Below are 72,089 nucleotides of genomic sequence, written 5' to 3' on the forward strand. Positions count from 1 at the left end.
CACAAACTCCTCTTTCCACAGCCAAAGGTAGGAGTAAAGACATCCAATCTGAAATTACACAAGCATTGGAAAGCCGGACTGAAGAAACCAAAGGACATTTTGTCAGAGTGAAGATCCCACATTTGTGGGCCCATGTTGACGCATGTGTTTTATCCATGCCATACATCCATATGGGGAAAATAAAAGATGTCCAAATGTTTAGATTCAAGAGTGAGGTGTGTAAAAATCAGATGCCAATACAATTCAATTAACAGACATATACAAGTTATAACAAAGGCAAACAGAAAATGATTAATGGAGACAACAAGCATAAAGACCAAATTCAACATTTCGAAACTCATAATGGCAAAGAAAATTGAGCTTCAAAGGTTTAAACGGATATTGCCTCCCAATTGTCTTGAGTTCCTTCTGGCATTTCCTATTCAAACTGTCAAATATTGTAAAGAAGAAATGGTCCACATGTCCAAGATCTACAGGTCCACGAATAGTTTCTCACCAATGCAAATATAAGTTATATAGCTACAAGATATTCACTACAAGAAGCCTAGCCTATGCTCCACCCTAACAGTATTTGAGCCAAGGTTTAGCTACGATCCAATTCAATTGGCATGCAGAATTCTCAAAAACTAAGTCATGCATAAAAAAATAATAAAATAAAATCAAAGACAACCTGATAGGGCAAAGAACTTAAATTGCAAAGGCATGAAACAAAGATATCTCTAATTCAATCATGTGCCGAAAGGCATGAAACAAAGATACCTGTAATTCAATCATGTGCCCAAAGGCATGAAATAAAGATACCTCTAATTTCTTGTAATGTTTGGAAGCATACTTGCGATAGTAAGCAATGTCAGTAGAGATCCAAGAGTGCCTTTAAAAAGAAATTAAAACAAGAACTTCACCTGTAGTGGCAACAGAACCAGAAAAACTGATTTTTGCTACACCTTCAGTGGAGACAACTGCAGATGTTGAAGTAGAAGAACCTGCAAAAGAATCACATAAAAAAATTGCATAATCACAACAACATGGGTACATTCGGAAACCGAGTAGGCAATCCATAGTCAAGGCCATCAACCTCAAGAAGTAAATAAGTGGCTAAAGAAGTAGAATGGCAATAGAGTATTAATTACACAAGGGAAGCCACTTTATACCAGTTTTTTCCACAAATAAGAAAAAACAAAAAACAAGAAAGATTCCACCATGATTACACAGAAAATTCAAAACAAGGTGAATACAGAAAATTCAAAACAAGTGGCTAAAGAACAATTGTGTGCTTGATCAGATTTTTCCACCAGGTAGGCTACATTGTCTGGATTTCTGGCATAAAAAAAAAGTTAGGAACTCAGTTTCCAAAAATATATTTTTTTTATGGATCCCCACAACATCTTAGACTCTCATTTAATAGGAGAAGCAACTAACATTACCAGAAAACATGCTCCTTTAAAAGGCAACACCCCCATCACCTTGTCTGTGGTATATATTAATTATGAAGTCAAATTAAATTGACTAAATTGTGGAACTGGCTGTCAATAAGTCACATCCTACAATAAGATTGGTCGAATAATCCTGACCTTTGAAAATGGATACTTGTATGCCATGTGTGCAATTTCTAAGTGCCTGCATATCATAGAAAGGAAGTTGTGACACCAATGGATGCTAAGCAGAAAAACAGTTAATCAAAAAGGAAAAATAAAGAATTTAGATGACCATATATGATCCATAATAGAGCCCAATATGCAATTATCATAAATACCACTAGTGGCTCTCCATTTCATGAAACAACCATTTAAAGACATCCAAATGCAGAATTCAAATCACAAATCATAAACTTATAAAACTAAGTTTAAAATAAAGAAATTCATGAGCTATTCACATATGCCAGTGATGATTTTCTCATTAGATCTCTGCATTTGAGCAGCATTCTCATTGTATTTTTGCATTGAGAAAATAAGATTACAACTTATTGTTGCTTGATTTCTATTGATGATTAAGGGAATTAAAAGAAAACCCAAAACAGGTATTGATGAAGACCCAAGAAACTAATATTAATCAAAACCTAAAAAACCATTAGATGGAAATTGAAAGGAAACCCAAAATACAAATCAATAGAAAATGAAAAGAAAACCTAAAATAGATATTGATGAAGTAAAAATTAGGCCTATTAGACCTGTACACATTTTTACACACAAGTTGCCATAAGAATGTATGGCAGACTTGTACAATATCACCATACATGAGCATGGTTTAAAAAAGCAAGCCTATCAGACTATCCTAAATGCTTAATCAGAATAGGGCCCAAGGACCTTCCTTTTTTCCTCTAATCAAGCAACTAGGACTGTCCAATTGGACCGATCTTTGGTCATGGCCCCTTACAGTGTGGATTGCAGAATGGATGGTCCTGATCACGTAAAAAAAAATTGCCACATTTCCCATGGGAATTTGTGTGCAGAAAAATGTATAGGAAGTCATGGCATTTAGCATTTATACTCTTTATGTAAATACCAATTTGAAACTATAACTAAATTAGCACTAGACTCCATTGTCGATTGAGGGCTAAGGATTCTACATCGAATGCTTTTCCAAAAGAGAGACATGGTATAGATCTACAGAATAAAGAGCTTACCAAGTCAACCAACCATAGAAACAAAAATTCCAAAGATAAAATTAGATGAAAGACAAACAATGGGATCCACAATTTTTTCTATTCCAATCCGGGAAACACTCTAAAATTCCAATCATCTAAAGTCATAGATTGCTAGAGTATCAAATAACTCCTTGTATTATTAATGTAAATTAAATGCTAATTGAGGTCTACAAGGGCTGTTTAGAAATAAAACAATGAGAAATCTACAAACTACCACCAAAGATGACAAAAATAAGAGTTGCCACTAAAGATAAACAATAATATCTTTCTAAAACAAAATCAAACAAGTCTCATAAGCGATTCTCAGACAATAGATCCACAGGCATCACTTCGGGGCCTGTTCAGATTGGTGGAGAACAAGATTCACCAGAAAAAAGAAATTGATTTCCTCTTATGTAATGGTTCCCCTCGTTTGTAGAAGCCCAAAGTAGTGATGAAATCGGTTTTCATTCCTCAGAGAAGGGACATTTCCTTTTCCTCATGAAAACCTAAGAAATGGAATCAAATCAACGGATGAGAATCAAATCTCTAAGTCCCTAAACCCCTCTTCATACCATTTTGGCACCAAAACCCCTAAATCCAGTTCCAAAAACAACTTTTAATCCTAATAAAAAATACCGTAAAAAGTGGAAAATCCCTAAAAATATGGATCATTTTTCCCTGCGTGGCTTTAAGGGTTGATTTATGGAGTTGGATAAAGTCCCTATCTATCAACGCACCTGAGCAAAGAAGAAATTGCAATCGGACGAAGGCTGCGGCTAGTGGATGATCCGAGACGGTGACGAGGGTTGGAGAAAGGGGTTTTGAAAACCTTCGCATAGGGTCTGCTTAAAAATCAATGGTGGGTTTGCGGCGAAAGGGGGTTTTGAAAACCCTAGAGAGAGAGAGAGAGAGAGAGAGAGAGAGAGAGAGGTTGGGAAACAAAGAGAGGGGAATGGGGCCAAGAGATAGAGAGATCGAGAGAGGGCGAGGGAAAGGGAGAGGCTGAGTGCATGAGAGAGAGGGTGAGGGAGTGTGAGAGATGGAGAGATGGTAAGGGGGGAGAGAGAGAGAGAGAGAGAGAGAGAGAGAGAGAGAGAGAGAGAGAGGGTTTGGGTTTTAGGAGATGGGCGCGCGTGAGAGGATTAACGGGGACATTTGGGTTTTGGGGGTGACGGACGGCACCTTCAGTGCTTGCTTTTAGCACTCGTGGGGCCCACCGTGATGTATGTTATTTATCCACTCTATCCATTCATTTTAACAGATCATTTTAACAGATCATTTTAACAGTTGATTCAAAAAAGGATTCAAATCGAAGTTGTAAGCGGACCACATAACATATTAACGATAGAAAATTATTTTTAATTATTTCTTATGGTGTGGTCCAATTAGACCTTCAATCTTCCTACTTTTTAGGCTCATTCACTGAAATTATATATCAGAATTGATGGGTGGCTTAGATAAAACACATATTACAACGGGCCCCACGGAGCCCCTTAAGCACCATTAATCGCTAATAAGATCCTGATGAGGACATAGGTTTTAGCTACAAATTAAGTAGGTTTTAGCTACAGATTAAATCTGTAGCATTTTAGCTACGGTTTATATTCATAGCTAAAAACTTTCAAAGTTCGTAGCCTTTGCTCTACTAAAAATATACAATATAAACTGACGCATCTTGTGTTGGTTTAGGTTGTATTCTTATGCAGAAGGACAGAGTGATCGCCTATGCCTCACGACAGTTGAGGAAGCACGAAGAAAACTACCTTACGCATGACCTGAAATTGGCAGCAGTTATCTTCGCATTAAAGCTCTGGAGACATTACCTCTACGGAGAGGGGTTCGAGCTCTTTTACGACCACAAGAGCCTCAAGTACATATTCATGCAGAGGGACCTGAATATGAGGCAGTGGCGATGGATGGAAACCTTGAAAGACTTCAAGTTTGAGGTCTCCTACCATCCTGGTAAGGCTAACCTTGTGGCAGATGCGTTGAGCCATAAGAAGACAATAGAATTTGGGGCTCCGCTAATGATTGAAGAATGGAACATGATAGAATTTATGTGAGACTTCAAACAGAAGCATACAATAGAGGAGCCGTTCGTGAGCGTCGCACACATCTACATGCAGCCACTTATTGATGACCGAATCATTGTGGCTCAGAAAGAGGACAAACTGCTAGTGAAAATGAGAGAGCAAGCAACTGACGATGAAGACTCTGCAAGGAGAGTTGTTTCGGATGGGGGTTTACTTTATCGTGGCCGCCTATGCGTCCCAAATCTTCATGACTTGAGAAAGGAAGTTCTCGAAGCTGCTCACAATTTGAAGATGGCGATGCATCCTGGTAGTACAAAGATGTATCGAGATATGAAGCGTTCGTACTGGTGGGACAACATGAAGGCCCACATAGCAGATTTTGTATCCCGTTGTCTCACGTGCTAGCAGATCAAGGCCAAGCATCGCCAACCTCCTGGATTGCTTTAGCCTATGCCCATAGCTGAATGGAAGTGGGATTTCATATTTATGGATTTCATTACCAGGTTGCCAAAGACAAGGAAGGGACACGACTCCATTTGAGTGAATGTGGACCGATTGACGAAATCGGCTCATTTCCTCCCAATTAAAGCTTCGAACTCCGCAGATGATTTAGCCAAGCTGTACATCAAGGAGATTGTATGGTTGCATGGAGGGCTTATGGAGATTATGTCGGATCGAGACACGCGATTCATGTCTATCTTCTGGACTCGAATCTAGGAAGCAATGGAGGTAAAACTGAAGTTCAGTACCGCGTTTCACCCACAGACTGATGAGCAAATGGAACAGGTAAATCAGGTGTTAGAAGATATGTTGCGGGCATGTGTGCTCGATTTCAAGGACGGTTGGGATGACTGTCTTTCCTATGCTGAGTTCGCATATAACAACAGTTTCCAAGTGAGCATTGGCATGGCTCCCTACGAAGCATTGTATGGGCTTCCATATCGAGCACCGCATTGTTAGGCAGAAATTGGTGAGAAGAGTCTGATTGGCCCATATTTAGTACAGGCGACCTCAGAGAAGATTGATATAATCAGGCGCGGGCTCCTTGCAGCACAGAGTAGACAGAAGAGTTACGCCAATACCCGACAACGACAGTTAGAATTTGAAGTTGGGGACCATGTGTTTCTGAAGGTTTTCCCCATGAAGGAAGTACTCCGTTTTGGCAAGAAAGGGAAGCTTATGCTGAGATTTATTGGGCCATTCCAGATTCTAGACTGAGTGGGTCTGGTAGCATACCGCTTTGCTTTGCCCACACCAGTCGCCGACGTGCACAACGTATTTCACGTATTGATGCTGAAGAAATACGTTCCTGATCCCACTCACATTATTAAGTGGGAGTAGGTGCAGCTGAGTGAAGATGTTACATACTTACTTCGACCAACATGTATCCTAGATAGGAAGGAACAGGTGCTGCGCACCAAAGTTATCCCTCTTGTGAAAGTAGTGTGGACTCACCACATTGAGTAAGAGGCGACCTGGGAAACGGAAGCCGAAGTCCATAAGAACTACCCTCAGATCCTCGAGGAGTATGAAAATGTACTAATTTCGGGGATACAATTTTTCTTTAAGGGGGGTAGATTGTAACGTCTCAAAAAAATCCATACAAAGACCCGAGTATCACCTCAGGCAGAAATTACTAAGGATCGAATTCGGTAGAAATTAGAGGAAAATTAATTAAGTACCAAACTAAATGATTAGTAGAATTAGCTTGGGCTACTTTCTATATGAACTGCAAGACCCAAAACCATTAGAATCGCTAACTCAACATTACCTAAAAACCTAAGGGTAATCTTAAAACCCAGTTGTTCTCGGGAGCACATTGAAACTCCATATCGGACTTGGACCATGCATCGAAAGTCTAATTACCACGAAACTATAAAGTTATGACCGCCTTATTGGGCTTGACAACCATTGCGAGAATCAAGCCCAAATGGTATCCAGAAACTCACAACTTGAGCCTGTAGTGAAGTGTGTGAGAAACATGAATATCTTTAGAAAATGAACTTAAACTTAAGTACATTGAACCACTCGCTTGCGGGCGAAATTGAAGGTTTCAGACCATCAGTTTCTTACCAAACTTTACCCGTGGATCAGGGAAATTTTCCTGCACATGTCAGTATACTTGTGGCCCTGATTGAGTAACGATGACCGTTGAACTGATACAGGTCCTTCACGATCGATCTACAAATTCGATCAGACCGAGATTATAACCTGGCTTAGATCCATGGTCAGGGAACTTACTCCATGACGCAGGTGAGTAATGGGCCTCCAGATGTGTCCTGTTTGCTTGAAACAGACACCCTTTGGCTATAACCTAAGTATGCCATGGCCCTGGGGCCATTTGAACCAGTTCTAGGCCTATTTAAGGACCTTAAACTACCCCTCTCTCATTCCATACGAATTTCTCTAACCCTAGGAGAGAGAAGAGAGAAAAGAGGAGAAAAAAGTAAGGAGAAGAGAGAGAGATGGGGAGATTGTTGCGGGGATTCACTCCCACTACTCCACGTACCGAATCACCACCCCACCATCGCTACACCAACGATTCTAGCTTCAATTTGGGTAAGAAATCCTAATCCTAATCTTATTTTAGAAATTCAAATAGAGGAATCGGTGAAATAGCTAACTTATTTTGTGATTCAGGTAACTATTGTTCTGTAGACGGAGACGTAGGATTCGAATTGAGTTCGAAACGAGGAATTCGACGAAAGGTGCGGACTATAAACATTTAGGTTATGGTTTTCAAGGCTTTCAATGTCAATAATAATTTATGTCTGACTTGATTGCTGCCATATGAGCTTAGTTACGATATATTCAATAAACTATACATGTGTGTACTATGTGAATATATAATGCATTCTATGTGTTTGTTGAGATGTTTGAATAAAAAGTGCAATTCTGATTTATGCTTGCCATGACTATCAACCTAGAATACATGTTTATTGTATCATTGATAACTCCTTTGTGAAAGGATTTGCCATAATATATGCTATAACTGATCTAGTTATGTATGTAGTATTATATAATCTAAGTGTTTGATAAAATATCTGAATGAGTAATTGTTTAGTAAATCGCTTTTATCAAGGGTGTTGAGATGGGATTCTCAACTACCGTATCCATATTGGTAGTTTTCTTTATATAACGTAAATTGATTCTATATGATTTATGGATGAAATGCATATGTATGTTAACATGCTCAATGTGTTTGATAAAATGCTTAAATGAGAATTATGTTTCAATTGTTCGTTAAATGCTGTTATGAGTAACATATGTGATTTCCTATGGCATTTGAGTATGTTTGGGACTACCACCTAGTCCAGGCAATCGGTAATGACTCCTGATTGAGTGGCCAAAATAGTTTCGCCATATTAGATATGTTTGATGAATCCGAGCCGTACGCTGATTGTTGACAGTGGTTAGGCCACGCGGAGTGCTTATGCACTTCATGTCGATTAATTCAGCATGTGCTCATACCAATTGCACTTGTCAAATAACCCGATTAGCCTATTGTGTGTTTACCATGTATGGATGCTACCGTTTGAATCTAAGGTACTGCTTACCATTGTAAAGCCTGTTTCAACTATGGTACCAAGATCCACTAAGACTCAAGAGCCAGGCATAGTGGTATAGGACACTGTGGTCGAGCTGTCGGCCTACGCTGGGGTGACGAACCTCCCCGTAGTGACTAGTGAGTAACCCAAACTCGTGAGCCGAATACGGTGGTATGGGACACTGTATTTGAGCTGTCGGCCTACGCTAAGGTGACGAGCCTTCTCGTAGTGACCTCGAGTATAAACTAGGCCTATACTGAGCTGACGAGCCTCTCTGTAGTGACCTCAAGGGTAAATTTGTGAACTTACCTGTCCACTTCTTTCATTAGGGGTAATGCCCTACAACTTGCCTATCGTTTGTGATTAACTAGGATTGACGACCCTAGATGGATCCTTGCTTGGGTTAATGATATAAAGGGAGGTACCTCAGCTTCCTGAATTTGCTATATGAATGAGCCTAATAAATTACTTGGCTAACACGACCATGCACCGCATTGCATGTGCTTTGACGAGGAAGTGCACGTTTAGGGAGTTTGCCATACGTGACCATGAGATGATGTCGCTGAGGGAGTGAAGGTGAGAGCATGCATCATTATAACATTCCATTCCTACATTAACAAAAGTACTTAGGATATAATTGTTGTACTACTTTATCATTACTGCTTGACTGAATTGATAACATGTTAATCTTTACCTTATAGTACCGCTGAGTTGATCACTCACTCCCACTCTGGGATGGTGTTTTAAAACACCAACCAGACTCTATTTTAGATGCAGATTATGGTGAGGCTTATGCGACGGAGCTGGACTTCTTCGACGAGGAGGAGTTCTCCTACATGCAACTCTCAGGCGGGTCTATGTAGACCTAGAGTTGCGTCGCCGGGATTACGGGACTATGGATTAGTTGAACCTTTACACTTGATATTTTATAAATTTTGGAACTATATATGTATTTATTTAGCTTGGTAACATACTCATACTCTGGGGATTGATAAACACTTACATACTTTATATATTCATCTCAGTCTTCTGCTTGCTCAATTTAAGTAACTTTGGAGTATAATATGCTGATTTGGTGTAAACCCACTCATGTTTAATGCACTAATATGGACAACATTTAATCATCATTATCTATGTTGCATAAGTGATGCATTGGAACTCGGGAGTTGAGCTTTGCTCGACCTCCGATTTTCAGGGCGTTACAGATCCGTTTACTTAATTACATTATCTCTGGAGTATGATATGCAGTTTTAGTATAATCCCCCTCACGTTTAATGCATTGGTATGGATGACATTTAAACATCATTATCCATGTTGCATAAGTGATTTGCTGAGTCTTGGGAGTACAGCTTTGCTCGACCCTTGAAATTCAAGGCGTTACACCCCATTAGCCCATACTCGACATGTGGAATGTCCCCCAATGCCCTGCCATCCCGCCTCTTTATGGAGTGCCACACGTCAACGTTCGAAAGGCCAAAAACCAAATAGGTGTGCCTCCAACGCACGTGACCTCGAGCGGTGTGCAACCCCATAAGCATGCCCCATCATGATTATGGATACACCTGGACTCTTGCACATGCCGTCTTATCCAACAATTAATGATAAAATTGACCCAAGACCGAAGCACACAATGATCTGACCTGACCTCGATAGACCTACTTATCAAGCCCACTACGTGGACTTGAAAGTAGGGGGACATACTATTGTCGGGAAAATAGGCTGACCAATGAGATAAGGTCAAGCTTGGACTGCACTTCTCCAGGTCGGACATGACTGTAGAATTAGCCTCCTACTTCGAAACCAAACAAGAAGTAAGGTCGAGCTCGTCTGCTAGTCAGCAGGTTAGAACATCCACCGACCTGCCCAATGCTAAAAAGGGCTCAACCGTTCACCAAGAGAGTCAAGTCAGCACACCTCCATGTCGGCATGACTCACCTTTTATTAATTATGACCTGATCACGACCGCGTCTATCCGAAATAACAGTTGAAGATCTAGGAGTTTAACCGGGATATGGATCTGCACGAGATCCCATTTGGGAATCTGGGAAGATTCTCGCGAAGTATACGGAATCTGAATCCTACTACAATTCATCCCTACTAAATGAGGAAATCTCTCCTACACCATCACTTCTCCTCATCTATAAATAGGAGCACCCCCAGTGGTGAAAGGTACGTTCAATTTCTAGCCAAAATCTCTACTCAATTGAGACCCAGATTCCATACCTGACTTAGGCATCAGAGGGACCCCTGTATGAGCCAGGGTCTTCCTTATCCGTTCCTTGTGTAGGTACACAGGTCCAGGGAGAGCTAACTAGATTTTTGCATTAACAATAGTATTATAATATGCTTATATGTAGATGATATACTTATCTTTGGAACCAATGTTAAGTTAGTTAATTCAACTAAGAAACTCACGTCTTCTAACTTTGAAATGAAATACTTAAGAGAAGCAAGTCATATATTATGTATTCAAGTAATTAAAAAAGATGATAACATTACTCTGTCTCGATCTCATTATGTTAAGAAAGTATTAAAAAGGTTGGCTTAATCACTTTGACTACTTACCTGTTAGTACACCTTATGATCATACTGTGTATTTTAAGAAGAATACAAGAAGTAGTGTATCTCAACTTGAATATTCTCAAGTAATTGGTAGCCTAATGTATCTGATACCAAAGTGTTTTGAATTTGAAACATGTGGGAGATCGTTGTATTTTAAAGATTTTTTAAAAATAATTTTGTTTTAAGGTTTAAGTTTTTTCCTTCAATATATTTTTTGAAAGTGTTTTTATTTTTAATATAGCTCTGTTGGCCCACATCGAAAAGAACCAAAGAAAAACACAAATATATAAGAGATGAGTTTTGCATGGAACTTGAGCCCCTTCTCAGGGGGTATGTGAATTTGGTCCAATGCCATTGACCACACGCGCACACTCGTTGAGCTGAGTCATGCTGGGCCGTGGTTGCGTCGGATTTGGGTTTAGGTCTAGGTATGGGTCTGGGTCTGGGTTTATGTGAGGACTAAGAGTACACTTACATTAAGGATTTTGTTTTGTACTCCGCGAGTATACTCACACCTATCGGTTGTGCGCAAATTTCAAACCAGGGGCGCATCTGTTTGGGTAGTTGCACCAATTGGGTTCAAACCCAATGGACCTAACCTATTTGGTACGGTGTTTTAAGCACCTAATCGTGGTGTATATATAGACCTATTCATTTTTTGAACTAATTAAAAAAATCAATGATTTCTTTTTGATTCTTCAAAATTCGTCAATGATTCAGTATTGTTTTACCAACTGAGTTCTTTGCCAAGTCAACTCACTTCGATTAAGTTCTGCATGTTGGTTCAAGCTCGTGTATTGTGAGTGCACCATTAGGATCAGGTAATAACCGTTGTATCCTAGAGGCCACCTGTCCAAGATTCCTATTGCACTTGTGACGCGGTCCAAGGAGGACAAATTTGGTTTCAAGCTGAGTTTCCCAGTCACGCCTCGACTTAAACAAATAAGTCATATTTTTATTTTATTTTAGTTTTTCAAATATTATCTATTGTTTTCAACACATTGTTTCTAACAGGAATGACCTATCATTACTGCTAATCCCAGACCAGACTAATGAATATTATTGGTGAGGTTTGGATCCTCCATTAAAAAAATGGGATTTGTTGGTTTTGGGTTAACATCATCTAAAAACTTGACCTAGATTTTAGTGGTTAGGCATGCGGCCAAAATTTAGAAACAACTATTAAATTGGTTGGGTACAATGCTCCCCTCAACTCACCGAAGCAATCCGTGGCCCTACTATAAGCTATTTGGGGTAGGTTCTCTCTTTATTCAATTTTTTTTTTTAAAATTTTGTAGAGATATATTTGGGGTCAGGTTTACAATTGCTATTGCGCTAATCATTCATATCTAAGGCCTCATTTTCAATAAGCAGACAAGAAATCATCTTCAAAATTGGCACATGATGGAATGAAAGTGAGGGTCTTTTAAAACGTTATAGAGAAAATATATTCGAAGGGAAGCAAAGCAAATAAGAGTAAGAACAGTTTTTAGATGGAGGCCAGCTCCCTTTGATACATCCTAACCGAGAGCCATCACATGTGAGGCTTACATGGATCCGAGAACCATCCGATGGTGGATCCCAGGTAACGAATACGGTGGGATCAAACTGCTGAATTGTTCCTCAATACATCACAAAAGAGTGTCCACAAATTAATGGTTAGGATTGTTCAACTAATCTGATTTTGGGAACGTGACTTCGCAACAGTTGGTTCCACAATTTAGGAAAATTTGAGTTTATTGTACACCCATGTACAGTTTCTGTTGGCCTGTGTATGAAGCCTCATACCCTCCCAGACCATCAAATAATTCTGAATGTCATTATGAAGGTGTTTTATGTCAATACATATAGTGAACTATTTTGTTTGAGGCATTTTAGCAGGTGATTGTAAGGCTTGGACATGTTTGGATGCATTTTAGTATGTGAGGAGTGTAAGGCTTGGGCATGTTTAGATGTAACCCAGATTCAGAATGGCCTTTTTATTTATTTATTTTTTATATTTGCATAAGCAAGAACCATTTGGCACACTAATGCAAAATGCAGACTGTGGGGTGTGTTAAATTCTTGTGTCTATAAAACCCTTGTTGTCTATGCATTACTCAAAAAACAGATGAGAAGTATGAAGGCAGGAATGAAAAATATAGTTAGGGGATTGTTATGGGTAAAATTGGACTGACCACATACCTGGAGTAAAACGGGAAGATCGGGGGAAGCACTCCAACATGAATGGTCGGTTATCAGCTCAGCCTCGAGTGCCGACCATAACTGCTATGACTAATTCAAGTGGTAGCCATGAATACCAACCTCAGCCGCCAAGCTAAGACTGCACAGTCTTGACCAACGATTTTAGAGGTTGGCTTCGTGTATCGATCCCAAGGGATGACCTCAGCCTCGAGGACCGTCTTCTACCAAGGACCCTGACCTCAGAGGTCGGCCCCTACCATAGAGCTTGACCCCAGCCATCGACTTAAGAATAGGAAGAATCCACTCCGTACACGGCTGGGATTCCCTTCCAAGATCTCTGTCGAGGATTACGTCGAGAAGGGCGTGATATATACGGGAACATAATCATTTTATAATACGCATCTATCTGATAGATTCATTGCCACATACGTAAGTAATCTCAAGGGCTTATAAATAAGAACCCTGGTTAAAGATAGAGGTACACTCAATGATCCTAACCCTGCTACTCCCATTGTTTGCCTAGCTTGACTTAGTCATCGAAGGGCTCCCGACTACAACCGGCCCCCCAAGTGTCTTTCTGTTTTATAGGTGCTTGATGGGCTAGCAGGGACAATAAGATTACATCATCAACAGTTTAGCGCCATCTCTTTGGAAATCACCTATCGTCTCTTCACCTACCCAGCAATGGCTAAAGAAAAAAGAAGGTTTTGGCCACCATCACCGCACCAGATGAGCGACCTGAAAACTTCTAGGATTCTCCTTTAAAAAACCATACCGACCCTCCTATGGTGGCTGACAAAGGTTCTACAATAGGGGAGGTCGGCTCATCTCTTTGGAACACCAAGTTGAAGCCCTTGCGGGCAATGTCGACCGGATAATGCAAATACCAGAGAGGCAACAACCACTTCTTGATCATGGTGCGGAAGCAGGTGCGTCAATCGAATTGTCTCGACCTCCTTAGGTACCCACGACTCTCACATAGTAAAGCAGCGAACAGGGCAGTATGGCCAAGTTCCCACGCATACTGCGAGAACTACCGTACTCGCAAACTCTGACCTACGCCACACCCTAGAGAAAAGGAGGCGTGGGAAGGCCCCCAAGGTCATCGTAGAGAGTGAGGTCCCATGGGAAGCTGAGCTCAAAGAAATCTGAGGATAGCTCGACGACATCCAACAAGCCTACTGCGCCCGAGCCCTGACCTCCGTTTAAGCCATGTTGGAGGAAACAAAACCTCCTTTTACTGACAGCATCATGAAGTCTCAACTCTCGTTAAGGTTTCGGATGCCCCATATTACCCCTTACTCCGGATCCAGAGGCCCGACCGAACATCTTGAATCTTTCAGAGCCTGGATGGAACTTCACGGGGCTTCGACTCAGCGATGTGTCGAGGATTCTCTCTGTATCTGTCAGGAGAGATATGAAAATGGTACAAACAGCTGAAACTGAAGTTATTATCTCCTTCACCTAACTCAGCAAGATCTTTATCACATAATTCATTGGTGGGAAGAACAGAAGGAAACTAGCAATGCACCTCCTCACTATCACTCAAAGGGAAGATGAGTTGCTAAAGGAGTACATCATCCGCTTCAACAAGGAGGCAATACAAGTGGATGACTATGACCAGATAGCTCTGGCCGCCATAATATCCAGTTTAAGAAAAGGGAAGTTCCTCTTCTCGATTTGCAAGAACCCCCCAACTACCTTGATCGATCTCCTTAACCGAGTCCAGAAGTACTCAAACGCGGAAAAGCTCTTCAGCTCATGAAAAGCTACTTGGAGCTCAGGTAGCTCATCTAAGGAGAGAAAGTGCAAGGAGGAAAGGGAGTCACCCAACATCAACAATAAGAAGAGAAAGGAGGAAGATCTGAGTAGAGAGGTTAGCGCCCAAACTAACGTCTAGAGAGCTGGTTCTGCTCATATACCTTGCTAAACATGACTCTCGAGCGGGTGCTCATGGAGATACACGACAAATGATCTTAAAATGACTAGCATGATGAATGCTGATGCTGACAAGAGAGACAAATGGAAGTACCACCACTTCCATCATGACCATGCCCACACCACCTCTAAATGTTTCAATCTCAAGGAGAAGATTGAGTCTGTCATCTGGGGCAGGCACCTGTGGGAGTACGTCGATAAATGGAGGGATGATTGACCAGACAAATGGGACAAGCAACAAGGTGACAAAAACAACAATGAAGTGACATGCGAAATACACATGCTATTCAAGGGAACGGCAGGGGGTGGAGACTCGAACAGAGCACGTAGAGCTCATGCTCGAAACAAAAACAGTAACATCATGGAAGGCCATGTATACCTTATTAGCAAGGCTGTGAAAGAGTAGAAGGTAGACCCCTACAACTTGACCTTCACTGAGGAGGATGCCTAAGGAATCCACTACCCACATGACGATGCCCTGGTGGTCACCATGACTGTAACCAACCACAAGGTACATCGCATATTGGTGGACACTGACAGCTCGATCGACATCCTCTTCGCCACTGCCTTCGATAAGATGGGGATCAAGAGAGCTAGATTACGGCTTATCCGAACCCCTTTGCTCGGGTTTGCAGCAAAAAGGGTCACCCCCGAGGGGAGTATATTGCTGCCTGTGACCGCTGGAGAAGATTATAACTAGATGACCATCATAATCGACTTTCTCGTGGTCGATCGCCCTTCTGTTTACAATATAATATTGAGATGACCATCCCTCAATGTCATGAGGGCAGCAATGTCTACATATCACCTTACGATGAAGTTGTCGACGGAGTACGACATTGGTCAAGCGACCAACATGAGGCCAGACAATGCTACTCGATGGTACTCACTCAAGGTGAAAGCATAACAACAGACAATGACTATCACCTCTCTGGACCCCTGAGAAGAATCCATCGAGAGAGGATCACCTGTGGAAGACCTGGTGGCCATACCCCTTTGCGAGATCGACTCGACCCGTACAGTTCAGGTCGGGTTGCTATTAGCGTCATATCAGCAAAACGAAATCATCAGCTTGTTGAAGCAGCATGCGCAACATCTTCGTGTGGTCCCATCAGGACATGCCTGTCATTAACCTAGAGGTAATGGTTCACAGATTGAACGTCAACCCTAATCACCGACCCGTGAGATAAAAAAATGTGTGTTCGAGGCAGAATAATACATAATCATCGGTGAAGAGGTCAGTAAGCTTCTCGAGGTTGGGTTCATCGAGGAAATTTACTATCCCGACTGGATAGCGAACATTGTGTTGGTGAAGAAGTTTAATGGCAAATGACGATTATACATCGACTATACCGATCTGAACAAAGCATGCCCAAAAGATAGTTTTCCTCTCCTGTGGATCGACTAACTAGTCGATAGTACGACCGGGCATGAACTCCTCAGCTTCATGGATGCCTACTCGGGCTATAACCGGATTGCCACGATGAGCACAACAAGTAAAAAATGGCCTTTGTCACTGACAAGGGACTCTACTGCTACAAGGTCATGCCTTTTGGATTGAAAAACACTGGAGCAACATATCAATACCTCATCAACAAGGTGTTCGCTAAGTAGATCGGGCACACTATGGAAGTCTACATTGACGATATGCTGGTTAAGAGTACCAGAGCAACGAAACACATGGCTGACCTTGAAGAAATGTTCATCTTCTTGAGAAAGTACTAGATAAGACTTAACCTAAACAAATGCACCTTTAGGGTGAGCTCGGGGAAGTTCCTCGGCTTCTTGGTCAACCAAAGGGGAATTGAGGTAAATCTTAATAAGATTCGAGAACTTTTGGACATGAGCTCGCTTAAGACCACAAAATACATTCAACGCCTCATATGTAGGGTCGCATCCCTCAACGGATTCGTCTCCAAAGCTATCGATAAGTGCTTACCATTCTTTTAACAACTGAAAGGCAAGATGAAACCAACATGGACCGACGATTGTGAGCAAGCCTTTTGATAGCTCAAGCAGTATTTGGGGTCACTCCCGTTGCTCTCCAAGCCTAAAAAGGGAGAACCATTGCTGCTCTACTTGGCTGTCTCAGCCGCCGCGATGAGCTTGGCCCTAGTATGAGAAACTGGAGGTAAACAACTTCCTGTTTACTACATTAGTAAAGCCCTAGTCTAGGCTAAGACCAGATACCCTGATATCGAGAAGCTTGCACTAGCCTTGATTGTGTCATCACGATGTCTCCGCCCCTTTTTCCAGGCTCACACAATTATTATACCGACCAATCGACTGCTCCGTCAAGTACTCTAAAAACCCGAGGTGCTAGGAAGACTGACGAAGTGGGAGATCAAGCTTGGTGAATTCGATATCATGTACCGGCCTCGAGCCGCCATCAAGGGCCAGGCTGTGATTGACTTTATCACCAAGTTCCTCAACTCTGAAACTCAAGAGGGGACCGAGAATAAGGAAGAAGCTGATTCACAAGAGTGGCTTCTCCATGTCGATGGATCTTCAAATTCAAAAGGCAGCGGAGAGAGCATAATCCTTATAGCCCCCGACCAGACTTGCATACAGTACGCCCTAAGGTTTGGGTTCTCAATTTTCAACAATGAGTCAGAGTATGAAGCACTCCTCGCTAGGCTCAGATTAGCAAAGACTATGGGAGCTCAAACTTTGAAAATTCATAGCGATTCCTAGCTTATTGTCAACCAAGTTGCTGCTGAGTACCAAGATAGGGGGGAGAAAATGATAGCCTGCTTATAAAAGGTAAAAGAGCTCATCGGCAAATTTAGCAAATGTGAAGTCACTTTGGTCCCCATAGTAGAGAGCTCCCACGCAGACGCTCTGGCGAAACTGGCCGTAGTAGCTGAGGACGACATCACCCGAGCAGTCCCAATCGAGGTCCTACTCGAGCCCAGCATCAACTGACCTGAATTGAATGAAACACTTCTTATTACCTCAACACTGAGCTGGGTGGACTCGATCATAAGCTACCTCCAGTGGAACGAATTGCCAGACGACAGGCTCCAGGCATGAAGAATTCGAAACTGGGCATCTCGATACACCATGATAGGGGACGTCCTTTATAAGAGGGAATTTTCTGTACCGTATCTTAGGTGCCTCTGACTCGACGAGGCCGACTACGTCCTGAGGAAAATCTGTGAAGGCATTTGCAGTAATCACTCTGGCAGAAGAGCCCTGGCTCACAAGGTGATCCAACAATGATACTATTGGCCGACCATGCATGAGGACGCCAAGCAATATGCAAGAAAATATGATAAGTGCCCATGATTTGCTGCAATACCAGGACAACCATCTGAGCAGTTGACCCCAATGACTTTCCCCTGACCATTGACTCAGTGGGGGGGAGGGGGGGGTGGATGTCATAAGACTCCTACCAATGGGCCGAGGCTAAACCAAGTTCGTTGTCATAACTGTTGATTACTTCACTAAATGGGCCGAAGCTGAGCCACTCACCAAAATTACCGAGCAGAAGATTATCAACTTCGTTTGGAAGAACATTATCTGCAGATACGACACCCCTCACATAATCGTTATTAACAATGGTAAGCAGTTCGACAACGCACGTTTCTGAGGACTCTGTGAAGGACTTGACATTCTTAATGCCATCTTGTCACCTTGGCATTCTCAAGCCAATTGACAGGTAGAGGTGGTTAACAAGATCATAAAAAAACTATCTCAAAACTAAACTCGAGAAGTCTAAAGGAGCTTGGGCCGAGGAGTTGCCATATGTCCTTTGGGCGTATCGAACAACAACTCGAACCTCGACTGGAGAGACCCCTTTCTCCTTGGCCTTCGGCATGGAAGCTATGATACCGATCAAGGTTAGGATTCCAACAACACATATCAAGTCGTTTAACTCAAATGAAAATGCTGAGCAAATGACTATGATTTTAGATCTTCTCGAGGAAGAAAGAGGGAGAGTGCAACTGAGAATCACCGCTTATCAACAAGGAGAATCACTTTAGAGTTAAGGTGCACAAGTTTCGAGCAGGGGACCTGGTCCTTCGCAAAACTTTCTAGAATACCAAAGAGCTCGGCTCGAGGACATTAGGGCCAAGTTGGGAAGGACCCTACAGGGTAACAGGCACAATGCGACCAGGCACGTATTGACTCAAGGACATGAATGGACAACCCTTACCTCATCCATGGAATGCCGAGCATCTAAAGATTTACTACTCCTAAGAAAAGATCTATAAGTCTTATGGGCATGACATACGAGCACGGTGACTAGGATTATTCAACCTGACAACTACTACCTATTGTTAACTAAGGGTGACCTCTCGTTCTCAAAGGGAAAAAAGGTGCTCTATATGCTCCTACTATTCTTTCTCTACTGTTTTGTGAATTCAACAATAAAAGGACTTCTCCCAGTCAAGGGGATGGAAATTTCTTTTAATAAAATTGTCCAGACCACCAGACCACATTGATCGACTACCAGGGACTTCCCTTAGCTGAAGGGAAGAAAGTCCCTCCTGCGAGTATTCGACCCACCACATCTTGACCTATTACTTCTACTCTGCTCGATCTACTCGTTCTACTTTGCCTGACCTATTAATTCTGCTAACTTAAGAAGGCCACACATATTCACAACATTCATGGCCAACCATGCATAAGATCACAAATTGCAAAAGGAGTAAAACCTTTCATTGCTAAAAAGAGGTTGAGCATTACAACGAAAACAAGATAAAAAAAATGTATATAAGTATAGCAAGAGGGGGGCAAGGCTCGCCCTATTCCTGAGGAGGTTGATCGGCTTCAGCTTCAGCAGTGGCAGCGTCCATAGGAGCTTCATCGACGGGACCATTGAGGTCCAGGTCTGGGTACCTCCGCCGGACATCTTCCTAGCACTGCTAATAACCGAGGTTGAAGTAATCCTCCAACTCATTGGTACACTCCTGGGAAGCTTTGTATGCCTCCACAGTTGCTGTCTATGCCACAAGAAGAGAAGCCTTAGCCTCGACTTTCGCTATCTTGGCCTCTACCCCAACCAGGCATGACTTTGCTTCCTTCATCTCGCCAAACATCTTAGCCTTTCTCTGCCGCTCCTCGACTGGAAGGTCCTCGAGGGTCATTCTCTCCTCCCCAGAAACCCTCAGGGCTTCCTATAAAGACTCAACCTAGGTAGTATCTATGTCCTTAGTCGTAACAGTGGCCTCCAGGTCCGCAGTCTTAACCTGGAGATTAGCCCTCTCCACCTCAAGACAAAGCCCCATCTCTTGAAAGCCTCGATGGGCAGGAATTTTCCTAGGTGGTGGGCTGAGAAGGAAAAATATATTAAAAAAAGGGAGGCATTAATTGTCTACGAAAAAGTTACAAGAAAGCTAGAAGTTTGGGAGCAGAAGAAAGGGGCGAAGGACTTGATACCTTAAGGAACGTGGTCATAAACCCTCCTATGAAGGCCTCAGGGTGCAAGGACAACATCGCAGCAACCTCATCCTCGGAAAAATTGCAGTTGCTCCATTGAGCCAAAACAACCATATGTTGAGTAAGAGGTCTAGGTGACCCAGACTCGGCTGCTGTCGCCTCGGGAATTTGATGTCCTGAGGTCCCATCTCCGCCTCCTGGTGACCGACGACTTCAACGTCTTCGGCCTGGCGGTCCTCATTCTGAGCTAAGGACGACTCTAGGTTTACGACTTCCCTCGTAGATGATTTTGAGTGGGGGTATCTCTCTCGTTGGTTCCCTTGATTGAACCCCTTGAGCCACCTCGACTCCCTTGCTCGTGATCGCCTCGGATGCCCGGTGACACCACCGTCCACTGCTGTACGGTGGGACCCATGATGATGCATGTGTTGCATCCAAATTGTCCAACCATTTGGCTAGCTTGTCTTAATAGGCTTGAGACTAAAAATAAGTCAGATCTAAAGTTCAAGTGGACCCTAACATTTAATGTAGTGGACAATGACGTCCACCATTCAAAATTTCTAAGGGCCATAGTAGTTCCCTATTAAGCTGATATTTTTTTCCACTTCATCTATCACTATGATAACCTATGAATAGGTTGGATGGGAAACATATGCTATGATGGGCCTTAGGAGCTTTAAATGGTGAAAAACATTATCACCACTCTTATTTGGTTGTGGCCGATTTGATGTACATATAGGGTCCATTGGTGTGGCCCATCTGATGTACATACAACCCATGCTTTCTTTCTCCCCAAGTGAAGCAACCACCAAGTCAACTCTCTCTCACCCTCTCTCTTACACACCTATACATGTCAAGTACACCATCACCTCATCCATCACTCACATCCATCACACATCTCTCTTCTTTCTCATCTCTCTTACATTTCTCATCTCTCTCCTTCTCAAGCAACAAGCATCACACGTCCAAGCTCTTCCATGAGAGAAAAAGTGTGAGTTGTGTGGCCTACTTCCCATCCCAAAAACCTTCATCCTAGCCATTCATTTCTCATCTTCCACCATCAAAGTGAGACACAAGGATATCAGCTTTCCATCGGACCAAGAAGATCGAACGGTGGGTGCTTCTATAGGCCAGTTTCATATTTTTTTATGATGGGCCAAGTGAGGCTTACCGATCGATGGTATGGATCTCACTTTGGACCATAAGATGTGGCTTTGGCCTATCTTGATCCTCATGATCATTCCATGATGGGGCCATTCTCCATGGACCCCATCATGATGTTTATTTTTCTTGATCTCCACCGTTGATTTTCGGTTTGATGGGCCCACGTGTAATGAGACCCACTTGATGTATGATTGTTTGCAAGGGAGGGCCCATAGTGTCGGGGACCCTCCATCACACGTGTCCCACTCTCTTTCTCTCTCTCTCTCTCTCTCTCTCTCTCTTTCCCTCTCTTTTTCATTTCTTTCATGTGGTGATGTTGTTTTATGACTTGGTTTTGCTTGTGGTTATGCTCCATTACAAAAAAAATTCATATCGAAAATCCTCCTTGTAGGATCCCAGGATCGGAATCTGGCATGTGAGTGCCGAAATCTGAGAATGGGGCACTGCGGAGGCTGTTGGCGCCGGATTCGGCGATCTAGAATTTTGTGAGCCCGTTTTCAGACAGGCACCTCAAGGGTGGGCTCAGATTTACCCTTAGCGGCCCTAGAAGACTCTCCCTAATGGGCCGAAGAAGGAGGGTCATCCTTTGTAGCCACCCTCCTAAGCCTCTTTAGCTTAGTCGTAGAGGGAAGCCTTATTCTTTTCGGCAGACAAGGTTGGTCTGCCATTTTTATAAAAAAAAATAAAAAATACAAGGGTCAGACAAGCAAAGGTGATGTTTGGGCATAAAAGCACATAAGGACTAACTAGCTGTAACGTACCTATTGATTCGACTATGGATAGGTTGGCCTAGTGCGAGGATGAATGAGTGATCGGCCTCCTTCAATTTCTTTCAGCTGCACTCCTCTCCTTCGCAAGTCTAACTTGGCGAAGTTGCAACTGAGAGAGATCGGGCTGTCTTTGGGGAAGAGCTATAAGAAAACATGCCCATATTCAGTAAATAATAAACCGACCACTGACCAAAATAAAAAATACAAGGGCTACAGCTCGACAACTTTAACTAGGGAAAGCGGATGCGGTGGAAACCCGAGAGCACAATCTTCCCACCTCCGCTGTTGGGTCCTCCCACTCCCCTGACATGAAGAAACACTTGTCCTTCAACCTTTATTGGAGAACGGGTTATCAGTGATAAGGGCCTAGCCCTGGTTCACCCAGGAAGAAAAGTAGTACTAGCCCCAAGCACTTGGGTTGGCCTTGGCCTTGTACAAGTACAAAAGCTCATCTGCAGTTAGCTTACCGAGCTGATGCCACAAGATGTATGTTCTAAAGATGGCCCGCCAGACATTGGGAATCAGTTGGCCCAGGGCAAGCCTAAGGCGGTAGGCGACATCTCATACAATAGATTGAAGGGGAAACTACAGACCACACTGGAGGGCCATGACATAGATGGCCACCTCGCCCGCCCAAGGATGGCCCGAATCTTCCTCGACCTTAGGAACCCGGAGTCATGGATGTGGGATTCCAACCTGATCGAGGCTAGGTCTGCCTCCTGCAACCTCAATCCGAGGGGGTTGACATTCGAGGACGACCCCTCAGCGGGTGTAATGGCTGACCTCATCGGGGTAGACACTACCTCTTCCTCCCGAGCCTCCATCATCAGAGATGGTTCGCCTGAGAATGCATCTAACCGGGAGTCCACACTTTTGGGGATGGACTCCCTGTGAAAAGCCCCTGACACAGATGCCCTACCAGAACCCTCTGACATTTAAAAAGGAAAAAGGGGGAGAAGGGGTAGAAAAAGAGCAAGGAAAGATGGAGAGGAGATGGATGTGTTGCCGAAAAAATAAAATAAATGACTCACCAGAAATAGCCTATTGGCCAGACCTGGTTAAGCGAAACAGAAGGAAGAAAGAGATGGGATAATGCGTGGGCAACAAGTGAAACAAGTGAGGGCACCCGCCATATTTATAAGTATTCGAATGGAGGCACTAAATACACACACATTTAATGCCGAAACATGAAAAGATGCCTTGGTATGCGCCTCTGTCCATGTGATAGCTTAGGGTTTGGACAGGCCCCACTACCAAGGTAGAGACGAGTGTCCGCCCGTCATTTATCCGAGGGCGGAATGGTGCCGCTCTGTGCATGCCTCCTCGTACGAATTGTTTCTATCATCATGATATCCTCCCCGATTCCAGTGTTCGTAGCCTTTCCTTTTTCCACATTAATGATTTGATGTAACATGGTATAAGGAGGTATGCACCGATTGAGTCGACCATCCGACCTCCCACATATGAGATCTCATGCTTGAGTGTTAATCCAAATCCACTTACTTCTCGAGCATTTAGAGATAATGCTTAGAAGTAGGGAACAACTGTTATGGGTAAAATTGGATTGACCACACACCTGGAGTAAAATGGGAAGATGGGGGGAAGCACTCCAACATGAAGGGTCTAGTATTAGCTAGGCCTCGAGTGTCGACCACGACTGTTGTGAGTAATTCAAGTGGCGGCCATGAATACCAAACTCAGCCGCCGAGTAAAGACTGCACAGTCTCGACCAGCGGCTCTAGAGGTCAGTTTCGTGTATCGATCTTGAGGAGTGACCTCAGCCTCGAGGACCATCTTCTACCAAGGACTCAGACCATAGAGCTCGCCCCGACCATTGACCTTGGAATAGGAAGACTCCACTCTGTATACAGTTGGGATGCCCTTCAGAGATCTCCGTTGAGGATCACACCGAGAAGGGCGTGATATATACAGGAATAAAATCATTTTATGATACACATCTATCCGGTAGATTCATTGCCACATACGTAAGTAATCTCAATGGCTTATAAATATGAATTCTAGTTACAGATAGAGGTACGCTCAATGATCCTAACCTTGGTACTCCCATGTGTGCCTAGCCAGACTTAGGCATTGGAGGGCTCCCAGCTACAACTAGCACACCAAGTGTCTCTCTATTTTGCAGGTGCTCAACGGGATAGGAATGACAACCAGATTACATCATCAACAGGCATGTATGGACCTAACCAAGATTCAGATATTTCTTTTATTTCAGAAGCAGAGCCATTTGTTGCATTCCTGCAAAATGCGGACTATGCAATGTGTGAAATTCTACTTATTATCTAGAGAAATTTACCACTGTACGACCCATTTATGGCCCATTCCCCTTTTTAAGCAACTTATTTTTAGCTCATGAGAATAAGCCCCAGCCGTACGGACAACTTTTCTAGGTCGAAAATGCCCCTGCTTTTTTCCTTCAAGCGGATCGGCTGGTGCTTAAACGCTGGGTTTCCCTATGGCTAGATTATAACCGTAGCCAGAGCCGTAGCCATTGAAAAAAAAAGTTTAATCCGGGTGGTAGTACCGTCGATCCGGCAGTAATGCCGCCGACCTCTGGACATCTGGGCGGTAGTGCCGCCCAGTGTTTTTAAAAATTGGGTGGGTCCCATCGTGGGCCCTACATAATTTTGAATGGGCCCCACACTCAATGTTCATGTTTTTGGTGGGCCCCACATCCACCTGTGCACTTTTTTTTTATTATATTATACATGGATAACTTTATTCTAACTACATTTTTCTCTAATACATATTTAAATAAATATGTATATATAAGCATATAAAATTTTTTTCTCTCTTTTTTTTTCATTTCTTTCTTTATTCATTTAACAAGAATATCTTCTAAACCAAAATTAGTTATTTGATGTACCCTATATGATTTTGGGGTAGGAGAAGCTACTTTAGCCAACCACCTATTTATTTTCCAAGATTCCATCAGGTTGATGGTCGAAAATCCATTTCATTCACTTCGTGGTCAATTTCAATCAGTTCACGGTCAATTTTATTCATTTCATTTACTTCACGATCAATTTCATGCATTTCACGGTTAATCCCGGTAATTCTGCTTCACTTCACGGTCAATTCTATGTATTTCATGATCAATTCCCTTCACTTCACGGTCAATTTCATGCATTTCACGGTCAATTCCCTTCACTTCACGGTCATTTCCATGCATTTCACGGTCAATTCCCTTCACTTCATGGTCAATTCCATGCATTTCACAGTCAATTCCCTTCACTTCACGGTCAATTCCCTTCACTTCACGGTCATTTCCACGCATTTCATGAATCTTCACGGTCAATTTCATGCATTTCACGGTCAATTCCCTTCACTTCACGGTCATTTCCATGCATTTCACGGTCAATTCCGGCGATTCCGCTTCACTTCATGGTCAATTCTATGTATTTCACAGTCAATTCCATGCATTTCACGGTCAATTTCGGCAATTCCCCTTCACTTCACGGTCAATTCAATACATTTCACAGTCAATTCCATGCATTTCATGATCAATTCCCTTCACTTCACGGTCATTTCCATGCATTTCACGGTCAATTCTGGCGATTTCGCTTCACCTCACGGTCAATTCCATACGAAAATAATATCGATATCGTCGATAATGTCATTGATAACCGGAAATATCGGTATCGCTACAAGTTTCGCTGGCCAGGGATACAGAAACAATATTGATATCATCGATAATATCGTTGATAACCAGAAATATCATTATCGCTACAAGTTTCACTGGCTAGGGATATGGAAACAATATCGATATCGTCGATAATATTGCTGATAACCAGAAATATCGGTATCACTACAAGTTGCGCTGGCCAGGGATACGAAAACATTATCGATATCGTCAATAATATCACTAATAACCGGAAGTATCGGTATCGCTACAAGTGAAGGGGATTGACCATGAAATGAGTAGAATTGACCATGAAGTGAAAGGAATTGACCGTGAAATGCATGGAAATGACCGTGAAGTGAAGGGAATTGACCGTGAAATGTATTGAATTGACCGTGAAGTGAAGGGGAATTGCCAGAATTGACCGTGAAGTGAAGGGGAATCGCCGGGATTGACCATGAAATGCATGGAATTGACCATGAAGTGAAGGGAGTTGACCGTGAAATGAATGGAAATGACTGTGAAGTGAAGGGAATTGATCGTGAAATGCATGGAATTGACCGTGAAGTGAAGGGGATTAACCATGAATTGAATTGAATTGACCGTGAAGTGAAGGGTAATAGCCGGGATTGACCGTGAAATGCATGGAATTGACCGTGAAGTGAATGGGATTGACCATGAAATGAATTGAATTGACCGTGAAGTGAAGGGTAATCCCCGGGATTGACCGTGAAATGCATGGAATTGACTGTGAAGTGAAGGGAGTTGACCGTGAAATGAATGAAAATGACCGTGAAGTGAAGGGAATTGACCATAAAATGCATGGAAATGACCGTGAAGTGAAGCGAATTGACCGTGAAATGAATGGAAATGATCGTGAAGTGAAGCAAATTGACCGTGAAATGCATGGAATTGACCATGAAGTGAAAGGGAATCGCCGGAATTGATCGTGAAATGCATGGAAATGACCGTGAAGTGAAGCGGAATTGCCGAAATTGACCATGAAATGCATGGAATTGATCGTGAAGTAAAGGGAATTGACCATGAAATGCATGGAAATGACCGTGAAGTGAAGGGAATTGTCCGTGAAATGAATGGAAATGACTATGAAGTTAAGTGGAATCACCGGAATTGACCATGAAATGCATGGAATTCACTGTGAAGTGAAGGGAATTGACTTTGAAATGCATGGAAATGATCGGGAAGTAAAGGGAATTGACTTTGAAATGCATGGAAATGACTGGGAAGTAAAGGGAATTGATTGTGAAATGAATGGAAATGACCGTGAAGTGAAGCGGAATCACCGGAATTGACCGTGAAATGTATGGAATTAACCGTGAAATGCATGAAATTGACCGTGAAGTGAAGGGAATTGACCATGAAATGAATGGAAATGACCGTGAAGTGAAGCGGAATCGCTGGAATTGACCATGAAATGCATGGAATTGACTGCGAAGTGAAGGGAATTGACCATGAAATGCATGGAAATGACTGTGAAGTGAAGGGAATTGATCGTGAAATGAATGAAAATGACCGTGAAGTGAAGCGGAATTGCCGGAATTGACCGTGAAATGCATGGAATTGACCGTGAAGTGAAGGGAATTGACCATGAAATGCATGGAATTGACCGTGAAGTGAAGGGAATTGATTTCACAGTCAATTCAATTCATTTCACGGTCAATTCCCTTCACTTCCCGGTTAATTCCATGCATTTTATGGTTAATTCCCTTCACTTCACGGTCAATTCCATGCATTTCACGGTCAATCCTAGTGATTCCCCATCACTTCATGGTCAATTCAATGCATTTCACAGTCAATTCCATTCACTTCACGGTTAATTATGTGCATTTCACTCTTAATTCCCTTCATTTCACGGTCAATTTCATGCATTTCACGGTCAATTTCAGCGATTACCCTTCACTTCACGGTCAATTCAATTAATTTCACGACCAATTCCCTTCACTTCACGGTCAAGTCCGTGCATTTCACAGTCAATTCCCTTCATTTCACGGTCAATTCCCTTCATTTCACGGTCAATTTCATGCATTTCATGGTCAATTCCGGCGATTCCCCTTCACTTCACGGTCAATTCAATTCATTTCACGATCAATTCCCTTTACTTCGCGGTCAATTCCATGCATTTCAAGGTCAATTCCCTTCATTTCAAGGTCAATTTCATGCATTTCACGGTCAATTCCGGCGATTCCCCTTCACTTCACGGTCAATTCAATTCATTTCACGGTCAATTCCCTTCACTTCATAGTCAATTCTATGCATTTCATGGTAAATTCCCTTCACTTCACGGTCAATTCCATGCATTTCACGGTCAATTCCGGCGATTCCCCTTTACTTCACTGTCAATTCAATACATTTCATGGTCAATTCCCTTCACTTCATGGTTATTTCCACTCATTTCATGGTCAATCCCCTTCACTTGTAGTGATACCGATACTTCTGGTTATCAGTGATATTATCGACGATATCGATATTGTTTCCGTATCCTTGGCCAGCAAAACTTGTAGTGATACCGATATTTCCAGTTATCAGCGATATCATCGATGATATCGATATTGTTTCCGTATCCCTAGCTAGCAAAACTTGTTGCGATACTGATATTTCCGGTTATCAATGATATTATCGACGATATCGATATTATGTCCGTATGGAATTGACCGTGAAGTGAAGCAGAATCGCCGGAATTGACCGTGAAATACATGGAAGTGACCGTGAAGTGAAGGGAATTGACCGTGAAGTGAAGGGGAATCGCCGAAATTGACTGTGAAGTGAAGCGGAATTGCTGGAATTGATCGTGAAATGCATGAAAATGACTATGAAGTGAAGGGAATTGACTGTGAAATGCATGGAATTGACCATGAAAATGCATGGAATTGACCGTGAAGTGAAGGGAATTGATCGTGAAGTGAAGCGGCATCGCCGGGATTGACCATGAAGTGAATGAAATTGACCGCGAACTATTGATATTGACCGTGAAGTGAATGAAATGGATTTTTGACCATCGACCTGATGGAATCTTGAAAAATAACCAGGTTGGCTAAATTAGCTTCTCCTACCCAAAATCATATATAGTACATTAAGTAACTCATTCTAGTTGAGGAGATATGCTTGTTAAATAAATGGACAAAGAGATGAATTATAAGATAGAAAAATATTTTTATATACTTATATATTATTTACATAATTATGTATTAGAGAAAAATGTAAGGGAGAAAAAGCCATCACTGTAAAAATAAAAAAACAGCCAGATTGCCAGCGGCAGTGCTGCACCCGCCTCCCATTTTTATTTTTATTTTTTAAAATTGTGGAATCCCGTTGCTTTTATGAGTCCATCATGAGTTCATTGTTATATCCAAACCTTCCATCTATTTGGCTATCTCATATTAAGGCTTGAGACGAAAAGTAAGACAGATCTAACTATCAAGTGGACCACACTGTAAAAGGCAGTGGGGAATTGAACGTCTACCATTGAAACTCTTTTAAGGGTTATAAAAGTTTTGGATCATTATGAAATTTGTTTTTCCTCTTCATTTAGGTCTTTGTGACCTTATGAATAGATTGGATGGAAAATAAATGCTACGGTAGGCCAACAAAATTTTTAACGGTAAAAATCAATTTCCCCACTGCTCTTTGTGGTGTGGTCCAGCTGATCTTTGGATATGACTGTTTTTTTTTTTTTTTTTGGATAATGCTCTGAAATGATCTCGAAATATGGATGAACGTTGTAGGTATAATAAACATTCGCACGTTGTGGATATAATAAATACATAACGGTGGGGCTACGTAACTTTGATCTCTTTTGAACCGTTCGTACAACTCGGAGTTCGAGGAGCGTCAGAGCACCGGGCGATCCGCTTCCGGAAGGAAAGCAGGGGCATTTGCGACTTCAGAAATATGGCCGTACAGCTGGGGCTTACTCTAGTGAGGTAAAAAGAAGTGAGCTTCAAAACGTAAATGGGTCATAAATGAGTCGTACACTAGTAAATTTCTCTATTATCTATGCATTAAGGAACAGATGAGAATCACGAAGAAAGGAACAAAAAGTGCTGATATTTCGTACGTGAAGGTGAGTCAAAAACTTCTGAAATGATAATTTCAGTGGCAACATAAAGATAACTATAACATAGAACCTGCAGTAAGATTATCAAAAGAAATTCTTAGAACAGTCTAACACCACTGTGCTGAAAAAAAAAAACTTGGTTTTCTTAAAGAAAAATAATTTTCAGCGTCCTCTGGCGACGTAAGCAACAGATGCTGCAGCGAAAATTGTGGTGGCAGATGACAGCCATGTCCACAAGTTCTTCCTCTTCTGCGATTCGGCCACCGAAATCTGCAGAGACTTAATCTCTTCCCTTGCTTCTTCAACCTTCCTGACACGAATTTCAAAAGCCCTCTTGATGGCTTCCAGTTCTGCTGCGAAAGATTGAATTTCGCAGTCTATCTCCTCTCCTCCTCCTTTCCCGCCCTTTTCTCCATTTTCCATCTCACACACCATTTCTGATGTATCCTTCAGCATTGATAAAGCTCGTCCAAACGCTGTTTCTGCCAATTTGATTCTCGTCTGCAGATCGTTGAGACCTTGTCGAGCCTCCACTAGACTTTTCTCCATAGAATTTCGATCCTCAGTCAGCAATTCGAATAGTCGGTCACTTTCTTTCTTCGCTTCGAGCAATCCATCACGCTCTATTCTTGTCTGTCCAAGCTCTTCTCGGGTCTCTTCGTTGCTCTTCCCCAGCTCTACAACTTCCATCTTTAAGCTCTCCGCCTCTTGTTTTTGCTGATCGAGGTCCTTCAAAATGCCATCCTTCTCATGAAGAATGCCATCAAATGCATCTTTTTGATGGCTAAGATCAGCATCCAGTAGACCATTCGTCTTGGTGAGATCTCCACACAATTCTTCAAGTTCTGACACGGAAGCACTGAGGCGGCTCACCTCTTCCTGCAACTGGGTTATGTCGTCCTCCCGAGCAGCCTTCACCCGCTTCATCTCTTCCTTGTCTCTAACAATGTCTTCTATCTTCTTCATCAGATCCTCAACCCACTGCAACGACTCCTTCAAACTCCTGTCAATCAAATTCTTCTCGATCATCAAGGATTCGAGGGTTTTCTCCTGCTCTGCCCTTTCTTTCACTAGCCCATCCCGCTCCAACCGTAGATTCCCGACCTCCTCTTGGATAATCACATTACTCTTCTCCAGCTCAAGCGTTTTAGACATCAGAACTTCAGTCTCCTCTTTCTGTCGATCAAGATCTGTGTGGGCCGCATCCCTCTCACGAACAACATGGTCTAAAGTATCCCTACAACGCCCAAGTTCGGCTTCAAGCAAGTCCACCTCTTTCCGCATCTCGGTCATCTCGGCATCTTGCTCGACCCAGGTTCGCTTGATGACATCCATGGATTTAACTGTGTCCTGCAACTCTTTCTTGAGATCATTGAACTGCTGTGATGACTCTTCCAGACGCCTCTGCATCGAAGCCCTCTCTTCCATCAAAGATTCGAAGCGTCTCCCCATCTCCATCTTTTCTTCCATCAGCCCATCTCGTTCCATCTGCAGATGTCTGTTATCCGCTCGACCCTTTGCACTGCTCTTTTCCAGCTCCGCCACAGCCAATCTCAACCTTCCCGCCTCCTCTTTATGCAGATCGATATCCTTTCGAACGCTATCCACCTCTTTCCTCAGCTCCTTGACCTTAATCTCTTTCTCAGCCACGGCCCGCTCGATCTCTTCCCTGTCTCTGACGCTCTCCTCCAACCTCGCATCAGAAAGTGTGACTCGAGTCATCAGCTCTTCCCTCTCTTGCTCCATCGATTTCATCATTTGGGTCATCGCTGATTTCATCTCCACTTCCACTGCTGCCGTTTTCTCCACGCTTGCAATCTTTTCCCTCCATTTCTCCTCTCGTTGGCCCAGTTCCGAAGCGACGATGAGGACGCTCATGGCCTGCTCAATCTTGGACGCAGCAATTTCATCTTGGTGGATGGATTTTTCGGCTTCCAACTTTTGGGTTTCGGCAATGGACCGTGCGAGCTCCGATACGAGTGCTTCTTTGGATTTTTGTAGCGTGTCGATCTGCTCTCTTCGCTCGACGGTCTCTCGGACGAGGAGATTGTTGAGGGCTTTCAAGCTCGCCAACTGCTCCGAGGTATCGTTGTGGGTTGTTGCTTCTGTTCGGTTTTCTTGATTTTGGAGCTTCTTCTTGGCCATGGCGATTGAAAAGTTTCAGAGAGAGATGAGAGTGGATTCTGTGGGGGAGAAGCAGATGAGAGTTGGCTCTGGAGAGTGGATTCTGTGGAGGAGAAGCAGATGAGAAAAAGATCCGTTAGTTTTGAAATTCAAATTTCTTGGTGCATTAAAGAACACGTAATGCTCCACGTGAACGGCACGTGTCATGATATCATTGGCTGTAGGCCGGACTTATCTTTTCCGAAACTTGTGTCCCAGCTGAAATGCGCAAGATATGGTGTGGAGTAACTTATTTGCGCTGCTAGAGTATGGCTATCCCAACATATTCCCTCATCTTTTGCTTACGAAGCATATGTATACTTCAATATAGACCTTTAAGATAATGTGTCCCATAATAGAAGTGAACTTAGCCAAGATTCGGTTTGATCGGATGATTCTAACCCTTCTTTTTCTTCGCATAAAATAAATGGTTAAGACTTAAATATCAATGGTTTATCTTTAACAAACAAGCATCCGTTTTAATCACAGCTTAAAACATCTTTGCGTAGACAATCTGGACCGTTTATTTTAAGGTACGTATACAGAATAGCAGCCGTTAAGCCGATGGCAAGTGTACGGATGTCCATACTCCGAGGGTACATCCTAAGTTGAGAGATACTTATACTTACCCTTGTATCAGTGACCTATCAATTACAAGGCAACAGAAAATCGAAAAGAGAGAAATTAATGTGATGCCAATCGATGTAAGTGGGGCCAATGAGTGTTGATCCGTACAGTTGATCTGACGGTAAGTTGAAGGCAAGTGGGCAAATCCTAACCTTTGGCCTAGATGTCTACAACAACGATTGAAAAAAACAAAAAAAGAAGGAGATGAAGAAGAAGAAGAAGAAGAAGAAGAAGAGGAGAGAAGCTAAAACATGGATATCTGGGATCATGCGGCCTACAAGATTTCAAGGGAATCTGCCATCGATGTTGGATCCCATCAGATTACCGGTCCAGATCATCCTAACATGGCCCCATTTGTACAGAGGTACACGCATACCTTGCAGGGAAAAGATGAGCTAAATACAGACAATTTGGGGGAGCGGATTCGGTGAGACCCGGGACCCACCCAACCCACTGAGGCCCTTACCATGGGGCCAACTTGATGTATGTCTTTTTGTATCCAGGCCGTCCATCCGTGTTTCCAGATCATTCCAGGTTATTTACCCAAAAATGAAGCAGATCCAATTAGCGATTGAACTCCCTACCGTTGAAAACTTCTTACGCACACCTTAATGTTACCGCAGTGTTTATTTGCCATCCGATCTGTTGACAATGTCACCTGAGTTTGGATGAAGAGAAAAAAACAAATATCAACTTATCCAAAGCCTGTGTGGCCAATTAATAGACGATAACCACTATTTCCTTTTTATGGTTAATTCAACTGGTAATGGGATATGCTTCCTTCAGGACACCGCACTAAAATGTATAAACGGATGGATAGTGAGTCGGATAATGAATATATATATCAAGGTAGGCTCATGCTAAGTATTATGACAACCCCAAGTGTAGGGCTGTGATGTAGTAATAACTCAATGAGACTGGAGTTGTACTCACAGAAACTTGTTATTATGCAATTTTTGAAATATGTTAGAGTTAGAATTAGAATCTAAACTAATTATTAAATTCTAGTTTAAAAGAGTGATGTTGGAAGAAATTATCAGAGATAAAACACTATATTGTCAAGAATTCACTTATAGCTTCCTTAATGTTAATTTTCTTGATTCAATTAGATCACCCAATTAGAATTGAAGTCCTATCATATCTAGTCGACAAATGGAGCAGTTAAATCATCATTGATATACTTCAAAATATATTTGAACTTTCATTGAATTAGTTCCCTAATAAAGTATTAACGACTTGATTGTTGTATATTTAAAGCTGTAAGTGCTTATATATTTAGCACACATGGAATGTCAAATTTTGTAAGAAAAAAGTATTACAAGTTAAATCACAAGTATGGAATCACAACTACTCTACATGTTTGAAGATAAGTTCAAGATTGGCTTATAATCAGCTCAAGATCGGTATATCGTCTCATGACAAGTTTAAGACAAGTTGTCCCATGTATTTGCTAAAACACAGGTGATATAACCCTTAAAAAAAAATAAAAAAAATGAAAAAAAAACAAAAAAAAACCTTAGATTAGGTACTTTCAAAAGTCAAATTAATTTTGAATTTTTAATAGTGTTTTTGCTTTAGAGTTTCGCCAACCTAACTTCTGTTTTGGCCAGCCTAACTTTCTCGACTAATCTAACTTCAAGTTCGAGTTTAAAATCAAAATTTGTTGAAAATTCAGCCAGCCTAACTTTTAGTTCAACTAGCCTAAACTTGAAATTTAGCCAGCCTGAGTTAAGTTTAGGTCAAATTCCAGCAATGTATTTCTTTGGAATTTGGCCAGCCAATTGGCAAATTTGGCTAGCTGAATTTCACCTCGAGCTAGCCAAATTTTAGATAAATCTTATCATGCGCAATCTGATAACCATTAGATCAAATCCGATGGAATCTGGTCAGTTGAATTTCCAATATCTTTGGCTATAAATAGAGGCCTTCTCTTATTCTAAACTACAACAAAAAATTACTCTAAACTTTCTGCAAGTGAGAGAGAAGCTCAAGTCCTCGGCAAGCTAATTGTGTGGTATTTATAAATTATTTTTAACTTATTCAATTCTATTTCTCAAGATCATTTCAATCTTATTTTAAAGAGTATTCTATACTCCTTTTGAGATCTAAGAGAATTGAATCAAGTAGCATTGAGTTTTTCATTTATAAAATATTATAGAACCCTATTCTCTTTCTTTCGAGCAAATAATGTCTCCTTTACATACAAGAAAGAAGTTTTTTTGCTACAAGCTTCTACTACATCTTCAAATCGGCATTTGAAAGTAAGTTATTTATTGCTTTATTTTATTTAGATTTTTCTGAGATAGCCTGTGAAAATTTTCAATGGATTGATATGTGATAGCCCGTGAAAATCACAAAGTAGTTTTTGTTTATGATAGCCCATGGAAATCACAAAAGGAGTTTTATTGTGGTAAACCCTTTAAAATCATAAAGAACTGTATAAGGTTGTTAATGTGAACCTGTGAAAACCTTGTTATAGTGAAAGCCAAAATAACGAGGGTAGTAATTTTGGGAGTGGAGTAGGAGTGATTTTTTTAAGCACCGAAACACTATAACTCCTTGTACCTTGTGGTGAATGTTTATTTCCTTTTACTGGTGGATGTTATTTATTTCATTTTTCTGGTGAATGTTGTAATTATTTTATATTCTCTTGCTAGTTTGAAAGATTGATTTTAAAGATATTCATGAAATAAGGTTGTCCTGCCTAATATTTTAGGTGAATTTTGTCTTACAAATTATTTAGAATCAAGGCTTCAATACTTAAGCGATTAAGATTTTTTATTCTTTATATATTCTACTTTTATTTCGATTATTTGGCATTATCTCTCCTTTTCAATATCTATCGTGCCCGGAGTCAATGATAGATTAACGGAATCTATAGATCAATCGATTACAAAATATGTAGGAGAATATCAATAATCTTCCTAAGCATCCAAAGCATCCAAAGTACCCGGAGTTGACAATGGATTAAAGTAAACTGAAAATACTTCTTCATTCAAACCCAATATTCATGAAAACTAAATAACTTGAATCAAAGTAAAATAAATATTAAGAAGAACTAAAAGCTTCACCTCTTAGCTTTAGCTAAGAGATTAACTAACCATAAACATGATTGAACTAAAATTCAAATAGAAAAACATAAAAACTAACTAGAACTGAATGATCGAAAATGCGGAATGACTCTTTGAAACTCCAAAACTCCTTGCTTTACTCATTCTATCCTAATTTTATATTTTGAAGATCCTAAAACATCACTTTATATAGCCTTGATTCACATCGACTTCAAAACTGACTTGATTTTACGCAGCTATCGCAGCTTCGATGCCATTGAGCTCCTATCGAAGAGTCTATTAGTGCAATGATTTTTACACCCTATTTGTCAATCACGTAAGTCGTTATGTCATGCATTTGGTTGAGAATTTGAAAAGTGAAGACTGAAGACACAAGCGTAGTTGAAGCATCAAGGAAGCACGAACATGTAAAACAAGTGCCTTAGTGACCCTAACCCTTGATCCAAAACAACCCATATACCTTTAGATGATCTTGACATAATAAGAACACCTTATTGATCATCCCTTAGCCTTAGGAGACTAAGAAAAATATGATAAGGCTACAAGAGGTGCGAATTTGCTATGTAAAAGATAGCCCAAAATAACAGATTTCAATTGATGTTCGATGACATCGAGCTTCCATCGAATAGCTGTCGATGACATCGAAGGCCTATCGATGACATCAATCGAGAGTCAGAAATGTCTAGTAACCAACTGGATTTATTCTTTGATTTTCTCGATGGCATCGAGGTCTCTTCAATGACATCGATTGAAAGTCAGGATTGTCCAGTAAGAAATTGAATTTTTCTCTGATTTTCTCGATGGCATCGAAGACCTTTCGATGACATCGAAACTTGAAGTTCAATGACATCGAAGGACAATTTGATAACATTGAAATATGTCTAGATATGTGCAGCACGAAATCACCAAATATTTCTTGAATTGTTCGATGGCATTAAGGTACCCTTTGATGACATCGACAAAACCATTTTCTGCCTATTTTTTGATCGTTGAAACTCAAACTTTTTTAAAAAGGGCATTCGGTTCTTGGACTTTTTATGGATTTTTGGAGCAATAGAAGGTAGGGTAATTCCATATTCATATCCCTCATCCCTAGCCTCTATTCTATTGTGTTCGAAGCAATCTTCCTTGAGATTTTCACTCATTTGAGGATTCCAACCCCTACACTGAAGATGTTCTTAAATCTTTCCATTTTCTAGAGATTGGACTTAAGCAATATTGGCAAACCATTGTCCAAATTATCTAGGAGACCCATTTAGGTGAATCCCTTAAGAAAAATAACTTCCCACTAGTTCTCATCAACCAACCTCCTATCACCTTGGTCACCTCAGAGGAGCATCATATGCAAGGTGGTTGATTGTAGAGCTGAAACCTTGACAAAACAGTGGTATCATGATCGGGGGATCATCGGGGAGCTGAACGAAGTACGAGAGAGAGAAGATCAAGTAACCTAAAGAGGCGCTATAAAAGGGGCTCAATCTGATAAGTAAATTGTCATTGTAAGAGTCCAGATTTACTCTCTTTCCTTGTGTAGGATTGATGGTAAGAGTTTGTAAACCTAAACTCAAAATAAGTTCTTGTGTAGGACCTTGTGCTCTTGTTTAGGGCCTAAATCCCAGGTTCTTGTATAGGACCTTGGCTTGGGAGTAGAGCCTAAATGACTGGATTCTTGTGTAGGACTATGGCTTGGGAGTAGAGCCTAAATGACCAGGTTCTTATGTAGGAACTTGGCTCTTGCATGGGGCCTAAAACATCGGGTTCTTGTGTAGAACCTTGGCTAGGGAATAAAGCCTAAATTTAGAGTCCTCGTGTATGGTTGTAAAGGTTAGAGGTGAACTTGATTTAAAACCTTCAATAGAAATATACAGTACACTCATGGGTTGAGTGCGTCCACCGGGAGCGGAGTAGGCAAGTAGCCGAACCACTATATATGATTGTGTTTGAGATTTTCATTTGTACATCTGTTTAATTATGTATATGTGTTTGAATGTTTAATTATACATGCATGATTAGATGAATGCATAGTGATTGATAGGTAGCACATCCCATTCACACATATTTACTATCTTGATATAGACTAGTCGCTGATTTGCACATCATTTGTAGTCTATGTGATTGGACCATCTATTGGCTTGGAAGCGTTAGAGTTAATATTGCCTTGCTTAGTTTAAGTTAGGCAATTAGGATTTTAAAAGGTATAATTTTTTAATAAGTCTTAATCATCCCTCTCTAGGACATAGCCTTCTTTTATTAGCTCCATCAAGCAAGAAAATTAGATTTTATAGATTTTTGCAATGAGATTGAAGGTGGCTTCGATGACATCAACACTTACTTTGATGGCATTGAAGGTGTCATCGATGGGTCGATTTCTGCACTTTAACTCCTTGATTTTATTCCTTCCTCACTTGGTTTCCTTGGATCTTAGACTCTTGAAATATTCAATCTTGACCTCCATAGATCCAATCATTTATTATCTTTTTTCGAGTTTTAAATCCATCCTTTTAAGCACATATTCATCTTAGGCTTCTGAATCACCTCGCATGACGAAAACGTATATAATTAAATCAAATTAACACTTAAGTTCCAGAAAAACTAATGTGAGTAAAGGGTTAAATATGTATTATTTGAGTCTCAGCAGTAAGGGTCACACCCTATCGGGGGACTCTGGGTATCACTTAATCGGCTCCCACCTTAATAGGCCCCATAAAATGACATCATTTCAAAATGGCCATATTTCTCGTGAGGGATTTTTTTTCGCCCCGACATGAGATTTTTAATTTTTTGGATGAAACTACCATTCCACACCACCTGCTGGATTGGATAACCTTTCTTGCTTGAAAAAGAAATTATGAGACCCATAAAAACAACACTTGGGCATATCCCTTAGCCGATCTGATCCATTCGTTTAATCAGGGGCATGCTTGGATATTGGAAGGCATTGATTTCATCTTCATCTAATGTCTCTATCGCCTTAGTAGAGATAATGGTGTCCTTTCTCTGTTGGACTGTTTCTTCTGGTGTGGTACATCCCAGATGCTTTCTTCCTCAATTCCTAGGCTCATGCCCTAAAATTATATTCCCAACCTAATAGTCAGAGGAAATTTTAATGGATATGAACGGTGGGCCCCACAATATCAATTTGTAAGCCATATATGTGGGGCTGGACCCACGTTCCAAACCATTTAAGGGTTTTTGGTGATTTGTTTTTGAGAGATAGGGAACCACCACAACCACCACCACCACCACTGAAGTTAGAGAGAGGGGACCTGTCATGGCCCAAAATTCGAGTATAGAGTGTACACCCTCAGACCTGAATTTCAGTTCGTAACTCGTATACAAAGTGTACTAACTTAATTCCTTAATCAGTTTAATCAGAGGTGATAATTACATTCAGTTTAAGTTCCACCCCAACTCCAATCAGACATGCATAACACTTAACACCAATTAACTAGGCATATATAAATCTTGACGACCCTTAAAATAATATAAATATTAAAAATCATTCATTTATTATATTATCATACTACAAATATATTTATTATAGATTAACATTATTTCAATTAGATAAATCTAAACAATTTCATAAAATCTCAAAATCAATACCAATATGCATTATATGCTAATCAAACTATTCTAGCAAATAAATCACATAATCAGAAATGGTCTAATGCCGCCACTTCATCTTCAGATAAGTATGACCACGTTTCACATGGGTTGTGTTCAGGTGCAGTAAATCCTTCCGGTTCTTGCACCACATCATCTGTTAATGGCTCCTCTGTACGATTTTTCCATCAACAAAAAGGTAAACTAATCAGGCTTAGTGAAATAACCCAGCATGGTTCATAATCATAGTAATTTAAATAACATAAATATATATATATATCCCATCTGATGCATTTATACACCATTTGCGTCAATATCATTATATATATATATATAATGATATTGACGCAAATGGTATATAAATGCATCAGATGGGATGATTGTCCATTTGCTTTGGTTGGAAGTCGTCAACTCGCATCCACCCATTGGGTAGGCTTCTACCTTTCGATAGGCTTGTGCAAAGCCCGTATTTGGTAACTGTAATACCCTGAAAATCGAGGGTTGCGCAGATGCCCAACTCCTGAGTTCCAACGCATCACTTATGCAACATAGATAATGATGATTAAATGTTATTTGTATTAGTGCATTAAACATGAATGAGATTATACCAAAACAATATATCATACTCCAGAGACAATTGGATTATGCAAGCGGAAGACTGTGATAAGTATATAAAGCATATAAGTGGTTGTAGGTCCCCACAGCATGAACATGATACCAAGTTAAATAATTACATGTTTAGTTCCAAAATATACAAAATGATAAAGTGTGATGTCATCTAATCCATATCCCTATAGTCTTAGTGATACAACCCCAGGTTTACATAAACCAGCCAAAGAGTTGCAGGTAGGAGAACTCCTCCTCCTCGTCATAGAAGTCAGGTTTCGCCTTGTAAGCCTCGACATCACCTGAAATTACAACAAAGTCTGGTTGGTATTTTAAAACATCATTCCAGAGTGGGAGTGAGTGATCAACTTAGTGGAGGTATAAGGAAAAGGTTAACATGTTATCAATTTAGTCAAGCAGTAATAATAAAGCAGTACAATAATTATGCCCTAAGTACTCTTGTTAATGTAAGGATGGGATATGATAATGATGTATGCCCTCGCCTGCACTCCCTCTATGACATCATCTCATGGTCGCGCATGCAACACTCCTGCTGTGCTCAACTCCAACACCAAAGGTACATGCAATGCAGTACATGTACGTGATTAGCTAAGTTCTTAATTAGACCTATTTATATAGCAGATTTGGGAAGCTAAAGTACCTCCCTTTATATCATTGACCCAAACAATAATCCATATAGGGTCGTCAATCCTATTTAATCACATACGTTAGGTAGTTCTAGGTCGCTACGGAGAGACTCGTCACCTCAATGCAAGCCTATTTTATAGTGGAGGTTACTATAGAAAGGCTCGTCACCTTAGCATAGTCCTAGTGTATACTCGAGGTCACTACGAGAGGCTCGTCACCTGATCATAGGCTGAAGCTTGAATACAGTGTCCCATACCATCGTATTCAGTTCACGAGTTTGGTTTGCTCACTGGTCACTACGAGGAGGCTCGTCATCCCAACGTAGGCCGACAGCTTGACCACGGTATCCCTTACTACCATGCCTGGCTCATGAGTCTTAGTGGATCGTGGTACCAAGGTTAAATGGCTTTGCACTAGTAAGTGATACCTTAGATTCAAGCAATAACGTCCATACATGGTGAACACATTAGGCTAATCGGGTTACTTGACAAGCTCGACTGGTACGAGCGCATATTGACTTAATCGACATGAAGCGCGTAAGCACTCCGCGTGGCCTAACCACTGTCGACAAATAGCGTACGACTCGGATTCATCGAACGTGTCTTGTGTAGCGAAACAACCTCGGCCATTGATTCAGGAATCATTACTGATTGCCTGGACTACGCAATAGTCCTAATCATATTTAAACATAATAGGCATTCATATGTGATAGTTAAATAGCATGTGACAGCCAATTCAAATATAAATCTCATTTGAGCATTTCCACATACAAATAGTGTACATGTTATCGTACATAGGCATTTCATCAATAAATCACATATTAGTAAGATAGGTTATATGAAGGAAGTTGTAACTATAGATAAGGGGATTGAGGATCATATCTCAACAGCCTAATTAAATACATTTTAGCAAGCATTTTCTCATTCAAGTATTTTATCAAACACTTAGACTACACATATCAACATACATGTAATAAAGTAGTTATAACAGGCATTATAGCAAATCCTTTCACAAAGGATTCGTCACACGTACAACAATCATGTATTCTCAACCGAAAATCATGGCAAGCATAAATCCTAATTCCATATTCATTCAAACATTTTAATAAACACATGAAATGCATTAAAATCAACATAGTTTACATATATGTGTAATATACGGAAACATCGTATCTAAGCACATGTGATAGCAATCAAGTCAGTCATAAATCATTAACTGACATTGAAAGCCTTGAAAACCATAACCTAAACATTTATAGTCCGCACCTTTTGTTGATAAACTTGTATCATACTCAGTTTGAACACTACGCCTTTGTCTAAGGTGCAATGGCTACCTGAATCACGAAATAAGTTAGCTATTTCACCGATTCTTCTACTTGGATACCTAAAACAGATTAGGGTTAAGATTTCTTACCCAAAAATGGATTCGAAATCACCAGTGTAGAGACACGGGAGAAGCAATTCAGCACGTGGAGTGGTGGGATCGAATCCCGGTAGCAAACCCCAACTCTCTCTCACTTTTCCTCACTTTCTCCCTTTCTTTTCTCTTTCTCTCTCATAGGGTTTGAAATTCGTATGAAATGAGAGAGGGGTGGGTTAAGGCCCTTATATAGTCCCAAAATTGATGTTAATGGCCCTAGGGCCATAATATACTTAGGATATAGCCAAAGGGTGGCTGTTTCGGGCCAACGGAGCTCATCTGGAGGCCCATTTTCTGCATATGGTCCAGAGAAAGTTCCCTGGCAATTGATCTCGTCAGGTTAAGATTTTGGTCCGATCAGATTAGTGGATCAACCGCCGAGGACCAGTTTCAATTCAATGGTCATCGTCTCTTGATCAGGGCCACAAGTGTACTGACATGGATAGAAAAATTTTCCTGATCCGAGAGTGTAGTCGGGTTAGAATTTGACGGTCTAAAACTTTAAATTTGGCCTGTAAGTGAACGACTCAAATCACTTAAGTTTGAGTTCATTCTCTAAAGATATTCGTGTTTCTCACACACTTCGCTCTGGGTTCAAGTTGTACGTTTTTGTATATTATTTGGATTTGATTTTCGTGACGGTTGTCAAGCCCAATAAGGCGGTCATAACCGTATAGTTTCGTGTTAATCGGACTTCCGACGTGCGGTTCAGGTCCGATACGGAGTTTCAATGTGCTCCCGAGAGCAACTGGGTTTTGAGATTGGTCTTAGGTTTTTAGGTAATGTAGAGTTAACGATTCTACTGGTTTTGGGTCTTGTAGTTCATATAGAAAGCAGTTCAAACTAATTTACTAATTAATTCAGTTTAATACTTAATTAATTTTCGTCTAATTTCTAAAAGATTCGGTCCTTAGTGATTTCTTCCTGAGGTGGTACTCGGGTCTTTGTACGAATTTTTCTGAAACGTTATAGTAACAATCTACCAGGATCGACATTTCTTCCAAGGAGGGCCCCTAAAATTGACATTTCTTCCAAGGAGGGCCCGTAAGATTAACAATGTATTATGCAAATGCAATGAATGATAGATGATGTATGAATGTATCATTTTCATAACTACCATATATACTTGTCTTGATAAATAATTATAATTTTATTCAATTTGGTACAGATTAACATATAATTTATCACATCATACAATATTTTTATTAAAACACTCAAATCAGTACATTAATCAATCGAACTATCACAAATAATTTATTTTAATTCCGATGAATTATGAGACACGTTGGGTTACTCACTTGAGTTTGATAGTATAAAATCTACAAGGTAATTAAGTTGGTTTGAATTCAAAGATTCTATCAGTTATATCAATAACATTATTATTCATCTAGTTATTTTACATGGTGGGGCCCACCTTTGATATACATCCTAAGTGGCCAAACCCTAAATGATCAAATAATTAAAATTATATGTTTATTAAATTTAATTATCAAGATTTAGATTTTCTTTTTAAGATCCTGAATTGAATGTCAAATAATTAATCGGGATGACCCACCAGATGATTGGATCGTCTAGATTCTTGGGGTCTTGGCATATTTTGCCTCTACACATTGGATGAATTATGTAAATCTAACCACATATACATTGATGACTCATTTTGACTTTCTTCGCTAAGTGATACCAATTAGTTGCGCAGAAATCTTAACTTTCCTTATTAAACATTTATAAATCTGACTAGTGTGGCCCATCTGATAGTCGGATCGATCTAAGATTCAAGGCACTGTTATCTTTTAGAGCTTAGGATCAAATGATCCGTTCAGATCTATTTTAACACAATTAGATTATACCCATTAAATTTATTCCTAAAATATTACTGAACAGATCTGAAATCATAAAACATCACTTTGTTAAAATTGTCTCTACACACCTATACAATGATCGTGTGAATGATCCACACCATCTATTGTATAGATCAAGAAGAAATTAACAATATAATAAAAAATTAAAAAGATCTAAGGGTTGAAACTTACCTGATCAAGCCCTCTTAGAATCTCATCTCCCTTTAGAAACCTCTCCGTATCCCTTTTTAAAGAAACTTCTCATAAGATAAGATGAACACATCCTCTCTTATCATGAATTTGAATTATTTTTTTATGACATTTGATTAAAAAAATCATTATTACTACTCCAAGAATCGATCCTTAAAGCTTTTTCTCAACTAAGAATGTCTATACCAACTCAACTATTGACTTGTTTTAATTTTTTTATTTAAAAATAAAATCTTTAAATATTTATTTTAGTTTTTTTAATGCACCAAAAATTTAGGGTTGTTACAATCTACCTCCTTTAAAATAAAATCTCATCCTCGAGATTTAGAAACTAACATCTCAAAATTTTCTAGTTTTAATGGTGTTGGTCACGCTTATGTTATGGATGGTTTTAGATACTGGATTTGATCTCTTAGTTTTTCTAGTAGTGAATTTATAAGTGTGTAAAATTTTGTCAAAAACTAAAGTTTATAGAAGATTTAAAAATTCAGACAGTGAAGGTTGTCTAGAAATTAACATTTTTTTTTCAGTTAAAAATAAAACTAAATTTGGTTTTAAAAATTTTAAATTTCTATTTTCTTAATTATTTTCTTTTGAACTTGATTTATTAATCTATGATGTGGCCTTTGACTCACCTTAATTGGACTCGTACTTAATTAGTTATGAGTTTCTCAAATCAGGTGATTTTCATTATTTAACAAAATATGAGGAGATTTTTTTTTTTTTTTAATATGATGGGGTCCTAGGTTGGGTTTATAAGTTTCAGATATCACAAAAATCAATGATCTTATGTATTGCATCTCTCGCAATGACCAACGAAAAATTTCAAATTCGGACTGACAAACATAATGTTATTTATGAAATTTTAACATTCGAATCAAAAGTCAGAATGACTTGAAAATTGGAAAGTATATCATTAACTATCTGATGAAAAAAAATTAGATTAAAATCATTACTTTCACTAGGGTTTTCATCGCTGCTAAGGGAAAAAAATCATGCTGTCCAGCAGTCGTTTCCATCGTTAACAGATGTTTATAATTTCTCTACAACTCGAATCATTGTAAAATTTTATAGAGTTGTCCAGGGGTGTGTACATGACTCAAAAAAATATTCGGGAATTATTTTGAGCAATAATTTTTTTTGGTTTAATCAAGGATACTAAAATAGTCTAGATTTTCACTCTATAATGCTGAAATTTGTTAGAAAATTAGAAATACCTTCCCCATACCTTGAAATTTGGGAACTGTACCTGAAAAAAGATTCTAATGAGTTTGATATTTAATTTTTTCTCTTTTTTTTTCTTTAAGTAATTTTTTTTATACCAAGTATGAACTTATGATCCTATAAGAAGGAATTTTTAAATTTTAATAGAGATTATCGTTTATTTATTTATTTTATTTTATACTTAATATATATTTTTCTTTAAATAAAGTAATTCAAATAAAAATATTAATTTAACCAAAGGTAATTATCAAAATGAAAAAAAAACTCTATTAGTTAAATCAAAGGAAAACTAGTATGGGCAGATTAATTTTCGGTTTGATGACTGTTGTTTTTATCACATTTTATTGTACTTTAAAATTTCATATTAGGTTTAAAATTTTTCTGGAGATCTTATTATAAGTTTACTATGTCTCTATGAAATCTTAGCTAAAAATTTTGAACTAATTTTTTTTAAAAAAATTCCTTTAGTCAGACCTGTCCAGAATTTGATGATTTATGACCAGCCTGGACAAACTCACTGGATCAGTATAGTGACTATGAGATTCAAGTATTATTATTATTTTTATCTTAATTTAGACTTATCTATATTTGATCAGGCTTTTGAATCGCCTTAATCGGAGTAGTACTTTTATAGTTATGAATTTTACAAGTTGGGTAATTCTTGCAGCCCATTATTGTCTAGCAGAATTTTGTGGATTAAATATCTTTAAAATTTATTTTTGTTATATTAATCCATCTTAACCTAAATTATATTTAAATAAGAGTGCAGGAAATCTAAATTTTTATTTCTACATTCCATAAAAATTAATAGGAACTTAGATTTGGGTCTCTAAGTTCATCAATCCATACATCAATCAAGAGAAAAATCCTAATGAAATATTTCTAATTTCAAGGTCTACAATTTATGAAATTTAGTAGGGTACATAACCTACAGGTCACTCTAGGTTTTAGAAAAGGTTTCTCTCTAATACCATTCTGTCACGCCCTAAAATTCGAGTACAAAGTGTGCACCCTCAGACCCGACTTTCAGTTCGTAACTCGTACACAAAGTGTACTAACTTAATTCCTTAATCAGTTTAATCAGAGGTGATAATTACATTCAGTTTAAGTTCCACCCCAACTCCAATCAGACATGCATAATACTTAACACCAATTAACTAGGCATATATAAATCTTGACGACCCTTAAAATAATATAAATATTAAAAATCATTTATTTATTATATCATCATACTACAAATATGTTTGTTTCAGACTAACATTATTTCAACTAGATAAATCTAAACAATTTCTTAAAATCTCAAAATCAATACCAATATGCATTATACGCTAATTAAACTATTCTAGCAAATAAATCACATAATCAGAAATGGTCTAATGCCGCCACTTCATCTTCAGATAAGTATGACCACGTTTCACATGGGTTGTGTTCAGGTGCAGTAAATCCTTCTAGTTCTTACGCCACATCATTTGCTAATGGCTCCTCTGTACGATTTTTCTATCAATAAAAAGGTAAGCTAGTCAGACTTAGTGAAATAACCTGCATGGTTCATAATCATAGCAATTAAAATAACATAAAAATATATGTATAATAATATGGATGCAAATGGTGTATAAATGCATCAGATGAGATAATCGTCCATCTAGTTTGGTTAGAGGTCGTCAACTAGCATCCACCCGTTGGGTAGGCTTCCACCTTTCGGTTGGCTTGGGCATAGCCCACATCTGGTAACGCTCTACCAGGACCGACATTTCTTCCAGGGAGGGCCCCTAAGATTGACATTTCTTCCAGGGAGGGCCCTTAAGATCAACAATGTATATGCAAATGCAATTAATGATAGATGATGTATGAATGTATCATTTTCATAACTGTCATATATACTTATCTTGATAAATAATTCAATGTACAATTATAATTTCATGCAATTTGGCACAGATTAGCATGTAATTTATCGCATCATACAATATTTTAATAAAACACTCAAATCAGTACATCAATCAATCAAACCATCACAAATAATTTATTTTAATTCCAATAATCATGAGACACGTTGGGTTACTTACTTGAGTCTAATAGTGTAGAATCCACAAGATAATTAGGTTGGTTTGAATTCAGAGATTCTATCAGTTATATCAACAACATTATTATTCATGTAGTTATTTTACATGGTGGGGCCCACCTTTGATATACATCCTAAGTAGCCAAAACCTAAATGATTAAATAATTAAAATTATATATTTATTAAATTTAATTATCAAGATTTAGATTTTCTTTTTAAGATCCTAAAATTGAATGTCAAATAATTAATCGGGATGGTCTATCGGATGATTAGATCATTTAGATTCTTGGGGTATTAGCATATTTTGCCTCTATACATTAGATGAATTATGTGGATCTAACCACATATACATCGATGTCCCATCTCGACTTTCTATGCTAAGTGATACCAATTAGTCGCGCAGAAATCTCAACTTTCCTTATTAAACATTTATAGATCTGACTAGTATGGCCCATCCGATGGTCAAATCAATATGAAATTTAAGGCATTGTTATCTTTTGGTGCTTAGGATCAAATGACCCGTTCAGATCTATCTTAACACAATCAGATTGCACCTATTAAATTTATTCCTAAAATATTACTGAATAGATCTGTAATCATAAAGCATCACTTTGTTAAAATTGTCTCTACACACATATACAATGATCGTGTGGATGATCCACACCATCCATTGTATAGATCAAGAAGAAATTAACAACATAATAAAAATTAAAAAGATCTAAGGGTTTAAATTTACCTGATCAAGCCCTCTTAAAATCTCATCTCCCTTTTTTTTAGGGTTTCCTATCTTTTTTTTTTATATATAAAAACTTATGCAGAAACCTCTCCATATCTCTTTTTAAAGAAACTTCTCATAAGATAGGATGAGCACATCCTCCCTTATCCTGAATTTGAATTTTTTTTATGATATTTAATAAAAAAATTTATTATTACTACTCCAAGAATCGATCTCTAAACCTCTCTCTCAACTAGGAATGTCTATACCAATTCAATTATTGACTTGTTTTTATTTTTTATTTAAAAATAAAATCTTTAAATATTTATTTTAGTTTTTTTAATGCATCAAAATTTAGGGTTGTCACAGGACCACCACCACCACCGAATTGAGAGAGAGAGAGAGAGAGAGAGAGAGAGAGAGAGAGAGAGAGAGAGGGCCACCACCACCACCACCTCTAAATCAAGTGAGGGAACCACCACCGAATCGAGAGGTAGAGGAAAGGGTTGTAGGTGATAGTGCATTCCGCTTCTTATCTAGAGAGGGGGCCCTTTTGCAAATCGATGCCTATTTCATCTTCATCTGCTTCATTGGTCAGATTAAACGCACCCACCAGATTTACGAAGCAACCATTATCGAAATCTTTTAGGCTCTCCTCGAGCCTTTTTATCCTAGACATGAAGTCATCCATTTACTTCTCACTAATCGACGTACCAATCATGGAACTGATTCGATGGTGCAAGGGGTACCAACTGAGAAGGTACAATGTCCCTCAACATACTATTGATTGGACAGATTATGGCAGTAATGTCTCACACAATACTTTCTGGGTTATTTTTGACAAATATCCGAGTTGGTTGTGCATGCTTGTTCCTTCTAGGAAAATAAATCGGTCCTACTTTATCTTCATAGTAATAGGCCTCATTGACATTTGAGGTAGCTAAAAATGGTTTGTTATTGGCTAACACCAATTCGACTTTATGTTGATTCCAAAATATTATGAACTGATGTAAAGACGATGGGATGTATGTAAAGGAATGGATCCAGTGTCTCCCAAGAAACGCGTTATAACTGGACGAAGTATCGATCATGAAGAAAGGGGCCAATACTCTTTTAGTTCCTATGATCAAGTCGACCGATAATACAGCGTGTGTTAATGACATGTCCAGTAAAGTTACTGACTGTTACCTCAGATGGGATCAAATTGGCCATAGTTTTTCCCAATGTTGGCATCATTCTTACTGGGAGAAGATTAAAATTAACCCTATTGTCAACCAAAATTCTGGTGACTAGGCAGCCCTCGAGGTGAGCAGATATGTACAACAGTTTAAGATGCTGAGTCATATCATTGGTGGGTCTTTCAATGACTACCCATTCAGACGATATACCTGACTCCACATTAGCAGTATTTACTTGTGGTGTCTCGCTCACTCTCAGTGTCAGTCGCATTTTTTGGGGAAAAAGAAGCATGTTGTAATACCATATGAGGACTGAGTTCCTTCACGTCACCTGTCATCTCACTAGAATAAGGCAGTCTAGCTTGAAAACCGGATGGTAGGTGAGTACCATGTTGCAATGAAACACTACGGGTGGCAATGATCCAAAAACAATCTCTGTATCCAGACATTGCCTCCCAAGTATTTTCAAGTCGTGCTACTCATCAGAACCTACAACAGAACATTCAACATTCTTATTCGTCATTGAAGTTGCCTCTATCTGTTTGAAAATGGGTGACAATACTTCCAACAATTAAATTGTCGCCATTACTTCCTCAATCAGTAAATCGTCCCCTAAAAACCACTCATCACTGAGATAATTAGATAAATAATCATGATTGCCAATATTGCTTAGTTTTGCGATACTATTAGACTGGGAATCATCCTCTATGACCTGGTCATGCATGTCAGGTTTTAGAATTGCTTCGACCATGTTTATGGTTGTTTGTTCCTCCAATTAAGGAATTTTTTAGAATGGTCATGACTGCCCAGCTCCTGATTGAGATGCACTCTCGGTCTCTGCCAATTCTCTTCTCATGGATGCTTAACACCACTACTAATGATGTTTCTGAGTTTAAGTCATTGCTTCAGGGGTGGCCAGAAACTTAAGATGCATGAGCCTTTTCTAGACCCCGTTCTGAGTACTCTACTAAGGGCAGTAGTCAAAAAGCACTTTCCTTGATTGATAGGTCTCTCTCCTTTTGGTCCTTTTGGAATTGTATGCCCGACTTGCCTAGTTGGCCGAGGTGGATTTTCCATGTCCTGGGCCATTTTGGCACATTGGCTACATAGTGGGGAGACCTAATTGCTACGTTGGGTTGTTTTTGATTGTTCTATGGAACTTGTAGTCGCTATATAGGGCTAGTATCGTCCCGATCTCGGTCGTTGTGGCACACTGTGGTGATGACCAGGACCAAGATCAACCCTCTGTCTTGGTCAATCCAATTTCCATAGGTTCACTATAGCCATGTTGATGTCCAAATTATGTGGGGATAGGTCAGTATCTATCAACATCGCTTCTTCACCTTTTTTTGAGAATTTCAACAGTCCGCAATTGATGTTATCCTGTACGACATTCCTGAACACAAAAAACTTGTTAGTGGAATGAGAACGCATCTCATGCCATTTACAATTGTTGATGCTTGAATCTAGTTGATCCTGCTTCGCTTCCTACGAGCCTCTTAAATACCTGCAAAGAAATGGTGAACAAGGAAGACATTGGGGGCGCCAGTTGTGGCCGGGGACCCTCTGATGCCTAAGTCAAGTGTATGGACTTACATTAAACATAGTAGAATCAAGATAATTATGCGTACCTTTCTCTTGAATAAGTTGGTGTACTTATAGGTTGGCCGGACCATCTGCGTATTTGACAGATTCCATAAGATATGCTAGAGGGACCCGTATGGGGGTTAAAATCCGCTCTCGGATATTTCTCCGATTACGCCTCGATCTGCATGATCTTCAGTTGAGACCTCGCCGGGAAATCCCGCTTGTATAAGTGTGGGATTCTTCCTAAATGTTTCTATTCCGAGGTCGGGCTTGCCACCCGAGGTCGAGGTCAACACCAAGGTCGGGCTAGGCACTCAAGGTAGAGGTCGAGCTCAATATCTGAGGTTAGGGTTGATATCAAGGTTAAGGTCGATTCTCGAAGTCAAGCTTGACACTCGAGGTCAAGATCGATACCTGAGGTTGAGCTCTGTAGGTTCGTCGATGAGCCTTATTTCCAAACTGATTTAACTATTACAGCTTTTTCGTTGAGTTTCTTTGCTCAGCTGTTCTTTTTTAACTTTGTCCTAGGGGTTTGTTCCAAAGGTGGCTTTGCCACCTGGCCCGTACATTAGGTCAGTTCGGTTTTACCCATAACAACAATATTTAACTTTTTTTTTTTAAACTCATCATCCATGGGTATTTTATGGTTAATGGGAATTTTAATAAACTTCCCTGATAGAAATATCTCGAATATCTCATCGGCCCGGGGGATATCAAAGGTATATATCTTCTGAGCCTTTTGCATAGTCGGCACAGATGTTTCCTCCTTGGCCAATGCTAGGCAAATGAGTGGCTTTTTTTCCACTATCTCGGCAATCACAACTTCGTAGTTAGGTTCATGATAGTATGTCCCGATTGTCGACTTCTTTTACCTGTCTCCTTCCTGGAGAAGCTCCTCATATCTGGAAAATTTCCTAGTTAAGTCATATAAATCCGCAAACTCCATTCCAATGAATTTCTTTCGAAGTTTATATTTCAGGTTATCTTGTGCAAGTTATACAAATTTACCCTCAGTCGTGACAGCCCTACATTAGCTTTTCGGTCTTTTAAACTGGGTAATATAACTCTCGCAAGATTTCCCAGGCAACTGTTGAGAACATGTGAGATCGGCTATGGTCATCTCCTTGTCCTTGAAAAAAACTGGCCATGGAATTTCTCCTCCATCTCTTGCCAGGTATGCATTGAGTTTGGCAGTAAATTATAGTACCATGTGAAGGCCGTTGTCGTCAATGAATGACTAAATAGTTGCTGAAAGTGCCTTAATTTGTCAATTAACGTGAGTGTTGAGTCAGCAAGACAAAGGAGCCCCATATGAAGATTGTTCAAGCGTCTGCCTCAACTGGATGTGTGCCTGAACTCATTAAAGGTAAACCTTAGCCTCACATCCCATGTCTCAAAACACCAGGTATATAAAACCCTTAAAAATGGATAGAACTTCTTAGGATTTTTGGTGAGATGCCTTTGTCAATTTATCAACACGTGGTTCGATGAAATTGAACCCTACTATCGATGTCCTCGAAACTCACTCGATATTATCGAAATGAGGACTTCAGATGTCCAGCAACCGCAAAGAACTCTGGACTAAATTATCAATGAATCGATGGACTGTTCGATATCATCGATTTTTGAATCTCGAGTCCATCGAGTTGACTCGATAAAATCGACATCGGTTCAGTTGTGTCTAATTTACTGTTAAGGCAAATCATGTGATTCTCGATATATCGAAGAGAGCCTCGATATCCTTGAAATTCAAATCTCGATGATATCGATAGACCTTCGATGATATCGGATTGGGACACTAAACTACATACCAAGTTTTCATGTAAAATATTTCTCGTATCGAGGATCACTTGATAAAATCGATATTCAAATATCGATCATATCGAGACGTGGTTGATGTCATCGAAATATAAGAAGATTCCTTGAAATTATCGATGAATCGACACCGTCATCGTTACCATCGATACTCAAATTCTGATGATATCGAAGGATCCTCGATCATATCATATACCTGATAAGTTTCAAAGGCATCTGCTTTCTCATTTTCAAATGTCGAGGAATCCGATGAAATCGGAGTTTAAAATCTGATGACATTGAAGCATGTTCGATCCCCTCGACTAGTTGGCAAAAAGGTTCAAAAGCATTTGACAGTTTGAGTTCGTATCATTGAGCGGCCATTCGATGCTATCGAGAGTATACACTCAATGATATAAACCTGGCTCGATGATATCGAACTCTGTCAAAAATATGACTGTTTTATATGTGTTGGAACTTTTTGCCTATTTAATGAGAGCTTGCCTTTGGTTGTTGGTAGAGAAAATAGAGAGTGCTTTTGAGAGTTTAAACCCAGATCATATACCCTAAGCCTTTTCTCTCATGGGAGTTCATCCTCCAATCCACCCTCATCATTGATAATCAATAGAGTGGATTGGGGAATGAACTTCCACATTCAAGGATCTTTTAGCTACCACCTTAATGGCAAATCATTAAGCTGGGATACCTTGAATGCATAGATGATTAGAATCGCTCTGTCTCCTTTATAAGAAAATATTTAATAGAGTAGGATTCCATTATAACCTTGACCCAACCCGTTGCCTTACATTAGAACATCAACTGAGTTGCGGTTCAAGGAAGCTGAAGATTCTTCATCATCAAAGGAGGAGACTTCATCAACGTGCTTAATGGGTCTCATCTACTTATCTGTAAGTCATTAGAGTCCAGAGAACCCTTGTGATCATTCCTTTTGTAGGATTGGGTCTAAGGTACGTCTCACCCTTTTTAAGTCCTCATAGGAGGCCTCCGACGGGAGTATACATGGGGGTGCTTTGTGTTGACCCTTGCTTTGTGAAGAGTATAAACTGTTAGGTCCTTGTGTAGGTCCTTGACCTGTGTGGTCTAAAACCTGGGTGTTGTGTGTTGACCCGTGTTCATAAGAGCATAAACTGGTAGGTTCATTGTGTGGATTCTTGGCCTGTGTGGCCTAAAAGTTGGATGTTTTGTGTTGCTCCTTACTCCTGTGTGGAGCATAAACTTGTATCGTGTAGATACGTTAGAGTCATCTTAGTATAGGTTGTACTAGTTTGAGGTGAACCTAATTTGAAACCTCTGATAGTGAGATCCGGTACACTCAAGGGTTGAGTGTGTCCACCGGAAGTGGAGTAGACATGTAGTCGAACCACTATAAAAACGACTGTATTTGAGATTGCCATTTACTTTTACTGTTTGTGTGATTTCTCTGATTGTTTTCATATTACAAATGCACATGTCTTTCTGGAACTAAGTAGAATCACACTTCACACACAGTCACATCCATTATGAAGTATGTTATGCATCTTGTTTATCATTTGAATAGTTTTGTGATTGGATCCTCTATTTGGCTTGGAAGCCATTAGAGTTATTTTGAAGAAATCCTGATACTTGCATATTTATTCAGGATAGGGTTGATAGTTTTTAAAATATCATAAAATACTAAAAAGTCCTATTCACCCCCCTCTTGGACATCTTGGCAAATTCCCACTTCAACTAAAGTGGTCGTTATCACAATTTCAATTGGTATCAAAGCGGGTCTCTCTTTAGCGCTTCACCGCCTAGAGAGTGATCTCGACTGAAATTGGTAATATGGCCAAAGGAGAGGGCTCATCGGTAACTAGACCTCCAGTATTTGATGGATCAAATTATGCATACTGGAAGGCTAGGATGCATTACTTTCTGAGATCTTTAAATCATGATGTTTGGAAAATTGTTGAAAAAGGATATGTGCCACCAACCGAATAAATAGAACTTGAAAATGGTACAACTATCACCAAACCGAAATCGAAAGAAATGTGGACAACATTCGATAAGGAAAAACAAACCTCTGAAGCTAAAGCAATGAATGCTATTTACTGTGCTGTGTCCCAAGAAGTCTTCAACCAAATCAGTATGCGTGGAACAACTAAAGAAGCTTGGGACTTGTTGGAAACAACCCATGAGAGAACCAACACAGTGAAAAGATCCAAACTGCAACTCCTAACATCACAATTTGAAAGTCTCAGAATGAAAGAGCATGAGACCTTCATGAAGTTTTCACGAAACTGAATATCATCTGCAACTCCATGGGTAGATTAGGAGAAAAAGTTCTGTCTCAAAAATCTGTAGGAAAATACTGAGATCATTACCAGAACGATTTAATTCAAAAGTCACGACTATTGAACAATGTAGAAATATGGATGAGATGAAAGTAGAAAAACTTGTAGGTTCCCTATAAACATTTGAACTATACTTCAAACAAACTCCTAAACCCAAAAATACTGTCCTCAAAACTTCAAAAAACACTACAAATGAGGAAGATGAAAGTGAAAGGGAGAATGAAGATGAGGAAGTGGCTTTGTTGGCTCAACGGTTCAAAAAATTCTTTCATAAAAATCGTGGCCAACCATTTAAAGGAAGACAGTTGGACAACAAACATTTTATAGGTAAATCTAGGAAAAAGTCCAAAGAGCCTCAATGCTATACTTGTCGAAAGTTTGGAATCTGTCCACTGAATTCTCAAATAGGAAAATCAAAGGAAAGGCAATGACAGCCACATAAGATGATACCAACGAGTCAAATTCAAAATGTAGTGACTCGCAGAGTGATGGAGAGCGAAAATCCCTAAAAATTCTTATGGTCTCTACAGCCTCCATCATTCCCATAGAAACTAAGAAAATTGAAGAACTCAAGCCACTAAATCATTTCCATCTGATAATGAAGAAACAGAGAAAGAAGAAGAAGAAAACGATAAACTGCAGGATGCCTACAATCAACTCTATATCCATAACATCAATATCCTTAAAAGACTTGGAATAACTGAAAACAAAAATAAATTGCTGCAAAAAGATCTAGACAAAACATTGGAAATCAATATAAACCTGATTAATGATCTACAACAATACCACTCAGAAAATGATAGGCTTGAAAGAATCAATACTTTTCTCAAATCTGAGTCTGAAAAACTGAACAAATAGATTGAACTATTAAAACATAAAAACATGCATCTTCAGAATGAAAATCACACACTCATGTTTGATATAGAGAAATCCAGAAAATCTGTTGAATTGAATTATCAATTTTCCCAGAGTAGTGAAAAATTAGAAAAACTCTTAGGGATGGGAAGACCTGGGAAAGACAAGAGTGGTTTAGGATATGACAAGTTCAAAACAAAATCCGGAAATGCAGCACCAATGTTTGAAAAATCAGCTGCATCAGGAAGTAAAACAAAAACTACTCCTGTTTGTTATTCATGTGGAGATTCTGGCTATTATAAATTTGAGTGCATGTCTCCTAGGAGGACTCAACTCAATTCTGGTCAAAATCATACCAGTAAATACAGACCAACCAGAAGAATAATATAAAATGTCAGGAGTCCGCCTAGGAATATGGCTAGAGGTAATACACATCCATCACCACCCAGAATGACCGAAAGAATGAAGCAGCTATTGAATCAAGTGGCTGAATTAAATTAGAAAACTAATGAATTTGTGAAACAAGGAAACATGATCCAATTACCCAACTTGATTAATGAAGCAAAAACTACTATAGTAAAAAATCCTATCACAAAATAGGTAGTGAAAGAAAAGAAAAATTGCCTTATTACTCACTCAAATTATATAATAGGCAATGATGCTATATGGTACTTGGATAGCGAATGCTCTAGACATGTCATAGGTGACAAATCTCTCCTCACAAATTATTCAAATCTTGATGATGGGATAGTCACCTATGGAGATGGAAGCACTGCTAAGGTAATAGGACAGGGAACTATCAAAGGAATGAATATGCTAAAAAATGAGAGTATCTTTTGCATAAAAGGATTGACACATAATCTTCTAAGCATCTCTCAAATATGTGACAACGAGCATGCAGTTACATTCAATAAGCACGAATGCGAGATCCTAAACCTATCAAGCAAACCAGTGATGAAAGGTTATCGCACAAGTGACCACTGGTATATCATTAAAGGCAATGGAAAGGTTGATCCATATGCTTAGTAACATTTGAGCATGGAAAACATGTCCAGGTCATGCATCTAGATCTGGATGGTGGTTGAAATAATGCAATTTTAATGAATTTTCATGATATATCTGAGGTCTCTCACTCATTTTTTTTTGTATAAACATTCTGTTGTTTATAATTTTAGATGGTTCAACTTTTGTACAAATTTTGATGTGCATACAGATTGATATGAATGTATGCTGAGTTATACATATATGGAAGATTATCAAAAAACTGGAGATAACATATCCCATCCTTCTCCTCGATGTAACGCCCTGAAATTCGGGGGTCGAGCATAACTCAGCTCCCGAGTTCCAAAACATCACTTATGCAACATATTGAATGATGGATGTATGTTGTCTGTATTAGTGCATAAAACATGGAATAGATTAAGCCAAATAGTAAATATAATTCAGGGATAAGTGAAGAAAGCAAGCGGAAGACTTATAGAAATAAATGTGTACATGTGCGAATCCCTGAAATACATATACATGCCAAGTCGTAATTCAAGTGTTACTATCAAAATTATAAGTATCAAATTACATCATTTAATTCCCAAAAGAAATCCCAGCATCCCGTGCATCAGAACAAGGCTCACTAGAACCCGTCTAAAAACTGCATAAAAGAGAAAGCAGCCTCATCATCATCCATCTCCTGCTCTGCCTCAGAAGTCGCCTCAACATCTGCAACATCAGCAACTAAGACAGAGTCTGGTGGGTGTTTAACACTGCCCCAGAACGTGGGAGTGAGTGATCAACTCAGTGGAACAATAAAGCACAGGTTAACATGTTATCAATTCAATCAAGCAGTAATGATAAAGCAGATTAATCAAACATGTCCTACGTACTCTTGTTAATGCAAGGATGCATGCAGAATGATGCGTGCCCTCACGCGTACACCCTTAGCGTCTTCATCTTACGTTACGCATGACACCACCTCAAAGTGCGCCACATCTACAAAGCACATGCAAATGCGGTGCATGAACATGATTACCACGTTGTTATTAGTCCTTTTCATACAGCAGGATTGGGAAGCTAAAGTACCTTCTTCATATCACCATCCAAACAGTGATCCATTCTAGGGTCGTCAATCCTAGACATCTCATACGATCATATGGTTTTAGGTCATTGCAAAGGGCTCGTCACCAATCAATGCACGCCTATCACACCTTCGTTACTACACTAAGGCTCGTCACCTCAATGCGGTATCCAGGTATGCTCGAGGTCACTACAAAGGGCTCGTCACCAATCAATGTAGGCTGACAGCACGAATATAGTGTCCCATACCACCATAATCGGCTCACGAGTTTGGTTGCTCACTGGTCACTACGGGGAGGCTCGTCACCCCAACGTAGGCCGACAGCTCGACCACGATGTCCCATACCACCATGTCCGGCTTATGAGTCTTAGCGGATCATGGTACCAAGGTTAATAGGATTTTACTGGTAAGTTCGATACCCTAGATTCAAGCAGTAGCGTCCATACATAGTGAACATACATTGGACAATCGGGTTACTTGACGAACTCGACTAGCACGAGCGCACATTGGGTTGAACGACATAGAGTGCGCAAACACTCCGCGTGGCCAAACCACTGCCGACAACTCTAATACGACTCAGGTTCGTCTAATACGTCCTACGTGGCGAAAGTAACCTCAACCACGAACTTAAGGCCGATTACCGATTTCCTGGACTAATGCATAGTCCTACAAACGTTCCATTACAACAGGTAATCATAACTACAATTTAGAATAGCAATGGAACAACAACTCAAATCATATGGTACACAAGCATTTGAAGAAATATCAACTTAACATAAATGTAAGCATAAGTAATACTTGAATTTAAATAACAAGGAAAGTAACTTACATGAAGGAAATCATATACATCAATAGGAGTGTTGAGAATCACTTCTCAACGCCCGCAAATAGTGTAATAAGTTACACTTTAGATCATTCAGACATTTCTACAAACACTTAGAATACATAATTCAACATACATGACGTATGTTAAAATACACACATTTGGACAATTCCTCTTACCAAGGAGTTATCACACATACATCTAGCATAAGTACACGACAAATAATCATGGCAATCACATGTTCATATTTTATACACATACGGTACTTTATACATACACATAGAATACACAAATCTCAAAATAACACATGTGTATCAGGAACGCAAAGCAAACATAACATTTGGCATGTGAAATCTCATCCATAACAAGAATAAACCATTAACTGGCATTGAAAGCCTTGAAAACCATAACCTATACACTTAAAGTCCGCACCTTAAGCCAGAAAAGAACACCGAACTGATTTCAGACGATATGTCTTCGTCAACGGCGACAGAATAACCTAAGGCAAGAAAAGAAATGAGCTACAACAACACAAAGACTATTCTAAGCTCCAGCACAGATTAGGGTTAGGTTAACTTACCCAAAGATGAACTCAGAATCGTCGGAATAACGATTCAAAGTGAAGGTTAAAGGATGAAGAAGAATAGGAAAGAATCTAAGATGATTTACCAACTTCTCTCTCACTTTCTCTCTCTTTTCCTCTCTCTTTTCCTCTCTCTTTCTTAGGTAGGGTTAGGAAATTCATATGGAAAAGAGAGCTAGGGTTTTAAGGACTATAAATAGGCCTAATATTGATGAAAATAACCCCAGGGCCAAGGTATACGTAGGGTATAACCAAAATCAGCCTCTCACGATCCAACGAAGCACTTCCGGTGGACCTATAACCACAAAAGGTCGGACTTAAGCTCACTGACCATGGATCTAGGTCAGGCTGAGTTTTCGTACCGACCGACTCTTCAGATCAGCTGTGGCGGACCACACTCAATTCAACGGTCACTGAATCTCGATCAGGTCCATAAGCACAGGGACATGCCTGGGCCACCTTCCTTGATCAGAGGGTGAAATTGGGTCAGAATCCAACGGTCAGATTGCTTAAAATCGTCGCGCAAGCGACACGAGTCAGATTTCATAAAATCACATTTACTTTCCAATCGTTCTCACACTCTTCACTCCGAACTCAATCAAATCGACCCAGAACATCACATGGACTTGATTTTTGAGGTGATGACCAAGTCCAACATGGTGACCGCAACAGCCTATGATCATCGCTATTGGACTTTCGATGCGCGGTCCAGGTCCGATCCAGAACTTCCAAAAATTCTCCAGATCAACTGGATTTAGCGATGGATCCCAGATTTCAGAGTAACATAGCACTAACTAATTTACACGTTTTGAGTCATGCAGATCGAATTTAAAGTGATTGATGCAAATTTCACAAGCAATTGAAATAAGCACTAATTACCCCAAATAGCTACTAAGGAAAGAAAAACATAAAATTTTCAGGGTCATTACAATCTACGCCCCTTAAAGAAAATTTCGTCCTCGAAATTCATACCTTCTCATATTCCTCAAGGATCTGAGGGTAGCTCTTTCTGACCTCAGCTTCAGATTCCTAGGTAGCCTCTTCTTCACTATGATGCGTCCATAGCACCTTCACAAGAGGGATAACCTTGCTACGCAATACCTGCTCCTTCCTGTCGAGAATACGCGTCGGTCGCAGTACATAAGTGGCATCCTCACTCAACTGCACTTGCTCCCAACTGATAATATGAGAAGGATCCGGAACGTACTTCTTCAGCATAGAAACATGAAATATGTTATACACGCCCGCAAGAGGTGTGGGCAAAGCAAGGCGGTACGCTACCGCTCCCACTCGATCCAGAACTTGAAATGGACCAATAAATCTCGGCGTCAGCTTCCCCTTCTTACCGAACCGTAGAACCCCCTTCATAGGAGAGACCTTTAGAAAAACATGGTCTCCAACCTCAAACTCAAGCGGTCGACGCCTTGTATCAGCATAACTCTTCTGCCTGCTCTGCGCCGTTAGAAGTCGACGTCGAATGATGTCAACTTTCTCTGAAGTCACCTGCACCAACTCCGGGCCAAGCAAACTACGCTTGCTAACTTCTGCCCAGCAATGCGGTGCTCTGCACGGGCGACCATACAACACCTCATAGGGAGCCTTGCCAATACTCACCTGGAAACTGTTATTATACGCGAACTCTGCATACTGAAGACAATCATCCCAACTGTCTTTGAAATCCAAAACACAAGCTCGCAACATGTCTTCCAGGACCTGATTCATGCGTTCCGTCTGCCCATCTGTTTGCGGATGAAACGCGGTGCTGAACTTCAGTTTCACACCCATCGCTTCTTGAATACGAGTCCAGAAGATAGATGTGAAACGCGTGTCTCTATCAGACACAATCTCTAGGGGAACTCCATGCAGACGTACTATCTCCTTGATATACAGCCTAGCCAACTCGTCTGCAGAGTTTGTGACTCTGATCGGTAAGAAATGCGCCGACTTCGTCAATCAGTCGACGATCACCCAAATAGAGTCATATCCCTTCCTCGTTCTCGGCAACCCAGAAATAAAATTCATAGAGATGAAGTCCCACTTCCATTCTGCTATAGGCATGGGCTGCAGCAACCCAGGAGGTCGGCGATGCTCTGCCTTAACCTGCTGGCACGTGAGACAATGAGAAACAAACTCAGCAATCTGGACCTTCATATTGTCCTACCAATAAGATCTTCTCATATCCTGATATATCTTCGTGCTACCTGGATGCATCGCAAGCTTAGAACTATGAGCTAACTCGAGAACCTCTCGTCTTAAGTCAGGGATGTCAGGAACACATAACCGGCCACGAAATCGTAGGCCCCCATCAGAACTAACACTCCAGTCGGAGTTCTCATCTGTACCAACCCGCTTCTTCATCTTCACCAAAAGCTCATCATCTGCCTGAGCTGCAACGATCTTCTCGTCGATAAGGGGCTGTACACGAATGTGTGCGATAACCTCATATGGCTCAACCACCGTAAGCTTCTGCTTAAAATCTCGCACGAACTCCAACATATCCCACTCTGCTATCATCAGCAGAGCCGCAAACTCAATAGCCTTCTTGCGACTCAACGCATCTGCCACAAGGTTCGCCTTGCCCGAATGGTAAGAAACATCGAACTTAAAGTCCTTCAATATTTCCATCCATCGGCGCTGCCTCATATTCAAGTCACGCTGCTTGAAAATGTACTTAAGGCTCTTGTGGTCGCAAAAGAGCTCGAACTCCTCACCATAGAGGTAATGTCTCCAAAGCTTTAATGTGAAAATGACAGCTGCAAACTCCAGGTCGTGCGTAGGGTAATTCTCTTCGTGTTTTCTCAACTGACGCGAAGCATAAGCAATCACCCTATCCTTCTGCATAAGGACACAACCCAGGCCAACGCGAGAGGTGTCAGTATATATAATATACTTAACCCCTTGCTCTGGCAATACTAGCACAGGGGCGGACGTCAACTTGTCCTTCAGCTCCTGAAAAGCTAACTCCGCCTTCTCATTCCAAGCAAACTTCAAATCCTTCCGTGTCAACTGCGACAACGGTCTGGCAATCTTCGAGAAGTCTTGAATGAAGCGTCGATAATAGCCTGCAAGACCCAGAAAACTCCTTACCTCAGTAACTGAACCAGGCTGCTTCCAGTCCTGCACTGCAGCTACCTTGGTAAGATCGACAGCTATACCTTCCCTGGACACCACATGTCCCAGGAACTTGACTTCCTCCTTCCAGAAATCACACTTCTTGAACTACGCGAAGAGATGATTCTTCTTAAGAGTATCCAAAACCGCTCTTAAGTGCTCCTCGTGCTCTTCCCGACTCCCAGAATATATCAAGATGTCATCGATAAAGACAATGACGAATCAGAATAAGAATGGCCGAAACACTCTGTTCATCAGATCCATGAACATGGCCGGTGCATTCGTAAGACCGAACGACATCACAAGGAACTCATAGTGATCGAAGCTAGTCCTAAAAGCGGTCTTCTGCACCTCCCCATCCTTGACGCACAACTGATGATACCCTGACTGCAGATCAACCTTCGAGAAGTACCGTGCCCCCTTCAATTGATCAAACAGATCATCAATCCTGGGCAAAGGGTACTTATTCTTCACAGTTACCAGATTCAGCCTTCGATAATCAATACATAATCGCAAGGAACCATCCTTCTTCTTCACAAACAAGACAGGTGCTCCCCAAGGAGACACACTAGGCTGAATAAAACCCAAATTCAGCAAACCATCTATCTGCTTCCTCAACTCCTCCATTTCACTCGCAGGCATACGATAGGTGGGTAATGAAATGGGCGCCACACCAGGCATGAGGTCGATAGCAAAATCAATCTCATGCTGAGGAGGTAATCCAGGAATCGACTCAAACATATCTTCAAACTCTCGAACTACCGGCGTGCTAACTAACGCCGATTCAGCCATACTCTCTAACAGAGAAGAATAATAATCAATACGAAAAGGGTAGCTGACCTGAACTAGGAAAGTAACTGTCTCACCCTCAGGTCCATAGATAGTCACCGACCTTGCTTCACAATCAATCTCAGCTCGCATCCTCGTGAGCCAATCCATACCTATAATAACATCGTAATGATAAAGAGGTGCGACAAAGAAATCAACATGCATTCCATTAAACAAAATTGTCGCAATACAAGTAGTGCAGCATTACATGAATCACAACTAGGAAAGCATGTGAACCACAACATCTAACACTTCAGGCAACAACAAACAACTACAAACAACTCCAACTACAAAGCCAACAACGGCTACACACAGAAAGAAACAACAAACAAAGCAAAGGACGGCTGTACCGACAACTACTCGTCGGAATCAGGAGATGGAGGCGGGGCACCCTTATCCTGCAAGCAACATAGGATAAACTTCAGAATTCGAGTCACCTTCTTAAACTTATGCTTCACAAGGGTTCGAAGATCCACAATATCCTGGCGTAGAACAGCCTGCCCTTCTTCAAGCTGTGCGAGACGGGCATCCCTGGCAGTCTGGTCTGCGCTCTGCTTTGGTACCACAGGAGGAGATCTCTCACTCATATCCTGTGCCTCAACCTCTTCCTCGTCCTGCTCTGTCTCTTCCTCAATCTCAGCACCACCTTCAGCATAACTCTCTTCATTGTCGCTCTCTGACTCATCCTCACTCTCTGAGACATGTCGACCAGAACCAATCTCCATCTGCTTAAGGGTCGTTAGATTAATATGACGAACAGGAACCGGTTTCTCTGCTCCAAGCCTATAGCCAAACTCATGAGCAAGCTTGCAAATGAGACGGCCAAAAGGAAGCGATTCGGTCCTCCTAGTCGAACGAGCGATGAGAATAATCTGGCGCAGGATGTACGTCGGCACACACAACTTCGCTTCTTACCCCACCTGATATAGGAAATCTACCATCAGGTGCGTACACTCGCTGCGGTTGCTCCACCTTGGGTATACATTGAACGTACATATGTGATGAAGCAAACGGAAGTCGTCGGTCGTGTAGGTAGCCAGAAGACTCCTATTAGGCTGCCATTCGACCAGACGACTACATAAGGATCGGGTGCGACGATCCCTCTCGCGCATACTGTTCACATTCTTCTCACTGGCATGCACTTCACCAAGTGGCACATTCAGGAGTCAGGATATCAAAGCGACATTGACTATAGCCTCCCGACCGCTACCACAGGGAATCTTGAACTGCAGAGGCTCCAGCGATGGATCACGAATATTGGCACAAAAGGCTCGAATAGTACTTGCATTCGCGCGATACTCACCTTCAAACAAGGGACACCAACCAGTCCCTTCCAGGCGCTCCAACAACAGGAACTCGCCATACAGCCGCGGATCAACATGAGCCTCAAAAAGGTTTCATAGACTCGATGCGACAACTCCGCCAACAAGGTCCTATCAATATGAGCTCGAGGATCGAGGTCTCACTTGGTCTGAAATTCACGAGTGGCGGACGTGCTCGCAGCGGCACCTCTCGGCCTCCGTGCACGAGTTGGGCGGCTAGGCCCGGCTTCATCCACGGGCGCTCTCTTCTTCCCCATCAAAGAAAGAAGGGTAGAAATGGAAAATATGGCCATGATGAACTCAAAGAGGGCCATGAGAAATGAGAGAAAGTGAGGAATAGGAAGGATGGAAAGTTTCCACACACTTGAGATCTCAAAAGAGAATGTGAGAGCTCAAATGAGAAGGAAAGAAAGGACAAACAGCAATGGGGGTGAGGGTTTTGAGATGGGGTGATGGGGTTTGCACGAAAATGGAGGAAGAAGAAGATTTGGAAGGGATTTGGAGAAGTTTGGAGGGAAATTTGAAAGAAAAGAGAGCTTGAGAGGGAAGTTTATGAAGGAAGTAGGGTATAGGAGATGTTTTAACCAACGAACCATGGAAGGGTGGGCCACACTAGGCCAAAAACTCGTCGGCCCGAGTCGGCCCGCCTGGCCTGGTCCGCTGATCGGCGAGGCCTCGCCGAACCGGCGATGACATCGCCGGTCTTTGGACCTTCCGGCGATGGCTCACTGATTTGGCGGGGTCCTCCTGGTCCCCCATGCCCCAAATGATGTGGGTCCCCCCCTGGGCCCCACTGGAATGCCCCGATCGGCCCCTTGCATGATTCGATGCCTATCGGGCCATTCTGGCAGAAATTTGATTCAAACAGAGATTTCTTGAAGATTTAAGGGTTAAGATGGGATGGTAAACCATCTAATCTCATTAATAGATGGTCTAGGAAAGTTTTCAGGTCGCTGTGTGTGATCAGGAGAGAGCACAGACTCGATCTCGGTGAACGTTTTCAGTAAACTTTCGCCGATAGAAGCTATGGAACACAAACACACAAGCTACAATATAATCGCACCCAAATACACTAAAGTGGCGACAACGTGCGGTGTGTGACCATAACCCAGGTCCAGTTTAATCCAAATCGTGCTCTAATACCAACTTGTAACACCCTGAAATTCAGGGGTCGAGCATAACTGAGCTCCCGAGTTCCAAAACATCACTTATGCAACATATTGAATGATGGATGTATGTTGTCTGTATTAGCGCATAAAACATGGAATAGATTAAGCCAAATAGTAAATATAATTCAGGGATAAGTGAAGAAAGCAAGCGGAAGACTCATACACATCAATAGGAGTGTTGAGAATCACTTCTCAACGCCCGCAAATAGTGTAATAAGTTACACTTTAGATCATTCAGACATTTCTACAAACACTTAGAATACATAGTTTAACATACATGACGTATGTTAAAATACACACATTTGGACAATTCCTCTTACCAAGGAGTTGTCGCACATACATCTAGCATAAGTACACGACAAATAATCATGGCGATCACATGTTCATATTTTATACGCATACGGTACTTTATACATACACATAGAATACACAAAACTCAAAATAACACATGTGTATCATGAACGCAAAGCAAACATAACATTTGGCATGTGAAATCTCATCCATAACAAGAATAAACCATTAACTGGCATTGAAAGCCTTGAAAACCATAACCTATACACTTAAAGTCCGCACCTTAAGCCAGAAAAGAACACCGAACTGATTTCAGATGATATGTCTTCGTCAACGGCGACAGAATAACATAAGGTAAGAAAAGAAATGAGCTACAACAACACAAAGACTATTCTAAGCTTCAGCACAAATTAGGGTTAGGTTAACTTACCCAAAGATGAACTCAGAATCGCCGGAATAACGATTCAAAGTAAAGGTTAAAGGATGAAGAAGAACAGGAAAGAATCTAAGATAATTCACCAACTTCTCTCTCACTTTCTCTCTCTTTTCCTCTCTCTTTCTTAGGTAGGGTTAGGAAATTCGTATGGAAAAGAGAGCTAGGGTTTTAAGGAATATAAATAGGCCTAATATTGATGAAAATAACCCTAGGGCCAAGGTATACTTAGGGTATAACCAAAATCAGCCTCTCACTATCCAACGAAGCACTTCCGGTGGACCTATAACCACGAAAGGTCGGACTTAAGCTCACTGACCATGGATCTAGGTCAGGCTGAGTTTTCGTACCAACCGGCTCTTCAGATCAGCCGTGGCAGACCACACTCAATTCAACGGTTACTGAATCTCGATCAGGTCCACAAGCACAGGGACATGCCTGGGCCACCTTCCCTGATCAGAGGGTGAAATTGGGTTAGAATCCAATGGTCAGATTGATTAAAATTGTCGCGTAAGCGACACGAGTCAGATTTCATAAAATCACGTTTACTTTCCAACCGTTCTCACACTCTTCACTCCAAACTTAATCAAATCGACCCAGAACATCACATGGACTTGATTTTTGAGGTGATGACCAAGTCCAACATGGTGACCGCAACAGCCTAAGATCATCGCTATCAGAATTTCGACACGCGGTCCAAGTCCGATCCAGAACTTCCAAAAATTCTCCAGAACAACTGGATTTAGCGATGGATCCCAGATTTCAGAGTAACATAGTGCTAACTAATCTACACATTTTGAGTCATGCAGATCGAATTTAAAGTGATTGATGCAAATTTCACAAGCAATCAAAATAAGCGCTAATTACCCCAAATAGCTACTAAGGAAAGAAAAGCACAAAATTTTCAGGGTCATTACACTCGATAAGTGAATCGTTAAATCGAACGATTCGTCGATCTCATCGAAAAAGAATCGATTCCATCGACGAGCTCTTGAGAATCTGAAAAGTCAAGTCGATTAGTCTGCCCTCGAACTCATCATCGATAACATTGACTAGGGTATATCGATATCATCGAAACCATGTTCGATGATATCGAAGTTTATCGCCCAATAAAGGCGAACGAGTGGGAAAATTTTCATTTCACTTCTCAAAGATCGTTTTCTCTCTTCTGCTCATCTTCCCCAGCCGTTCTACATGAATATTCATCTGTAAGTCCCACATGATCATCAAAATTTGGTAATACCTCATCTATTTTCTTAATCCTCAAATTACATCTTGTGTCTTTTGGTATTTCTAGATTATTGAGAGAAGTTCTGTCTATAAGATCATCAATTCATCAAATCTCTCTCAGTGGTTACTGGTCAATGAGAAAGGACAAGGGAAAAATGTTTGGTCCTGGAGAATCCTCAAGATCCTCTAGACACAAAGTCCTTGCTCCGAAGGAAAGGGCAAGGGCGTCTGATCAAGGGACCCCAACACGCCAGCGAACCAGACAAACTACATGTGGTGGGTCTCAACCTGACGCACCTATCCCTCCTCCTGCTAGGGTAGATCCTGTTCTGACTAAATATACTAGGAGGAAGTTGGTCCATGAATGGAAAACTGACATGGAGTGCCTAAAATCGTATAATCTGGAACCTCTGTTAGCTGCAATTGATTGGCTAGCTCTTCTCGACTTTAGCGGCCCATGTCATGCTGAAAGAACCTATAACTTCTTTGCTTCCAGCTATTCTCTAGTCGTAGAACCTCCTTCTATCACTGTTTCTTTTGGGGATATCGACGTAGAAATTACCCCTGAATCTAGGTCTCACTTTGTCTTCAGTTGGTCTGTCTGATTTAGATCTTGAAAATGCTGACACTCGATCTAAGGTCATGAGATTTCTTTGCCATGGTAGGGATATTCCTTGGTACCGAGGTAATGTGTTAAAAGCAAAATTTATGGAACCGAAGTGTCGAGTTCTACATGGCATCTTTGCCACAAACATGTACTCTAGGGGTACAAATCGTGCTGACCTTACAGGTTTCATGGCCATGGTTGTGTATTGCGTGGCAACTGGGATCAAGCTATGTCTTCCCACTATGATTGTTCACCAGTTGGTATATGCTATTCACACCTCTAGAGACGTCCATCTACCCTTCCCCCGGATTATTCACGTGCTATGTGATATGATTGGTCTTCCGCTGACAAACGATCAAGAACTTCCTCTCTAACATTTCAACAAAATTAACATTAGAAAGATGGATTTGAAGTTTCATTGATATCCTGAAGACCAATCCAAGGAAGGGATTCATGAGGAAGGAGCAATGGGTGAAGGAGCTGCACAAGCTGAAGGAGCAGGAATGGCCGAAGGAGACCCTCTCTCATCGCAGCAAGCTCCGTCTCCATCCGACCCTGTGCAGGCAAAAAGATTCAAACTACATCAAGATCGGATTGGAACGACATTGCGAGAAGTCACTCAGTTGAAGGAGACGATGAATGCAAGGTTCACTGTCCTGGAACGATTGGTGGCTGGGGTGCAGCAGTCGGTGCAGCAACTGGTTGATTTGATCACATTTCGACGCGACGATACAACACCGTCTTCATCCGCCCCTTCACAATAGTATCGACAGTCTTCCTGCCGTCACATACACTTGATACTCATCTCAGCGTATGGGCATGGATATATTTTTGAATGCCCTACAATCGTATGAGTGTATGTGATGGATTACTAACTTGGAAAGTCTAACAAGTTTTTTTTGTGAAGTTTGGATATCCTCTGTGTGAGGAAAATACTTGTCTTTTGTATGCTCATGGATGGGCTAGATATTTGTGTCTGTTGGTTTGGGATGGATGTTACTATACTGCCATGCTTGGGTAGTCTTTCTTTTGGATATTTTTTATGGCTGTTTGCTGATTCATATATATATATATACATATATATATATATATATATATATATATATATATATACACACACTGCCATTTCTCTCTGCTATCCATTATGTGCCTAGGTCTATGGCATACTGGTATCCATTGTGTTTGCTTACTTCTGCATATTCCTCATCACTTGAGACTTGATTTTGTGACTTATGTTTATAGTGCTCTTGTCTATTCAATTCACAGCTCTCCCTTGACCTGGTCCGCATAAGTGTTTTCTATAAGAGATGTCATTATCTATCTTACATCTATATCTTCTGATTATGCATACTATCTGGGTCTTGGTTCTCTCATATCTCTATACTTTAACTTCAGTCAACATATACTGCTATATTGCCCTTTGCCAATGACTGACAAAAAGGGGGAGAACAAATCCCACCCCAGAGGAAAATTGTGTGGTACAGCTATACAGGTGTTAGGGGGAGCAGCTACTACTGAATGATACAGTCGTGTGTATGTGAACTCACTAGCTTTGTAAAATTGTGTAAAGTTCATGTACACACAATTTAAGGTGTTGGTCTAGATGTTGTTCTAGGTCTTCAAGGTGTTTTGTCACGTAATTGACAAAGGGGGAGATTGAAAGTGCCCTGGTTTGTCAATTAGCGTGAGTGTTGAGTCAGCAAGAGAAAGGAGCCCCATATGAAGATTGTTCAAGCGTCTGCCTCAACTGGATGTGTGCCCGAACTCGTCAAAGGTAAACCTTAACCTCACATCCCATGTTCCAAAACACCAGGTATATAAAACCCTTAAAAATGGATAGAACTTCTTAAGGTTTTTGGTGAGAAAACTACTCTGCAAAATCAGGAAGATTTCTAAGTTTTCTACCTTTGTTGATTTATCGACACGTGGTTCGAAGAAATTGAACCCTGTTATCGATGTCCTCGAAACTCACTCGATATTATCGAAATGAGGACTTCAGATGTCCGTCAACCATAAATAACTCTGGACTAAATTATCGATGAATCGATGGACTATTCGATATCATCGAATTTTGAATCTTGAGTCCATCGAGTCGACTCGATAAAATTGACATCTAGTCAGTTGTGTCCAATATACTGCTAAGGCAAATCATATGATTCTCGATATATAGAAGAGAGCCTCGATATCCTCGAAATTAAAATGTCGATGATATCGATAGAACTTCGATGATATCGGATTGGGACACTAAACTACCCAAGAAGTTTTTAGGTAAAATATTTCTCGTATCGAGGATTGCTCAATAAAATCGATATTCAAATATCGATCATATCGAGACGTGGTCGATGTCATCGAAATAGGACATAAACTGTCCAACAAGCTTATAGGAAAATTCCTTAAAATTATCGATAATCGACACAGTCATTGATACCATCGATATCCAAATTCCAATGATAACGAAAGATCCTCGATCATATCATATACTTGATAAGTTTCAAAGGCATCTGCTCTCTCATTTTCAAATGTCGAGGAATCGAACCTCGTTTCGATGAAATCGAAGTTCGAAATCTGATGACATCGAAGCATGTTCCATCTACTCGACCAGTTGGCAAAAAGGTTCAAAAGCATTGACAGTTTGAGTTCATATCATCGAGCGGCTATTCGATGCTATCGAGAGTATACGCTCAATGATATAAACCCGGCTCGATAATATCGAACTCTGTCAAAAATATGACTGTTTTATATCTGTTGAAACTTTTTGCCTATTTAATGAGAGCTTGCCTTTGGTTGTTGGTAGAGAAAATAGAGAGTGCTTTTGAGTATTTAAACCCAGATCATATACACTAAGCCTTTTCTCTCATGGAAGTTTATCCTTCAATCCACCCTCATCATTGATAATTAATAGAGTAGATTGGGGAATGAACTTCCACATTCAAGGATCCTGTAGCTACCACTTTAATGGAAAATCATTAAGCTGGGCAAATCATTAAGCTGAGATACCTTGAATGCATAGATGATTGTAATCACTCTATGTCTTTTATAGGAAAATATTTAATAGAGTAGGATTCCATCATAACCTTGACCCAACCCGTTGCCTTACATTGGAACATCAACTGAGTTGCGGTTCAAGGAAGCTGAAGATTATTCGTCATCAAAGGAGGAGATCTTCATCAACGTGCGTAATGGGGCTCATCTAGTTATTTATAAGTCATTAGAGTCCAGAGAACCCTTGTAATCATTCCTTTTATAAGATTGGGTCTAAGGTGCTTCTCACCCTTTTAAGTCCTCATAGGAGGCCTCTGACGAGAGTGTAGGTAGGGGTGCTTTATGTTGACCCTTGGTTTGTGGAGAGCATAAATTGTTAGGTCATTGTGGAGGTCTTTGACCTGTGTGGTCTAAAACCTGGGTGTTGTGTGTTGACCCTTGCTCATGGGAGAATAAACTGGTAGGTTCCTTGTGTTGATTTTTGGCCTGTGTGACCTAAAAGTTGGGTACTGTATGTTGATCCTTGCTCCTGTGTGGGGCATAAACTTGTGTCGTGTAAACACGTTAGAGTCAGCCTAGTCTAGGTTGTACCGGTTTGAGGTGAACCTGATTTGAAACCTCCGTCAGTGAGATCCAGTACACTCAAGGGTTGAGTACGTCCGCTGGAAGTGGAGTAGACACGTAGTCGAACCACTATAAAAATGACCGTGTTTAAGATTGTCATTTACTTCTGCTGTTTGTGTGATTTCTCTAATTATTTTAATATTACATATGTACATGTCTTTCT

The 72,089-nt window shown here is 40.5% G+C and overlaps 1 protein-coding gene across 1 annotated transcript; it reads right to left on the bottom strand.

Annotated features, from left to right (window-relative positions):
• Positions 1-29,891: 29,891 nt before the first annotated feature.
• On the bottom strand, positions 29,892-32,169 carry LOC131225454 (COP1-interactive protein 1-like). The gene has a single exon (XM_058220984.1). The coding sequence runs from the start codon at positions 32,068-32,070 to the stop codon at positions 30,088-30,090; it is 1,983 nt and encodes a 660-aa protein (XP_058076967.1). The 5' UTR covers positions 32,071-32,169; the 3' UTR covers positions 29,892-30,087.
• Positions 32,170-72,089: the final 39,920 nt, after the last annotated feature.

The sequence above is a fragment of the Magnolia sinica genome, chromosome 14 (genome assembly GCF_029962835.1).
Source record: "Magnolia sinica isolate HGM2019 chromosome 14, MsV1, whole genome shotgun sequence".
NCBI classification, from domain to species: domain Eukaryota; kingdom Viridiplantae; phylum Streptophyta; class Magnoliopsida; order Magnoliales; family Magnoliaceae; genus Magnolia; species Magnolia sinica.

What these genes read in the sequence shown, in the direction of transcription:
- LOC131225454 (XM_058220984.1), bottom strand. Translation starts at nt 32,070, where the DNA reads ATGGCCAAGAAGAAGCTCCAAAATCAAGAAAACCGAACAGAAGCAACA.